Genomic DNA, 72,089 nt, shown 5'->3' with positions numbered 1-72,089 from the left:
TATATATATATATATATATATATATATATATATATATAATATATCAAGTTGATCTCCTGCCCCCCCCTAACGCGATGGCTGGAGAAACCGTTTCAAGGAAGCCAGCTCGAGAGAGCAACGCACAGCCTGAGGAGTGAGGAGAGGTTGGCGCTGAAGCTCTGCTGTAAGTCTGGCAAAAATGGGAAAGCGCAACGGGAGAGAGTGAAGCTTAACATGCCCACGTAGGATTAACGGGAGCACACAAGCAGTTGCGGTGAGAGAGGGAAGCCCTGAGATTACAGTTGAAAGCAAACAGAATATCTGATACCATGTCAGCCACGGAGAAGAAAGAACGCGAAGAAGCACCTTCTCAGATTTTTGATGATGCGTGCACAGGCATAAGCGGAGTAGAGGGGTCAAGTTTCAAGGGTAAAGAAACAAATATTTAAATGCAAAATTGGGGCATGTAGAAAAGCTGCAACTGGCAGAACTCTCGAAGTGGTGGGAGTCAAAATCCTTACAAAGCTATTTAGAAGCACAGCGCGTACCAAGAGGCCTTCATATAATGGTCACCCCAACTTATGAGGAACCCAATCCCAAGATGTTGCCGGAGTGGCTGGCTAATAACAATGATTCATCAAGGAGAATGCTGGCCATATAAATAAAATATGCAGATATAGACAGAAGAAGAATACCATCTGAAATTGAAGCCCTGGTGGAAGAATTGGGCAAGGAAGGAGACCAAGAGTGGGTGCAAGAATTCCAGGTGGCAATGAAAGAAAGAATGAAGAAGTTTGAAGCCACTATAAAAGAACGGAATGCTCAAAAATGTATCACAGACAAATAGGACTACAAAAGAGGCCAAATGTATACCTTTGCGAAAAAAATTGAATGAATAAGTCGCAACAAACAGGCGCACAAGGCAAGTCCGCCCAACCATCATATTCTGAGCAGAGCAGCATACACAGCTCGGAGGTAGATACAGATCTTGATGAAGAAACAACAATGCAAGGAGCAATACCATCTGTAATTGAGGAGTTAGATTTTTTATGCAAAGAACGCAGATTCAATCTGCGTCCAAGGCCACCAGCACAGATGCAAAAACCACCAAGAGGAAGAGGCAGAGGAGCAAGAGGAGGAAGGGGGCAGCCTGTAGGAGGTGGACAGCATGTGCAGAAGAAAAAGAACAACTAGGAGACATGCCACCAGATGAAAACACCATAATAAACTTGACAAAAGTAATTCGAACAGAAAAAGAAGCTGAGATTCCAAAGTTGGGCTTATCATTCTGCCCTGAAACAAATATGAACTATGTTCAAATAAGGATTGACCTCTTCAAATTCATAAGAGTACTGAAACTAAAAAAACATTTTCTTGTAAATCCATCACAGAGAGTGAATCAAGATCATGAAACTAGACTGGGGGAGGAAGTAGGATTGCAAGTGGAAGATTTTGACCTAATGATGGAACTTAGGACGATGGATGGGAATGAAACATCGGACAGCAGCACAATGCTAGCAGAAAATATGGCTTCTGAGGAAGATGTGAATATCGCATAAGGAGTAAGAACTACTTTCAGACCAGCTTCGCGTTTTATCCCTATGGGGGCGAAAGAAGTGATTGATGTATTCAGCAAACTGGTTACTAAGGAACTGAAAAAACTGCATGGTCAATCCAATGGAAAAAAACTGAAAAGAAAAGATGGCATACAGAAAAAAGAGTATCAGGCTCTGATTAAGAAACTAACAGAGAATGAAAATTGCATAGTATGAAATGCGGACAAAGATGGAAATATTGTACTTTGGGACAAACCGAAGTACCTGACTGAAGCATATAAACAGTTAAACAACAAAAAATGCTTTGCAAGAATAGATGACAATGTGATGCTTTCTAGTAATGAGGAATATAACATTCAGTTAACCAGATGGTGTGAGCAAGGATTGTTGTCTCATGATGAATTAAGATTCTTAAAAATTGATCAGCCAATACCAGCGGTATTCTACCTTATACCCAAGGTGCATAAACACCTTATTGACCCCCCTGGGCGTCCAATTATATCTGCTAAGGATAGTGCGTTAGAGAACATGTCCAAATTTGTAGATTCATTCATCAATCCACTTGTACAAACCTTACCTTCATATGTGCGTGATACAGGTGATTTCCTTAAGGGTATATACGATCTACCATGGGAAGATGACTACCTTTTAATAACCATCGACATGTCCACATTATACACGAGCATACGCCACAAGGATGGTTTAAGGGCAGTGAGATACTTTCTGGGCACTAGACCAGTTTCACTCTGGTCCCATAATCAAATGTCATTGATGATGATCGAGAAATGCTTAACTAGCAATTACTTTTTGTTCAATGATGAATTTTTCATCAAGTCTGTGGAACTGCGATGGGCACCTGCTTCGCCCCCAGTTATGCTAATTTGCATGTGGACTGGTGGGAGGAGCAGGTGGTCTGATCGCAACATCATCATCAGTGGGAAAATCATGTCCTACAATGGAGTCAATACATTGATGATTTTTTTGGGTGTGGAAAGGCACCGAAGAACAGGCAAAACCTTTCATCAATGAATTGCAACATAATGATCTGAATTTAAAATTCACCAGTGAAGTGAGTAGAACAAGTGTCAATTTTCTAGACCTAACTAACTACATTTATAATGGTAAGGTAGAAACCAAACTATTTAGGAAATCCACCTCTACTAATACTCTGTTGCATGCCAGAAGCTTTCACCCAGTGAATCTAAAGAGGAGTATTCCCTATGGTGAATGTTTACGAACCAAACATAACTGCAATAATGAGGTAGAGTTAAAAAAACAAATGAAGGTATTAAAGCAAAGGTTTAAGACAAGAAAATATCCAGATGAATGCATTGACCAAGTAATCCTTAAAGCACATGAATAGAAATGAGAGGAAATCTTGCTTTACAAAAAGAAAACCAAGAAAGAAGATTCAACCCAACAAGCTAGATTTGTGACTCCATATAGCGCCCAGCATGAGAAGTTGAGGGGTATTTTGAATAAATACTGGCATGTGATTAAGAATGACCCCATTCTAGGAAAATCAGTTCCCAGGAGACCGCAGATCACATTAGGAAGGTGAAATCTGTCAAGCAAGCGCTAGTCAAAAACACATTAAAGAAACCTCTACCAAAAACTACCTGGTTAACCAAACGTCAAGGTTTTGTAAAGTGTGTCAAGTGTAAAGCTTGTAAACATGGCACAAATACTGAAACTTATAAGATAGGTTTGAGTAAACATCCAAAAAAGATTAGAGGCAAATACAATTGCAAGACAGATTTTGCTGTCTACGTGCTTCAGCGCCTGAGGTACGTAGGCAGCACAATCATGGAGGTACATAAAATAATCCTCCAACACTTGAGAGCTGTAAAAAATGGAGATAGATCATATCCTGTTGCCAGCAATTTAGAAAAATGTCATAACAAAAATGTACCAGGGTTAAAGTAAGTGATCGATGCAGTAGAAAAGAATCCCAGGGGTGGAAATCGAGAAAAGAAGTTGAGGAGTCTTGAATCACGTTCTATGGTAGAATTGAATTCCAGACAGCCAGGAGGTTTGAACATGGAAGAATACCTGTACACTCATTTATAGAGTAGAAATAGGTTCTTGTTGGTAAAACGGTAGGATATCTAGAGTAACGAGCAATGAAAATATTTTTAATTCACATAGTATGACTTTGCTGGTTTGTAGCTTTTCTCATTGTACGAAAATAGGTTAGCATAAGCCCACTGGGGCTCAATTTGATGCATTATTTTCAAAACGAAATGTGTAAATGTTGCGCATAGCGTGAGTATTTGTTTTCACATTTAGAATTTATTAAGAGTCATGTGAGATCGAATTAATGGGTTGCATGAGGCAAAGAAGTTTACAATGTTTACCTTAAGACATGAACAAATATTACGAACTACGAGTCTTTTCACTAATGCACCAATTCTGTGGTTCTTTTTAAATAAATCACTTGTGAATTGTATTGAAACGGCCGCGAATTTCAAAATCTCCTTGTCCGTGAACAAGAGTGTAACGCACTTGAAAAGCGTTTGACGAGTGGCTGAGGAATACATTTTCTCAAAAAAAACACACACAGGTTTGTTTTCCTTCTATGAATTTGAACAGAAGGTTTGGAGTATGTATGATTTAAGGCGACCCGCTTACTTGGGGTTGAAATTGATGAAGCAACTCTCGCTTTGGTGGTGGTAAAGAATGCACGGAAGGCTCTGAAAAATAATATATATATATATATATATTAACTCAAACTCCTTTTACAGAGAGCCAGCCGCACTCCACAATGAAGATTGCATCCATTTTATTTCTAATGCAGTCGACATTCCTGACATGTTTCCTTCGCCTTAAACTTTCTCAAAGGTGCGCCGCTGACATCGTTTTGAGGACAATGAAACCAACAAGTTTATCCACTCTTTTAAAGTCTTCGACCCCTGGCGGATGCTCGTAGTGTGTACAGTGCATTGTGGTCCTTGCAATTTCAAAGTTCCCATAATTTGTACCCTCCAGTGGGTGATGTAAGTAATTGATTCATTTTGCTGCATTTTAGAATTCATTGCATCTCAGGAACAGCCCATTTTCAAGGCTTCCGTGATCCATGCCATAGTTTGCCTTTGGCTGCACCTGTTTGCCTTTGTCGCCTTCACATTCCCCAAAGACGGTTCTCTTTTGGGCAAACTGTGGCGCTCTTGATGGTGGTGCATTGCTGCGGCAGAACCAAGCCATAAAATATTAATTCAACCTCCTTTTACAGAGAACCAGCCGCACTCCACAATGAAGATTGCATCCATTTTATTTCTAATGCAGTCGGCATTCCTGACATGTTTCGTTCACCTTGAACTTTCTTAAAGTGCGCCGCTGACATCATTTTGAGGACAATGAAACCAACAAGTTTATCCACTCTTTTAAAGTCTTCGCCCTCTGGTGGACGCTCGTAGTGAGTACAGTGCATTGTTGTCCTTGCAGTTTCAAAGTTCCCATAATTTGTACCCTCCAGTGGGTGATGTCAGTAATTATTTCATTTTGCTGCATATATATATATATATATATATATATATATATATTCACTGAATAAACCATAGGTTTGACACCAGTTATAGTTAGCTGGAAATTTTACTGACATAAAACCATTGAAATTCCCACGTCATAGTTAGTTGGACTCACTATAACTTGCGCGCCTGCAATGCACTGCTGATGATGTCACATATTACATCACTCATGACATGGTCAGTGACATCACTCATGACATCACTGATGACACCATCCTTGTGACAAAGTGACAGACCTCCTTTCAGTGTAATGTAACCCTTGAAACACATATTCAAAAATAGAAACTAACATTTTCAAAAAAATAGAGATACCCATACCAGTTACAACAACCAATTCAGTAATACCACCATCTATATACACATCCACTCATTCACCAACAGTTCTTTATAGTCACTCATTCATATATTCACTCATCATATGTAGTGAAACACCTATACATCTTGTTACACACCGACAGTCATCCAAAAGTTACTCACACACATAATCACACATACAAATAAACTATTGAACATCCATTTATTTGCATATACAGCTATACACACACTACCACCTTACTTCTAAGGAAACTTACACATACTTACTCTCTTAAACAATCACTTATAGAAACACATACTTATTTAAACAAGAACTCTTTCAATCTCTCACTCTCACATATACTCACTTATATACATCGATACTCACATATACTAGATTAAAACATATGTAGTTACTGATAAAGACACTAGTGAGACAGTCATTCACTCACTAACACACACATATACACACTCATCCACCCATACAGTCCTGCACATATGCTGTCTTCAAAACACATACAAACAGTGAGTCAGTCATTGATGCATCTATGTGCTAAGTAACACCCCCACCAAACCATACAGACACTCATACTGATACTAAAAAAACATCTAATAACCCATATACACACACATGTAGCTACTCACCAACCCATGCAGCCACTTATACACAAAGTGAAACACTGATACAAACATTTAAATATTTAAACAATACTCGCTAATATATGTATTCTCTAAGATACACTTAATAAGCCAGTTAACCAATCAATTTTTTTTTTTAAAAACATCCATTAAGACACTTATTTAAACATTTATTCTTCCATCGACCTTTACATATACATATATAAAACATATTTATTTTTCAGAAAGACACACATTCACTGGATGGTGTCATCAGTGATGTCATGAGTGATGTCACTGACCATGTCATGAGTGATGTAATATGTGACGTCATCAGCAGTGCATTGCAGGCGCGCAAGTTATAGTGAGTCCAACTAACGATAACGTGGGAATTTCAATGGTTTTATGTCAGTAAAATTTCCATCTAACTATAACTGGTGTCAAACCTATGGATTTTTCAGTGAATGAAATAGGTTTTTTAAATGCTAATTCCTAACTATAACTGGTGTGAAACCTATGGTTTTTTCAGTGAATTTCATAGGTTTTTTTAAATGCTAATTCCTAACTATATAAGGCCTGAAACCTATGTTTTTTTTCAGTGAATTTCAAAGTTTTTTTAATGCTAATTCCTAACTATATAAGACCTGAAAGCCCACCAGGAATCTCCAGTATGCGCCAGGGGACAGCATTGCAAAGAGGTGTAATGAAGCCACGCCCCTTTTTACACCTCTCTGCAACGCAGCCCTGTGCATGTTTGAAGAGGGGGAACTAATTCCCCTTGCATACTGGGGGCCCCTGGGGGCCAACTAGCCCACCTTGAACCTCCAGTATGCGCCAGGGGGCTGCATTGCAGAGGTGTAATGAGGCTATGCCCCTTGTTACACCTCTCTGCAACGCAGCCTCCTGCCGCGTTTGCAGAGGTGGAACTAATTCCCCTTGCATACTGGGGGTCCCTGGGGGCCAATTAGCCCACCAGGAGCCTCCAGTATGCGCCAGGGGGCTGCATTGCAGAGAGGTGTAATGAGGCCACACCCTTTTTTACACCTCTCTGCAACGCAGCCCCCGTGCATGTTTGAAGAGGGGGAACTAATTCCCCTTGCATACTAGGGGTCCCTGGGGGCCAACTAGCCCACCTGGAACCTCCAGTATGCGCCAGGGGGCTGCATTGCACAGAGGTGTAATGACCCTATGCCCCTATGTACACATCTCTGCAACGCAGGCCACTGGCGCTTTTGCAGAGGGGGGACTAATTCCCCTTGCATACTGGGGGTCCCTGGGTCATATCTGCCCAAACACCGATATTCCGAACGATTGAAAATGACTTTTCTTGAGAAACATTTGGATTTGGATTATCATGTCCTATACTTTGGAATTTTTGAAAGACTGATTTTGAGGATGCTATAAATTACTCAAGTCTGCCCGAATTGTGTGGGTAAAATTGATACCTAGTCACTTTGAATAAGAATGTACTTACGTCTCGTCTAACATTTGGAAGAAATATCTAGTTATATGACAAAAGGATACCGACATAACTTGAAGGAAATAAGAACGCCCTGAAGAAGTTCTGTTGTACAGAACGAAACGTTTCGGCTGGCTGTGGTACATAAACTTAAGGAAAATAAAAGCATTTGAATATACACCAAGATTCAGCGCTTCAATAAGGACTCTAAGTGATATGATTTGATTGGACTTATTGTGCAAGTGGTGCTGTGCCAAACTTTGGAATATTCTCCAATACTCTCTACTACTTACTCTCTCCTACTCCACTACTCTCAAATTCTCACTCTCTACTTCTCATTCTCTACTACTCTACTACTCTCTACTACTCTCTCTCTACTACTCACTCCCTACTACTCACTATCTAGTACTCTCTACTTCTCACTCTCTACTACTCTCTCTCTACTACTCACTCTTTACTACTCACTCTCTACTACTCTCTACTACTCACTCTCTACTTCTCACTCTCTACTACTCTCTACTACTCACTCTCTACTACTCTCTCTCTACTACTCACTCTACTACTCACTCTCTACTACTCTCTACTACTCTCTCTCTACTAGTCTCTACTACTCACTCTACTACTCACTCTCTATTACTCTCTACTATTCTCTATCTCACTCTCTACTACTCTCTACTACTCACTCTCTACTACTCACTCTCTACTACTCTCTACTACTCACTCTTTACTACTCTCTACTACTCACTCTCTACTGCTCTCTACTACTCACTCTACTACTTACTCTCTACTACTCTCTACTAATCACTCTCTACTACTCACTCTCTACTACTCTCTACTACTCACTCTACTATTCACTCTACTACTCTCTACTGCTCACTCTCTGCTACTCTCTCTACTGTTCTCTACTACTCCTCACTCTCTACTCTCTATTACTCACTCTCTACTCTCTACCTCTCTATCTCTCTCTACTTTTCTCTCTACTAGTCTCTACCTCTCTACCTCTACACCTCTACCTCTCTACCTCTCTCTACACGCACACATATATATATGCATATATATGCATATGCATATATATATATGTTGTATCTATGACTTTAAGTAAGCGCATTCTCAAGAGAGAATGCAGCCATGTCACTTTAGAATTTATGATAAGCAGTTGAGTTTTGCTGTTCTTAGATGTGGACGACTTGCCTCCCTGCTGGACTAATAAACCCGTTTCAAGCATCTACCTGTGTATTCATCTTTACAATACTGGCGACGACGAGGAGCCCAGCAGGTGTTAATGAACCCAGCGCCTTGAATATGAAGAATTCCTTTTAATTGGACTTCCGTTTTTTTTTTAGAAAAGAAAAAAACATCAATTCCATTCAACTATATACTCTTCGTGAGTTAACGAAGTGTACTTGACAGACAGCGCAAGGACCCAGTGGAAGGTACAATTTCGTAATTTTCATAGAAAGTGGATTATTTAACAAAGTATTCCCTACCTCCGTTGCTCGGCATCATTCAAATCCTGCTCGAGCTGTTGGAGCGTGCCTGCCTGGAACGCGACCATTACGAATTGTCCCATAGAGCGTGCCAGCCTTGAGCGCCATTGTCTCTGCGCGTCTTACGCGATCCTACTCAATCACGTCACACACAACGTGCTAGCGTTCTCCAGTCTTCACGCAATACGCTTCATGTTGCTAGGTGACAAACAACAAACGCGTCTCTAAATCCTTACGCGTAGCTCCACCATCCAGCAACTGCGCATTGTCAACACGACGAGTCACGACTGTTCCTCGGCAATTTAATTAAACGCGCTAAAGAAATTCCTCCTGACTGTTTTGATTGAGGCAAGTCAAGTAATTTTGTTTGATGCAATTTGTCTTGAACTGACTGTTTATAGTTGTACTTTCACATATCGGTCTGAAGCAATAGACCACCAGTGTCTATTTTTGAAGTTACCACAGTACACAGTGTACATGTGAACGAAGAAGTTGTCTCGTGAAGCAAGACAAGCATGACACAATAAGGAAGTTGTACCCTTTTATTATTTTAACTCCTTATTTTAAATTATTATTTTAGATTGTTGTGTTAGCTTATTTAGTTAACTTGTTATTTTAGTTTATTAAGTTACTTTCTTTCAGCATGTCGGCTTCTGCTAGTGGAATGAATCAACCTCCACAATTTTTAAGCGAACAGGGTGAACCCATTTTACCTTGGAAAAAATGGAAACCTATCTTTGATTCTTACCTACTTGCAATTGGCGGAGAAAAGTTTTCTGCTGTCAGGAAACAAGCTGTTTTACTTAACAACCTTGGAATTGAGGGAAGAAACATCTATGACAGTTTAGACCCAATACCCATTGGCAGAGGTGCAGGTGAACCTTCAGATGTTTTTGAAATGAGTGTTCTTCTCCTTAAAAATCATTTTGGTGCACGAATTAACGTTGTTATGGAGAGACACAAATTCTTCATGCGTGTCCAAGCTAAGAGTGAGAGAGTTGGAAACTATGTTGCAGCACTTAAATCCCTTGCGCAGACCTGCGAATATGAACTTTTAACGGATTCCCTCATTCGTGATCAACTTGTTCGTTGCACCAATGATACCAAAATTCAAGAGAAACTGTTGTCGAAAAATCCCAATTTAAAAGAGGCTATACTTATTGTTGAGAGTGTTGAACATACCTCTACTTGGGTCAAGGAGATCAGGAAAGGTCCCTCTCAGAATGATCCGGTTTCCAATGTTGGTCATGAGCACCGACAAAATTCCCAAGCTGAATGTAATATTACTACAGTTAACAAAATTTCTCCCAAACAAGAGAAAACCTTCGTTAAAGTTGAGAAACCTAAACAGAACTTTAACATAAATAATTTTAATAAAGATAAAAAATTTAAATGTCCCAGATGCGGTAGTGAGAAACATGGTCCGAATTATCCGAACTGTTTTGCTAAAAGTACTGTTTGTAGAAATTGTGGGAGGAAGGGTCATTACGCAAGGATGTGTAAAAGTAACAAAGTCAATTGTATTGATGAAGAAGAAACTTATTACCAAGATTCTATTCATTGCATTACAGATGATGTTATCAATGGTGTGAATGAAGTTGATGATGATATAGTAGTAATGCCCTCTTGTGACATCCAAATTGCCAACAAAGTGGTTCCCATGTTAGCCGATTCTGGCTCACTGTTCACCCTTATTAGTGATAAGTTTTGGTTTGCAAACTTTGATGTGGATAAAATTACACTTACAGCATCTGATATCAATCCCGTAGGATATGCTAAACAAAAAATTGAAATATTGGGATATTCCATCCAAACCATCACTTTCAAAGACAGGGAAACTGTTGGTAAAGTTTATATTGCTAAGAGAGGAGATAATCTCCTTGGTTGGCGTCATCAAAGAAATCTGGGTATCACTTTAAATCCCAATGCACCCGAACAAGTTATGTTAGTATCTGAAGGGGGTGATTTTTCAGATATTCTTGTGAAATTCCCTGAAGTTTTTACTGAAGACCTGGAGTTACTCAAAGGTTTCAAGCACAAGATAATTTTGAAAAGTAGTGCCAAGTCTGTAGTGCATAAAGTCAGGAAGGTGCCAAATCTTATGTTACAACCCTTACAAGTTGAGATTGACAGGTTGTTGAAGCTTGGTATAATTGAGGAGATAGAATCCTCGGAATGGCTTGCGCCGATTGTTTTGGCACCTAAGGACAAGGGTACCAAAATTAGGATGTGTGTGGACCTCAGGAGTTTAAACAGTTCCATCTGGGTAGACAGACAGCCTTTACCTAATATCAACGAGATATTGACCAAATTAGGTGGTGCCAAATTGTTCAGTGTTATGGATTTGTCGGCTGCCTACCACCAGGTTCTATTGCATGAAGAATCAAGACATCTCACTTCTTTTGTCACTCCCATCGGTGCATATAGATTCGTTAGGATGCCGTTTGGGTTAGCCAGCGCTGCTGCTTGCTTCCAGAGAATCATGAAAAATGTTCTTTCTGGTATTGATTGTGTCCTCTTTTTCCAAGATGACATTTTAGTGCATGGCGTAGATACAAACAGACATGATGTTACCCTTTTTGCTGTCTTGTCCAGACTCAAAAATGCCGGTCTGACTCTTAAACAAGAGAAATGCAAATTCAGGGTTAGATCTGTATCTTATTTGGGACATAACATATCAGGAGAAGGCATCAGCCCTAAAATTGATCTGGCTGAAGCCATTCTCAAAGCTCAACCTCCTTCTAATAAGGATCAAGTCAAGTCTTTTAATGGATTGTCAGAGTATTACTCCAAATTTATCCCCAACTTTGCCAGCGTTATGCAGCCCATTAGACTTCTCCTTAAGAAAGGAACTGTTTTTGATTGGAACCAAGATTGTTCAATTGCTTTTGACACAGTTAAGTCAGTGATTGCCAAGATGCCTACCTTGGGGCATTTTGATGTACGCAAGAAGACCATTCTATCCACCGATGCCAGCTTACGTGGTTTAGGAGCCGTTTTGGCTCAACTCGTAGATGGTTCAGAGAAAGTTATCGGTTTCGCGTCACGTTCCTTGAAGGGTGCAGAGGAACGATATTCTGTCATTGAGCGCGAAGCTTTAGCTTGCTTTTGGGCCATCAAACACTTCAGGTTCTATCTGTGGGGCCTGCCCTTCGTAGTGAGATCTGATCACAAACCCCTAGTACAGTTATTCTCATGTAGAAATGTTGAATGTACCACCCCCAGAATTAAGAGATGGGTTGAAGGTCTCATGGATTACAATTTTTGTGTTGAATATTTACCTGGTCCCAAGAATGTTCCCGCAGATTTTCTTTCTAGATTGCCTCTCGATAAATTGGTCACGTATGACCGTGATGTTTCCATTATTTCATGGGTCAGAGAGTCTGCATTAAATGAAATAGAATGGAAAGAATGCTTTTCCGATGATCCTGCCAGAGATTTTATCTTGGAATCTACAGTAAATGGTTGGCCTGTTTTAAGAGAAGTTCCTGATTCTGCCAAAGGTTATTGGAACATTAGAGACGAATTAAACATTGTACAGGGTGAATTATTTAGAGGTAACAGACTTATCCCTCCTTCTGGCATGAGAGAAAAGATAATCAACCTAGCCCATGAAGGACATTTAGGTCGCAGTCTCACCAAAGCAAGGGTGAGAGAATCCTACTGGTGGCCTGAATTGGACCGTGAGGTCGAAGCTGTCGTCAAAGACTGCCACATTTGTGCCAGTAACGATAAATCAAAGAAAGTGTACACCGTTCCACTTTCTCCCATTGCCATTCCTGAACGACCTTGGTCCAAGGTTGCCATTGATATAGTTGGACCTTTCGTGAATCTAGGACTCGCTGAAAGATTTGTTGTTGTCCTTGTAGATTACACTTCCAAGTGCTTATCTGCTGCCTGTATGGGAACTGTTTTGAGTAGGAATATCATTGAATTTCTTAAGGATGCCTTTACTTGTGAAGGAATTCCGGAAACTTTAGTCTCCGATAATGGTGTCCAATTCACCTCACAAGAAATGTCTATATTCCTTAAAGATCTCTCCATATCCCATCATAAGACTGCCCTCTATGCTCCACAGGCGAATGGTTTAGTGGAAAGTATGAACAGACTGATTAGAGCGTGTGCTCAGACTGCTTTAGAGAGAGGACTTCCCCTAAAACCAATTCTTAGAGAAAAACTGTGGGCACACAGGAACACCCCTAACAGCGTAACAGGTATTTCACCTTTTGAGAAACTTAGAGGACGAGTAGCTGGTTCTAAGCTCAATCCCTTATGGCTGTCTATTAAAGATAGAGGTGTAGTACTCAACAATCCTAGATTAAATGATTATCAAGATGGTTACAAGCGAAGATATGATACTTTGAAGGGTGTGAAAAATCCTTTTTGGAAAGTGGGCGATTTAGTTTTTATCAAGAAAGGCCTTTGGTCCCCTAAAGGTGAGTCCAAGTTCTTTGGACCAAGACGCATTACAAAAGTCATGAAGAATGTAGTCATGCTTGAAGGGGGTGATGTGTGGAGCATGTCACATTTATCGAAGTGTATGGAAAGGGATAATGCTGTTTGGGAACCTTCCACTCCTCGTGATAGTGTTACTTGTCCTTCATCTTGCCCATCAACATCTCAAGATGAATGTATTTCTTCTCGTGGGATGAACCCTAGAAACAGGAGACCACCATTATATCTCCAAGATTACTGTACTGTTTAAATTTCTAATTATTCAAGTTCCACCATTATATCTCCAAGATTAATGTACTGTTTAAATTTCTAATTATTCAAGTTCCTCTAACCCTATGATCTTTTCCTTTTTATTGTCTTTGTTTTGTTTCCTTATTATTATAAGGGAGATGTGTTGTATCTATGACTTTAAGTAAGCGCATTCTCAAGAGAGAATGCAGCCATGTCACTTTAGAATTTATGATATACATACATATATAAACATATATAATCTGTATATCTATATAAATACAAATATAAATGCATGCATACATATACATATATGCATACAGAGGCATGTTATTTACATGAAAGTTTAAAAAACACTAATAAAAGCAAAGCTAAAAAGCCACCTCATTACAAACAGAATGGCTTTAACTTAAACGAGGGTGAGATCTATTGCATTTTCAATGCTTGTTTACTTTGGTTCCATCAAGAAGGCATTCAGATGTGTCACACATTTGCCATGAATTCTGAATGTTAGCGCTCTAGTTGCTCATTAGATCACTGTAGTAAAGCTACTGCTCACCAGGGAAGTCTGCTGCTGGTATTTAAAGTGCATATTTCAGTCTGCATGTCAGAATTTCTTTAATGAAATTGAAGAGGATTTGAGAAGTCACTCAAAATGTGCCCTAATTTTTCTTTCTGCAGCACTAATCATACTTTCTATGGCAAAATATACCCCCTCATTTTGTTCCTTTTTAAATTAAATGTTTTAAGAGTTACCACTTTATTCCAATCAAGATGGCTTCAGGTGTGCCATACCTTTGTAATAAGTAGGACTGTTAGCGCTCTAGTTGTTCTTTAGAACACTCTGGGACATTCTGTCATTGGGCTATACTTGGGCTACATCTGGGTGATATTTGGTCTACATTTGGGCTCTTTTGTCTCTGGTGGCCATCTTGGGAGACTGCATGTCAGAATTTTTTAATGAAATAGAAGAGGATTTGAGAAGTCACTCAAAATGTGCCCTATTTTTTCTTTTTGCAGCACTAATAATACTTTCTATGGCATAATATACCCCCTCATTTTGTTCCTTTTTAAATTAAATGTTTTAAGAGTTACCACTTTATTTCCATCACGATGGCTTCAGGTGTGCTATACCTTTGTAATAAGTAGGACTGTTAGCGCTCTAGTTGTTCTTTAGAACACTCTAGGAGGCTGCAGTAGAACACAAAGGAATCAACTAACAGTCTCTGTCCTTGTTGGATGTACATGTTCTACTGAGAATGTCAGACTTCATTCTCACATGACTGAGAAAGATAATGTGAATTTACAGAAAATATGCTTTCAGTTTAGCTTATAGATCCCATTCCAAACCACTGTGGGAAAATCATGAGATATTAGTTTTCTTTCAAACATGATTCATGATATCACAGCAGAAGGCTTTTTCACATGGTAAAATCACCTTAGAACACACCACAATTCCTAAAATGAGTATGGTACCATCAACAAATTATTTATAATGTAACTAAAGTCCTAAAACCCTCTATTAACTACAATGCTTTTTAATGAGGTGCTATCATGTATATTGGTCCCAAGATGGCTGCCAACACTTCTTGGATGAAGTGCTGACAGCCAATCAGATCTGATGTGTGGTTAGGCTCTGCCCAGATATATATATTTTTTTGAACCTAAATTACTCAAAATCCCCTGGAGCAAATATCTTGAGACATAGCAAAGGCACATCGGGCTACCAGTCCCTACAATTTTGCCAAGTTTTGTGGAAATCCATTCAGCCGTTCGGGCTAAAAATGAGTCCAACCGCCCTATGGAAATTAACATGGGGAAAACACGTTTTGGGACCCCCCTTTTATCTCGGCCCCTGCTTGACGAATCCCCCCCAAACTTTTAGGGAAGGAGCAGAGCGGAGCGGGCCATCTTCTTTAAAAAATTTGCGAAGATTCGTCCACCGGCACCAAAGTTATTTCCAATAGAATGTGGCGGATTTCCTATGGCAATCAATCCTAACTATAACTACCTACTGGCGACCGCCAGTAGGTAATATATATATATATATATATATATATATATATATATGTATATATATATATATATATATATATATATATATTCACTGAAAAAACCATAGGTTAGAGACCATATATAGTTAGCTGGACATTTTATTGACATAAAACCAATGAAATTCCATATATAGTTAGTTGCACTAACTATATATCGCGCACCCGCAATCCACTGCTGATGATGTCACATATTACATCATTCATGACATGGTCAGTGACATCACTGATGACATCACTGATGACATCTCAAATGACATCACTGATGACATCACAAATGACATCACTGATGACATCATTTAGTGTCTGTGTGTTTTTGTAAAGTTTAAATATGTTTTACATATTGAAGAATGAGTGGATGTATGGAAGACTGAGTGTGTGTGTGGCTGGCTGGGAGGTGTGTGACTCTGTGCATATCAATGTGTACTTGTATCAGTGATTGTATAAGAGAGTAAGTATGTGTTAGTATATGTGTGAAAAGTATGGTGTTCTGTGTTTAACTGTATAGATGAGGAAATCGAAGTGTGATTGATTCTTCACAGGACTGACTAGGTGTATGAGTGCATATGATAGTGTTGTAATAATGAGTGACTGTATGTATGAGTGATTGTATGGGTGAATGAGTGAATGTGTGTGTAGACGTAGGAATCAGTGAGTGCGTATGTAGTAACTGGTATTGGTGTGTCATGATGTCATCAGTGATGTCATTTGAGATGTCATCAGTGATGTCATTTGAGATGTCATCAGTGATGTCATCAGTGATGTCACTGAAGTATGGTGTTCTGTGTTTAACTGTATAGATGAGGAAATGGAAGTGTGATTGATTCTTTACAGGACTGACTAGGTGTGTGAGTAACTCCATGGATGAGTGGCAGTGTGTGAGTGTCTGCATAGGTGTATGAGTGCATATGATAGTGTTGTAATAATGAGTGACTGTATGTATGAGTGATTGTATGGGTGAATGAGTGAATGTGTGTGTAGACGTAGGAATCAGTGAGTGCGTATGTAGTAACTGGTATTGGTGTGTCATGATGTCATCAGTGATGTCATTTGAGATGTCATTTGAGATGTCATCAGTGATGTCATCAGTGATGTCACTGACCATGTCATGAATGATGTAATATGTGACATCATCAGCAGTGGATTGCGGGTGCGCGATATATAGTTAGTGCAACTAACTATATATGGAATTTCATTGGTTTTATGTCAATAAAATGTCCAGCTAACTATATATGGTCTCTAACCTATGGTTTTTTCAGTGAATTTTCAAGGTTTTGTAAATGCAAATTCCTAACTATATATGGTCTATAACTTATGGTTTTTTCAGTGAATTTCATTGGTTTTTTAAAAGCTAATATCTATAGCTGTAAAATATATTCTTTATTACGTGACGTATCACGTAGCCACGTGAGACGCCTCATGACGCGTCGCATAACCGTGACGTATCGGCTCTGCAGCGCAAACAAAACCCGTAACGTAAGCGTGCCGGAGCACGCTTACAGATATATATATATTTTTTAACCTTATTTAGACAAAATCCACACATGCACATATCTTGAGGCCTTGCAAAGGCACATCAAACAAACAGTCCCTACAATTTTGCCAAGTTTGCTGGAAATCTATTCCCTTAATTTTTTTTTTACTGTGTCTCTTGGTTTTCCCCTTGTTACGCTTACCGGGACGCTACCCGGTACGCGAACCGGACGCTCCAAAAACACAAGATGGCGGACTCCCGCTACGCTGCCGGTTAGCTGCCCGGTTCGCGTACCGGGAAGCGCCTCTACCGCGAAAAATCACGGGGGACTTTAATATCCCCCTCATCAATCCTAGGGGGTCAGGAGGGGTTTACCTTGCCCCCTTTCCTTCATTTCCCCCTTCTTTTTTCACCACATCTTGTCTCAGGAACCTACCGAGAGACAAGATGGCGGCCGCTTCGGACTGTTTACAATGTTGACAGCTACGCTGCCGGTTAGCTGCCCGGTTAGCTGCCCGGTGAGCTGCCCGGTGAGCTGCCCGGTGAGCTGCCCGGTGAGCTGCCCGGTTCGCGTACCGGGACGCGCCTCTACGGCGTAAGATCGCAAAAAAAAATTTTTCATTATTTTTTGCCCCGCGGGGCACTTTAATATCCCCCTCATCAATCCTAGGGGGTCAGGAGTGGTCTACCTTGCCCCCTTTCCTTCATTTCCCCCTTCGTTTTTCACCACATCTTGTCTCTCGATCGTACCGAGAGACAAGATGGCGGCCGCTCCGGACTGTTTACAATGTTGACAGACACCGGAGAGCCAATCAGCTTCGCTTCGCGAAGTTCCGTTACGCGTCAGGTACGCGAACCGGGGCGCTAACCAGAGCGCTGTCACAGATATATATATTTTTTTAAACGTTAATTTCTCAAAATCCACTGGAGCACATATATTGAGACATAGCAAAGGCACGTCGGGCAAACCATATCTACAATTTTGCCAAGTTTCATGTAAATCTATTCAGCCGTTCAAGCTAAAAGTGAGTCCAACCGCCCTATGGAAAAATGAATGGGAAAAACGCGTTTTGGGACCCCCCTTTTTTCTCGGCCCCCCCTCGACGAAACCCCCCCAAATTTTCAGGGGCTGCTCAGAAACAAAATGTGCCATTTTCCTGAAAATTTCAGCCAATTCCGTCCACAAACGCCAAAGTTATTAGACATAGAATTTTCAGAAATCCCATAGAGAAAAAATCCTAACTATATATACCCACTGGCTATCGCCAATAGGTAATATACATATATAAACATATATAATCTGCATATCTATATAAATATAAATGCATGCATACATATACATATATGCATACATATGCATGTTATTTACATGAAAGTTTTAAAAACACTAATAAAAGCAAAGCTAAAAAGCCACCTCATTACAAACAGAATGGCTTTAACTCAAACGAGGGCGAGATCTATTGCATTTTCAATGCTTGTTTACTTTGGTTCTATCAAGAAGGCATTCAGATGTGTCACACATTTGCCATAAATTCTAAATGTTAGCACTCTAGTTGCTCATTAGATCACTGTAGTAAAGCTAGTGCTCACCAGGGAAGTCTGCTGCTAATCATGGTTTGCAGCCATTTTCCCGCATTTTTTATCCCGCAGACTTTCAGTCCGCATACCATTATCCCGCAAGGTCATTGACCTCGCATACCATTATCCCGCATTTTTTCAAAACGCATGTGCATTTATCGCGCATGCCTTTACAAAGAATTACGTTTTAAAGGCATGTATGGTAAATGCATTTGCGTTGTGAAAACCACGATGACGAGAGAGGTAAGTGGGTTTGTGTTAATTTTTTCGTGGGTTAGTGATTGTGTAGTGTAGTGTAGTGTTGTGTAGTGTAGTGTTGTGTTAGTGTAGTGTAGAGTTGTGGTGGTTGTTTAGTGTAGGGTCATGCTGGCGGTAGTGTTTTAGGGTTTAGGGTTGTGTTGTAGTGTTTGCGTAGTGTAGGGTCATGCTGGGGGTAGTGTTTTAGGGTTTAGGGTAGTGTTGTAGTGTTTGCGTAGTGTAGGGTCATGCTGGGGGTAGTGTTTTAGGGTTTAGGGTTGTGTTGTAGTGTTTGCGTAGTGTAGGGTCATGCTGGGGCTAGTGTTTTAGGGTTTAGGGTAGTGTTGTAGTTTTTGCGTAGTGTAGGGTCATGCTGGGCGTAGTGTTTTAGGGTTTAGGATAGTGTTGTAGTGTTTGTGTAGTGTAGGGTCATGCTGGGGGTAGTGTTTTAGGGTTTTGGGTAGTGTTGTAGTGTTTGCGTAGTGTAGGGTCAGGCTGGGGTGTAGTATTTTAGGGTTTAGGGTAGTGTTGTAGTGTTTGCGTATTGTAGGGTCATGCTGGGGGTAGTGTTTTAGGGTTTTGGGTAGTGTTGTAGTGTTTGCGTAGTGTAGGGTCATGCTGGGGGTAGTGTTTTAGGGTTTTGGGTAGTGTTGTAGTGTTTGCGTAGTGTAGGGTCATGCTGGGGTGTAGTGTTTTAGGGTTTTGGGTAGTGTTGTAGTGTTTGCGTAGTGTAGGGTCATGCTGGGGTGTAGTGTTTTAGGGTTTTGGGTAGTGTTGTAGTGTTTGCGTAGTGTAGGGTCATGCTGGGGGTAGTGTTTTAGGGTTTTGGGTAGTGTTGTAGTGTTTGCGTAGTGTAGGGTCATGCCGGGGGTAGTGTTTTAGGGTTTTGGGTAGTGTTGTAGTGTTTGCGTAGTGTAGGGTCATGCGGGGGGTAGTGTTTTAGGGTTTTGGGTAGTGTCGTAGTGTTTGCGTAGTGTAGGGTCATGCTGGGGGTAGTGTTTTAGGGTTTTGGGTAGTGTTGTAGTGTTTGCGTAGTGTAGGGTCATGCTGGGGGTAGTGTTTTAGGGGTTAGGGTAGTGCTGTAGTGTTTGCGTAGTGTAGGGTCATGCTGGGGGTAGTGTTTTAGGGTTTAGGGTAGTGTTGTAGTGTTTGCGTAGTGTAGGGTCATGCTGGGGGTAGTGTTTTAGGGTTTAGGGTAGTGTTGTAGTGTTTGCGTAGTGTAGGGTCATGCTGGGGGTAGTGTTTTAGGGTTTAGGGTAGTGTTGTAGTGTTTGCGTAGTGTAGGGTCATGCTGGGGGTAGTGTTTTAGGGGTTAGGGTAGTGTTGTAGTGTTTGCGTAGTGTAGGGTCATGCTGGGGTGTAGTGTTTTAGGGTTTTGGGTAGTGTTGTAGTGTTTGGGTAGTGTAGGGTCATGCTGGGGATAGTGTTTTAGGGTTTAGGGTAGTGTTGTAGTGTTTGTGTAGTGTAGGGTCATGCTGGGGTGTAGTGTTTTAGGGTTTTGGGTAGTGTTGTAGTGTTTGCGTAGTGTAGGGTCATGCTGGGGGTAGTGTTTTAGGGTTTAGGGTAGTGTTGTAGTGTTTGCGTAGTGTAGGGTCATGCTGGGGGTAGTGTTTTAGGGTTTAGGGTTGTGTTGTAGTGTTTGCGTAGTGTAGGGTCATGCTGGGGGTAGTGTTTTAGGGTTTAGGGTTGTGTTGTAGTGTTTGCGTAGTGTAGGGTCATGCTGGGAGTAGTGTTTTAGGGTTTAGGGTAGTGTTGTAGTGTTTGCGTAGTGTATGGTCATGCTGGGGTGTAGTGTTTTAGGGTTTTGGGTAGTGTTGTAGTGTTTGCGTAGTGTAGGGTCATGCTGGGGGTAGTGTTTTAGGGTTTAGGGTAGTGTTGTAGTGTTTGTGTAGTGTAGGGTCATGCTGGGGGTAGTGTTTTAGGGTTTAGGGTAGTGTTGTACTGTTTGTGTAGTGTAGGGTCATGCTGGGGGTAGTGTTTTAGGGTTTAGGGTAGTTTAGTTGTTTAGTGTATGCTAAAGGCATATTCGTTCTAAAAGTTTTCGTTATTTTAATTTGCGGCCTAATAGTACATGCAGGATTTTTTTTGCGGACTGATGGTATGCGGGATTTCGTCATATATTCGCTAATCATACTTTCTATGGCAAAATGAACCCCCTCATTTTGTTCCTTTTTAAATTAAATGTTTTAAGAGTTACCACTTTATTCCAATCAAGATGGCTTCAGGTGTGCCATACCTTTGTAATAAGTAGGACTGTTAGCACTCTAGTTGTTCTTTAGAACACTCTGGGACATTCTGTCATTGGGCTATAGTTGGGCTACATCTTGCTGATATTTGGGCTACATTTGTTTTTTTTGTCTCTGGTGGCCATCTTTGGGCTACATTGGGCTACATTGGGCTACATTGGGCTACATTTGGGCTCCAACATATATATAGCCCAATGTAGCCCAATATATATTTTTCAAAGTTAATTTTCGTAAAAACTACTGGAGCCTATATCTTGAGACATAGCAAAGGCACATCGGGCTACCAGTCCCTACAATTTTGCCAAGTTTGGTGTAAATCCATTCAGCCGTTCAGGCTAAAAGTGAGGCCAACCGCCCTATGGAAAATTGCATGGGAAAAACACGTTTTGGGACCCCCCTTTTTTCTCGGCCCCCCCTTGACGAAACCCCCCCAAATTTTCAGGGGCTGCTCAGAAACGAAATGTTCCATTTTCCTGCAAATTCCAGCCAATTCTGTCCTCAAACGCCAAAGTTATTCGACAAAGAATTTTCAAAAATCCCATAGGAAAAAAATCCTAACTATATATACCTACTGGCTATCGCCAGTAGGTAATATATATATATATATATATATATATATATATATATATATATATATATATATATATATATATATATATTACCTACTGGTGGTCACCAGTATGCCAGTAGGTAGTTATAGTTAGAACATATTTTCCATTGGACAAGCATTTTTTAATTTGCGAATAACTTTGACGTCGTTTGACGAATCTTCACAAAATGCTCTAGCAAAAAGGTCTATCCAGGTCGTCTCCTATCCTGAAAGTTTGGGGGTGATTCGTCAAGCAGGGGTTAAGAAAAAAATAGGGTCCCAAAAAGTTTTTTCTCCATGTTAGTTTCCGTAGGAAATTTTATTACAGGCTGTAGCCCGAACTGCTGAATATAATTACACCAAATTTGGCAAAAAGGTAGAGCTTGGTTCAAAAAGCGACCGTTTTTTTTAAATGGTGTAAATCCGTTCAGTAGTTGTTGAGAAATTACAAAAATAATAGTCAAAAAATCAATTTCCCATAGGAAAGTTTTGCCAAGGCTACGGCCCGTACTGCTGAATGGAATTACACCAAATTTGGAGAAAAGGTAGTGCTTGATTCAGAAAGCAACTTTGTTTTTAAATGGTATAAATTCGTTCAGTTGTTGCTGAGTGTAGGAAGGTGGATATCTGACTATGGATACCCCCAAACTTTTTCCCTAGTGTTTAGCTGTTTTTTGACTTAGTTGGCCTGGGATCCTGCTATTCAGGGCCACAGGCTAATTACTCTCTCCTTAAAATGGACTCCATGTACCTTAGGTACATACACAATTGGAATTGATTCACCTTATAAGCCCCTGTAACAGTGTACCCTAGGTACCCAGGGCATAGGTGTAACCAGGGCCTACCAGGGGCTGCAGCATGTATTATGGCACCCCTGGCCTGGCCTCCATATTTGACACAACTGGCTGATCAATCAGCTGGGGTAAGTTGGTGTAATCACCTCTTACTTAGATATAGTATATCTATGTCTAACATATATGGACACATGGTAACCTATAAGTCACTCCTATGACAGACCTTAACAATCCTGGAGGCAGAGTGCTTGGTTTCATGTGAGATGGTGCTCTGGCATGAGCTGAGCCTGTCTGCAGCTTTCGCAACAACGTCCTTTAGCTGTTTCATGATATTGCCATACCATATACTCTAAGTGCATTATGAACCTCGCGGTTAAATGCTATCTTTGGTTTGGCTTTATCAAAACATGTCGAGTAAGGTGTCATACGAATTGGAATACTACCCCCTCGCCAATTCTGGCGACGGGGGTAGCATTCCACCCTTCTAGAGGGACACGGCATGTACCTAACCTGAAACCCAGGTAAAGTTAAACACGAGCCTCAGCATCACAAAATGGATGCTACCACCACAGACACAAGTCAGACCTCCTGCTGCTGGTAGTCCTTCCAGCTTGGGAGGCTTGGACAAAGGGTTTCCTGTCAGTGGAGGTGCTTGGACCACCCCAGACAGGATTTTGTGTAGTGGGATAGGGAGGGCTGAAAAGAATGAGACATGCCTGGGGCACACAAGGTGTCACTGTGCATATGCCAGTTCAAACCGGTCCTGGGGCTCTCCAGCCCCAGTCCTGGCGCGAAACTGGACAAAGGAAAGGGGGTGTAACCATCCCCCTTCCTGGTCCCACCCAGAGAAGGGACCTAGCAGGTAATCCGGCCCCTAGAATTGGTTTAAGAGTAGGAGCTGTGTCCTAAGACTACAGATCATCCTGAACTCGACTTGCAACTAAGAAGAAAACTGGACTTCGACATTCTGCTGCACAGAAGACTGAAGAGCATTTTCCTTGTGGCCAAGGAGTGACCACCCTGTGAATACAGGCACCATCCAGCAACTCGATGTCTGCTTTGCCGCCGCCTACTGCCGGAGCCCGAGCTCAGAGCCCAACAAGACCTAGATTCCCAGACATCTCCAAGCCCGATCCACAGTCCCTGAAAAGAAGAGACCCGTGGAGGCATCGAGAGACGTGGGACCGGCCATCTTGAAAGACCCCCGAGAAGCTGACTGTGCAGCACCCGAGGCATCCTCAATGCTGTGCTTTGGGGTTTGAGAAGCCCACCACTGAGCGGCACCTGCACCAAAGATCAACCCCCCAGCATCTCCACGATTTGCGTGGAGCCCTTTTGCATTTTGCCACTCGACGCGTCATCCCGGTTACTGGCCCGTTGTCTAGTGGCCATCTTGGTGATGAAATCTACAATCAACACTGCTGATCTGGTTGCTCCAGACTGGCCCTCGCTCCTGTAAAAAGGAGCAGCCCCTCTGACCTTGCTGGTCAGAGTAATAAGCTTTCTTCACTTCCTGCGTGGCTTGCTTTTGCCAAGGCATGTTTGCTTCAATCAAGTTGCCGACACCGCCATCAGCGAGAGCCTGCATAGGACAGCTCGTGACCGACTCCTGGACGTCGCTGACATCTTCGTGTCTACGTGGCTGCAGAGACAAGCTTCCCTTCTTCACCTGTTGGCACCCGACATTGCCTGGTTCCCTCCTGGTTCCACGGTAGTCACTGGCTAGTGACTTTGAACTTTGTCCCCTCTGCTTTCAGGTCTTCACATCTTCAGATCCACCCTTGGATCCACTGGAACTCTTCTCGACTGGCCGCCTGCATAATCTTCATCTTCAGGCTCCATTGAACCACACGACGAAACCCGACGCACTTTGAACCCTATGCACCTGCTTCCTGTGGGTGAGGTAACGCTGGCACTCCGGTGCTCCTGTTGAGAGAAACATCTCTAGCATCTAGGTTTTAAGTTGTGAGGTTCTGGTCCATCCGGAGGGTTCTCTTTGCAGTAACTTTGTACTTTTTACGCACCCATTGAAAGTCTATGGGCGCCCGCGTGTAACTTCAAGCACTGCACACGCATCCCGTGGTCCTCCTGGTCACTAACTATTGTTAGCTCCTCGAAGTCCCAGCGATTCCCAAGGCCCTAAGCCTTCTTCCTTTTAGATACGTGGTTCTTATACCACTATTTTAGTATATGGTTTTAGGGGCCACCAGGGCCTATCCATATTGTGCAACTTTTGTGTATTTAAACCCTGTTTTGTTTTAACTCATTTGCTTCTGTGCTCATAAAGAGTATAGGGGGTACTTGTAGTAAATACATTTATATATATATTTCAATATATATCTGTGTGGTGTCCTTTCATTTGGTATTCAAGGAGAGTGTATATGGTAAAACAGCTTGCTTCACATGCCTTTACAGAGTTTAGCCTAAGACTGCTTTGTCCATGCTACCACTAGGATAGCTGGTCTATGAGGTTGACTTACAACCAATCATCATAAGGGTTGCTTGGCATGGTACAAGGTGATCACTAGAACTAGTGAGCATCATATACCAGGCCAACTTCTCACACTGAGAAATTAAAAAAAAAAAAGTTTCCATATCTGGGGCAGCGGTGGGTTCGCGCACCATCCAGACCTTGTGCTTCACTGTGATTGGCCACCACGACCATGAGCTTGACTGTGATTGGATGCCAACACTCCAAACCAGGAAGTGTTGCAGCCATCTTGTGACTCAGTAGAACCGAGTCAGGCGAAAACAGTCAAAAAAAGATTAAAAAAGAAAAAAAGGGGGCAGGGTAGAAACACACAGACTCCTTAGCCCTGCTCAAGGGGTCCCACAAGGCCCCCCGGGCCCAACACTTTGTTTTTTTTAAACATCCAAATACACACTGGGTGCGCAAATCCGGACAAAACAAAATAAAAAATGAAGCGGGGGCTCCCCCACTTCATTGAAATGAGCCCCCGGGTGAGCCAGGTTCTGAGGGCAATCAGATAATTATATTGCGGGGGCCTGCGGAGCCTCTGCAGCCCCGGTGACTGCCTCCTCCCTGGGGCTATGTAAATTAGGTGCAGGAGGGCACGCTGCCCTCCCACAGTCCTGGGGACCACCACCTTCCCGGGAATTTGAAAATAGAAGGAGAGGGTGCTGCGCAGCCCCCCTCCTGTAGCCCTTGATATGCCTGGGGACCGTCACCCCCCAGGTGCTGCTCATGCAATGCCCCGGGCTACCCACCCCCAGGACATTGTTGTTTGCTATGGCAGGCCTGTCATAGAAAACCCTGCTTTGCTTCAATGAAGCGAGAGCAGGAAAACCTGTTCTCGCTTCAATGAAGCAAAGCACAATTGCTTTTGGGCAAGGGGAGCTGCATGTTAGCAGCTCCCCTTGCCCAAAAGCAATGCTGATTCCTGCAGGAGACAGAAGCCGGCGGGACCGTGGGGGCATTGGGGTTCCCCCCATGGTTCTCAATGAAGAGGCAAGGCCCTGGGGATGGGTTCCCCAGGCAAGAAGTGGACAAGGGAAGGGGGACCTTGCGGCCCCCCTTCCTAATGATTAATAAAAACATTCAAGTATTGGGCATGCCCCGGTGGATGGTGTCCTTGCGGTGAATATAAGTTAATGGAAGTGGACCGTTTTGTTTAGAAAAGTTTGGAGTGGCAATCCTAACTTGGTGCTCAGCTCGGCCCCCTAGGGTGAACGTGCTGGGTGCGCGGCTCTCACTGCGACTCCCTATTATGAACTCTCTGGGTGCACCGCTTTCAGTGCGGCCCCCTAATGTGAACGTGCTGGGTGCGCGGCTCTCAGCGCAGCACCCGAGTATTTCACAGGTTTTTAAAGACCATTTACCTGTTAATGAGGCTTTGATGTGTTTTCACCCCCTCTTAGAGCCCCTTCATCTCCACTCCGCTTATGACTGGAAGAATTAGTCCCCCCCCCGAATTTTTTATAAGCCTCCCCCGTAATTTTGCTCTAGTTGCGCCCCTGACTGGCTTACACCGGCTCTGTCCACTCTGCTTATGCTTACAGGATTCGGTAGATTCTATCTGACGTATGTCAATGATCCAGCTGTGGGGCTGAGAATATCTTGCAGAGAGGATTCTGGACCTTTTATTACCAGTGCTCCATGAACACAGCAGCTCACTTTAGGGGATCCAGTGGAAGGGACTCGGGGGATCCAACAGTCAGAGTTCCTTGATCCATAGATCAACGGCCTGGGAGGGTATCCACTAAAGGAGAATGCATTACACCACAATGAGAATTCAAAGCTCCTGGACTTGGTTTTCCAGGCAGCCATGCAGTATTCCTGCTAGCCAGTGACCCAGATTTTAGTGGGCAGGAACCCAGGGTACTAGAGCAGAAGCTGTGGGGATCCCATAGCAAAGAAGGCAGGTGGCTCAGGAACCGGCGCAGTGCCTACTCTCGCTCCGTGCATAGGCTTGGTTTGCAATCCTAACGCTCTGCCGGGGTTGCCACTGGTTGGCAGCCAATTAGAGTCACGCTGGTGCTCGGGGTTAGGCTCCGCCCACATATGTACTTATCCAATCACTCCGCCAATCTCCAAGTACTTATAAAATCACCATACACTCACCTTGCAGTACTCTAATCACCCAGTCTCTACCCATGTACTCATTGATTGACCCAGATATAGTTACATAACCGAGGTCTACCCCACTGCCAGAGGTAACATGGTTGCATGTGCAGGCAACAGCACTATGTAATGTGGTAGGGCCCAGGGCCATCATGCATACATAATGAACACACAGACAGAATTAGATCGTGGAACTGGCTATGGGCACGTGCGCCCAGCCCCTTTTTATTACCAGGGTCAAATGTCCAGTGACGCTTGTGCTGGATGCGTGTGGGGTCAGTGTAAGCCAGCCCTCAGGGAATGGTTGATGCTGGCAACAACTACAACAGTGATCATTGGATCACACATAGAGATTCAATCATAAAGGGTCTATGACTTGTGGTGCACTAAGGTAGGGGCACCAGATCTTAAATCACACACAAAAGATTGTATCGTAAAGGGTCCATGACTTGTGGTGCACTGAGGTAGGGGCACCAGAGATGAGTTTGCTCATGTGAAGAAACTGTTAATGTCCCTTTGGGATATTCCTGCTGCCTGAGGTGAGATTGTTGCATCTGGTGTCTACAGCTCAAAGTCAATCATAAAGGGTCCATGAGTTGTGATGCACAGGTTAGCGGCACCTGAAGAGCTCAGCGTGTGCGCAGACAGCGATGATGGCATGTCCTTGCAGGTCAGGATTGGATTGGATATGTGTTGAGACCTGCTGACCACAGGTTAGCCCGGGGCAATGGTCAGCAAGGACCCACAACGATGTGGTGTTGACTTGAGGTGCACTGAGTTAGTGGCAAAAGTGGCGCTCAGCGTGTGTGCAGCCAGCGATGATACATGGTTTGGACTGGCCGCACTTGAATCAATGTCTTTTGCCTAATGAATTTAGCCTCAATAAGGCCATGTGGCAATACATTGTGATGCTCTGAGTTAGTGGCATCAGAAGCAATCAGCGTGTGCGCAGCCAGCGATGATGTTTTTTGTGGGCGGATCACACTGGCAGCAATGTCTGTTGCCTACTGGACTGTGTCATTTGCAATCACGACTCGCTCTCAATCGTGAGCCCTGCTGTCCGCAGTGTAGACGGAAGGCAATAGTCAGCACGTACATCAAGGAATGCTTTTTGTCACTTTATCTTGAGGAAATCCAAGGAAATAGAGTACAATTCACTCTGCAATTAATAAATCAAGACTGAATTTGAATTGTGAGCCCCGCTGACCACAGTGTAGGTGTATGGAACAAAAGATGGGATATGTAGAGAATATATTGTCGAAATATGTAGGTTTCATGGAAGTTATAGTTAGTTGCCTACGGGACTCTGAAATTAAAGAATCAAGACTGAATTTGAATTGTGAGCCCTGCTGACCGCAGTGTAGGCCGGAGGCAGCAGTCAGAAAGGGCCCACAAGCACGTGGCATTGAGTTAAGCTACACAGTTAGTGGCACCTGAAGCACTCAGCGTTTGCGCAGTCAGCGATGATGTGTCGTCCGGTCGGCCACACTGGATGCAATGTCTGTTGCCTACTGGACTATGCAATTAATTAATCAAGAATGAATTTGAATTGTGAGCCCAGCTGACTACAGTGTAGGCTGGAAGCAGCGGTCAGAAAGGGCCCTCAGCGACATGGAGTTTACTTGAGCTGCACAGATCGGGAGCATTTGCTCTTCTTAATTGAATATAGTCTCTTAGACAATTTGCATCTGTACTAATCTTGAAGTTTGAGCCCTGCTGACTGCAGTGTAGGCCTGAGGCAGCGGTCAGCAAGGCCTCACAGCCACCTGGCTATTGATTTGAGCTGCACAGAGTTAGTGGTACCTGAAGCACTCATCATGTGCGCAGCCAGCGATGATGCGTGGTCCGGGTGGGCTGCAATTGTACCAATGTGTGTTGCTTACTGGACTGCGTCATCTGCAATCACAACTCTATCTGAATTGTCAGCCCTGCTGATGGCAGTGTAAGCCGAAGTCAGTGGTGAGCAAGGGCCAACAGTAATGTGGCGATGACTTGTGGTGCACTGAGTTAGTGGCACCTGAAGCCCTCAGCGTGTGCACAGCCAGCGATGATGCGTGGTCCAGGCAGGCCACACTGGGAGCAATGGCTTTTACCTAATGAATTCTGCCTCAATAAGGCTACGTGGCAGTGACTTGTGGTGCACTGAGTTAGTGGCACCTGAAGCACTCAGTGTGTGCACAGCCAGCAATAATGCGTGGTCTGAGAGGGCCGCACTGGTAGCAATGTTTGTTGCCAACTGGACTGCGTCATCTGCAATCGCAACTCGATCTGAATTGTGAGTCCTGATAAACATAGTGGAGGCCAGTGGCAGCAGTCAGCAAGGGCCCACAGCCATGTGGTGTTGAGTTGAGCTGCACAGAATTAGTGGCACCAGAAGCATTCAACGTTCAGCGTGTGCGCAGCCTGCGATGATGCGTGGTCCGGGTGGGCCGCTGTGGTAGCAATGTCTGTTGCCTACTGGACTGTGTCATCTGCAATCACCACTCGATCTGAATTTTGAGCCCTGATGCCCGCAGTGCAGTCCGTAGGCAGCGGTCAGCAAGGGCCCACAGCCACGTGGCATTGCGTTGAGCTGCACAGTTTGTGGCACAAGAAGCATTCACCATGTGCGCAGCCTGTGATGATGTATGGTCCGGGCGGGCCGCACTGTTAGCAATGTCTTTTGTCTAATGAATTCTGCCTTAATAAGGCTATGTGTCATGACTTGTGGTGCTCTGAGTTAGTGGCACCTGAAGCACTCAGAGTGTGCGCAGCCTGCAATGATGCGTGCTCAGGGCGGGCTGCAATGGTAGCAATATCTGTTGCCTACTGGACTGCGTCATCTGGAATCGGGACTCGATCTGAATTGTGAGCCCTGCTGTCTGCAGTGTACATCGAAGGCAGTATTCTGTACAGACATAACTCTGGGGTGCTGTACTGCTGGGTTTGCAGGGGGTCTGTGTCTAGAAGGCCAGCGGTCATGGCGGTGACCTCGTGGCAGGGTAAGGATCGCCACTCTAGCAGATGCATTGGCCTTCCCAGAAGTGAACCACACCCAGAACCCCAGTGAACCACACCCAGAACCCCAGACTATTTATTCACACTCCTACACTGGAGTGGCGTACATTGGACCAGCCCACTCTGCTTCCACTTCCGGGGGGGATGAAACAGCTACATGACCGAGATCTTTCCAGCGGCCTGAGGTAACATGGTTGTGCCCACTGTCCACAACACTACACGCACCAGCAGTATAAGTACACATGGAGAGGTCTGTGCCCTGCATAGTGAGGTTTGTCCAGCACATCGCCGCCACACTTGGCATTGTGGGCATTGTTATTGATGGGTGACTTGCCTCCTTGTCCAAGTCGTGGAGTGTGGAAACCGCACTCAGTTTAGTTAGGTGAACTGTTGGTGAATAAGTAGGTGGTGCACTGAAGTAAAACCCCCTGTGCTAGGGGTTGGCAAATGCGAAAATTAGCACTGTTTCCCGTAGGAGCAGAGTCCCTTCAGTGTACTCGGGGAGAACAAAGTTCTTTATCAAATGTAATCACAATTCCTTTAATGTGCTTTGTCAAAGTTCCTTTTTATTCTTTTTCAAGTATATAAATTCCACATTATTCATTCATAATGATGAATTACTTTTTTTCCTTTTTTGCCCAATGCATTTTGGGCATTAGCCCTTCATCATGGGACTTTAAGTCTGAAAACAACCAGAGTCAGCATATAATTAATCATTACATTCAATTAGTTGAACTTCATGTCAAGTAATACATTAAAACTCTACAAATGACGAATGTCGAGCTGACATCAAGAGGTTCCTGCGAGTGCAAGTGGTGTGTTAGGCAAGGTGAAAAGGTGAAAAAGTCAATGAATTATCGTACTCGTGAGTGGGCCTTACATGTCCGTGGTTACATGCAGACGGTGGCTTGGTGTGCATGCTAGTGAAAAGAAATTCAGCCCGGTGAATTGATAACTATCATGAGCGAAATGTGCCTGCATTCAGTCTAGACTTTCACATCTGCGTTAAACGCTTGTTGTGCATGCTGGTAAAACGAAATTTGGCCCGGTGAATTAGTGGCTGTTACAAGCAAACTGCCTGCATGCGGTGTAAACTCTAACCTGTACGTAAACACGAACTTCTTTCCGTGTTCTGCGCGTGTCAATCAAGTGCCGCCTGTGGAAATATATAATTCTAGTAAGACTAATGTGACAACGGGATATATACGTCCCGTGTAAACAAGAGTCTATGTGCTGGTTTTGCTTACCGCGGATTTTCAGTCGATTTGGCGCATTCGAATCCTCGTGTGTTTGTGAGATGAACGAGTGTCGGGGAAAGCGTACCAGCAATGTGTTATATGCCGGCTTTGTCTCGTGATCCCTGATAGGGTCACGTAGTAATCATGTGACTGCGCGTCGGGTTCGATGTTCACCGATAGGTGATACTAAGTCATGTGACGTGATGGTAAATACGATAGTTTTTGTGAAAAATAAACTTTACGAAACAAATGAAAGCATTATTAAGAGAACAACTGTACAAATAGTAAGGATGAAAAGAATGGATGGTGCGATCCTGAAGTGCACTTCATATTATAATAAGTTGCATGTTAAAAAACCAAACAATAGTAATATTGTCAACACATTACAAAAAATTCAAAAAAGTTCAAGGTGGAGCATGATTGGGTGTATTCGTTTCAAGATTTCAGCCTCGTTAAATTATAAATAATAACTGTATTCTAAACGTTCATTTAGTCCTCTCGGTTGTGTCGAAGATAACCGGTGCATCCAAACAATTTCTCTTCTGAGCAAGTATTGAGTGTTGTCTCTTCCGGGTAATATGGGTACCATTTCTAGGATACAAAATCTCAGTTGGCTGGGATTGTGATTCTGTTCATTGAAGTGAATGGCCACTGTGGATTTCATTGATTTTAACCGAATATTGCTTTTGTATTCCACAAGTCTTGTTTTTATTTTTCTGGCTGTTTTTCCCACGTATACGAGGCCACATGGGCATTTTAAAATGTATATCAGATTCATGCTGTCACATGTTCCATTGATGTTGAGCTTTATTTTTGTTCCATGTAGTGGGTGGGTAATTTCATTCCCTTTAATGATGGTGTTGCAATTCCTGCAATTGTGACATGGTGGTGTTCCTTTGTACATTTTTGTAGTAGTTTCACTTTTGTGATTCAGTAGTTCCTTGATGTTTTTGGTTCTTTTATAGGCGAATCGTGGGTTGCTGGTGAATAAGCCTTTGAAGTCTTCTTCCAATGCTAATAAAGGCCAGTGTTTCAAGATTACTTTTTTGATGTGTTGACTTCTTGTGGAAAATTTTGATACAAAAACAGCTCTTTGTTCGTCTTTTGTATGAGATTGTTTTAGCAGTTGATCTCTGTTTAGTTTCTGTGCTCTATCAATGGCTTCAACCAGTGTGGTCTCTGGAATATTTTCGATCATGGAATTTGTTTATAGTAATGTTCTTGTGTTGTTCATATGCTTCTTGTGTGAAGGCGATTCTTTTGACACGGAGCAGCTGAGAATATGGTAAATGTTTTTTGAGTGATGGAGGATGAAAACTGTGGAAATGGAGTAAATTGTTCCTGTCTGTTGATTTTTGGTACATGCTGGTTTCTAATGAGTTCTGGTTTTTGGTAACCAGAACATCCAGGAAAGATAGTTGTGTGTCACTTATGTTGAAAGTAAACTGGATACGTTCGTTCACGTTGTTCAAATTTTGAATTGCTGTTTGTAGTTCAGAGTGTGATCCTTTCCATAAGACAAAGATATCATCAATATATCTTTTGTATACAATGAGATTTTCTTGCCATTCCTTGTTGGTTAATATGTGTTCTGTTTCAAATTGGTGCATGAAAAGGTTTGCGTACGATGGTGCCGCACAATTACCCATTGATGTACCTGAACACTGAGCATAAAACGGATTTTTCCATTGAAAGTAGCTGTGAAACAGCGTGAAATGCGTTAACTCCATTAGTAATAATTTCACGTTTTCTTCTTTATCACTGTTGAGCAATGCATTTTCAATGGCAGATAGGCCAAGATTGTGAGGGATGGAGGTGTATAGTGCCTTAACATCAATGGTACTGAGGATCATGTCTGTGGTGAACTTTGATTTGTACTCTTCCAGGATGTTCAAAAAATGCGTTGTGTCTTTGATGTATGTAGGGATTTTTTGTACGAGCAGTTGCAGATGTTTGTCAATGAACTGGCCCACTGGTTCGTGGATGGAGTTGATGGTGGATACGATGGGACGAAATGGCGGGATGGTCGGGTGCTTGTGAATTTTTGGGATCATGTAGATGTAAGGGATGGATGGGTTGTTTTTCACCAGAAATTCCTTGTCTTTGTGAGTAATGGTTCCCATGTCAATGGCACTGTCGATGATGGTGACTAAAATTTTTGTGTAATCCTTGGTTCGATCGCTCTCCAATCGCATGTATGTGTCTTTGTCATTGATGTGTTCAGTGACGTTTTTCTCATAAAATTCGGTGTCCATGATAATTAGGGCGCCGCCCTTGTCCGCCTTCATACATACTTGGTTCCCACCTCTCCCAACATTCAGCTATTGTGTGGGTGAGGGGCCATGCCATTTTGGGAAGGTCCGCTGTCCTGTTCTGTGCTGCCTCTGTGGTAGTAGGGGGGTGGTACGGTGGGGAGGTCCTGGGGTGGTGGCAGTGGGTGTTGTGGCCTTCTTGGGTGTCCGAGCTGCATGATCAGTAGCTCTTTGACATGTGTTGGTCTTCAGATATGGCTGTGGGCTGGGCTCCCTTTCATACTGTAGGTAGTCATCCTGCTTTACCCCAGTAAAAGGTAGATGTTAAATTCTTACTACTAACATGGCTTAGCGCCTGTTTTTGGATCGAATTGCAGATTTGGCTGGTCGTTGAAAATATTGGGAAGCGATGTTTTTGGTTTTTTCCATTAGCGCACTGCTTCCCTTCTTCGACATCTCTATGACGTTTGCCCTCCTGCTATTGGCTCATGAATAGTGGTCATTGGAACGCAACGCTCCACGTAGCGTTGCATTCTAATGACCACTATTCATGAGCCAATAGCAGGAGGGCAAACATCATAGAGATGTCGAAGAAGGGAAGCAGTGTGCGAGGAACCGGAGAAGCAGTGCGCGAGGAACCAGAGCGTGGCACTAACCAACAGACAAGCGGAGCACGAGCTTAAAAACAAAACGTGAGTAAAAGGTGAACTCACAGAAATGTTAATTTAAATAACAAAGTACTTGCTGTGAGTATCTGTGTTGAGGTCTAATCTTCTTTTGTTTCAGAAACTCTCCTTCTTGATGTGTTATCGCAGAGTATAAAATTGTCGTGAAGCTGAAACGTGAGTTGTTCCAAGTCGCCAGTGTAATAACTAAGTAGAAGGCGATGATACAGAAACAAGAGGAGTTTATTTAAGTTTCCAAATAAGATGACCTCATCCACAGGAGCACCCCACAGAGCAGCCACCAAGATCGCGGTCTTCAGTCAGTCTGTCTCAACCGCCACAATCTCCTAGGTTACAGAACCACCCGAAGAGCTGGTTCTATAACCTAGGATACCACACGTTAGTTGTCACTCTCCTTCGTGGCGATGTTTTTTGCAAAAGCTATTGATGGAAAACTGGCGCTATCAGCAGTTTTCATCAGGTTGAGAATAGAATGATAATTCTTTCCCCACTTTTGCTGCGCTAAAGTGCCAATAACCTAGTGATAAGTCCTTGAGAATACGCCCCATCGTTTTTTTTCTTTTTTTTGTGTCCAGATTCGTGCACTTAGCTGCTTTTGAAAAACAAATCACAATAATTTGTTGGCCCTGGTGCTTTTTGTGGGATCCCCTGAGCAGGTCTAGGGGGTCAGGGTGTTTGTACCCTGTCCACTTTTCTTGTTTTTTCATCTTTTTTCTTGTGATTCACATGTAGCTACAACAAAGTCTGAATAAACAGAAGGGCTCATTTTAGAGTCACCCTATAACTCAACAATGAACATCTGAAGATGGCGTTGATTACCATGTGCAGTGTTCCCATAAGGAAGAGTTACACAACCTCTTGTTTTGGAGAAAACCTTTTGGAAAAAAAACAACGTGTAATCCTCCGAGCCCAACACTAGATGGCGGACTTATGCAAAGAATGTGAATCTACAGCACTACATGCCGACAACAGATGCTTACAGGGTAAGTAAAATAATCCTTACTTTTAAAAAAAAAACTGAGAAATAAAGTTACCAGATTCTATTAAATCTTTTGACTATTTAAGAACATTAACTAGAGGATTGTGCTATCAAACCATTTTAGAACAAATATTCGAGCAAGCAACATTATGTTGCCATAAAACAGCTATATGAACAATATTTACATTGGTGCATTTCCAATGGAAAATATACACTTGAATAAATTAATACATGTAATGCAAAAGGAGAGTCCTAAATGGGAAATATATTCTAAGATTATATCATAGGCACTAAGATATCCCATTCATACCTTCCAGGGTTGATGAGCCCCTGGGGGGAGTGTGAAAAGCAGTGCTTAATTTCAGCCAGTGGGTTGCACCGGCACTTATTTTTCCTGTATCAGGTATTTACAAAGTACAAGAGAAGGGACAATAGACAGATCAAAAAGACGGAAGGCAAAAAAGACGGTAAAACTGTATAAACAGAAAGAAGGAACTAGCAAGTGCGAGAATAAGGGGTAGGGAGTGTTTGGTAGTGGATTAAAGACTACAAGGCTTGGTATTATTCTGTATGCTGATGTTTAATTGCACTGGCCTCCAGCTTCTGAACAGAGCTTCGGCCACCGGCACTCTTTCTTTCACAAATTAAACACTGGTGGGAAGTATGACATCATCTCCCTGCTTCTCTTCCTCTGCAGAGGATGGCATATGTGGGGATGTTTTTAAGAACCTTGGGCCAGTCCGGGTATTACTGGGCCTAGATCCTGAGATTCCGTGTCCTTAGCACTGGTGTCCTGGAGCCTAACCATACTTTTGGACCCAAACTTGGAGTGTGGGTGTGAAGGCCAAAGGTTACTCAGGAAGGTGGTGTGGGTTTAGAGACTCAGAACTCAACAAACAGCCAATATAAATAAATACATTGTTGTCCAGGCAGTAGTTTGGTTTATCAAAACAAAGTATTTTATTGCACTATCCTGCCCACTTTTCTTGTTTTTTCACCTTTTTTCTTGTGTCTCGCATGTAGCTACAACAAAGTCTGAATAAACAGAAGGGCTCATTTTAGAGTCACCCTATCAATCAATCAATCAATCAAGCCATTTGTATAGCGCACTACTCACCCGGGAGGGTCTCAAGGCGCTTGGGGGGAGGGGGTATGCTACTGCTCGAACAGCCAGGTCTTGAGTTGTTTCCTGAAGGCGAGATGGTCCTGGGTCAGCCGAAGGTGGATGGGGAGAGAGTTCCAAGTCTTGGCAGCCAGGTAAGAGAAGGATCTTCCTTCGGCGGTGGCTCTTCGGATGCGTGGTACGGCTGCGAGGGCGAGGCTGGTGGACCGTAGCTGGCGGGTGGGCGTGTAGAAGGTCAGGCGGTCGTTGAGGTATTTGGGGCCCAGGTCGTGGAGAGACTTGTGTGCGTGGGTGAGGAGCCGGAACATGATCCTCTTGTCGACGGGGAGCCAGTGCAGGTTCCTCAGGTGGCTGGAGATGTGGCTGCGTCGGGGGACATCCAGGATGAGTCGGGCGGAGGCGTTCTGGATACGCTGGAGTCTTTTCTGCAGCTTGGCTGTGGTTCCGGCGTAGAGGGCGTTTCCGTAGTCCAGTCGGCTGGTGACGAGTGCCTGGGTGACAGTCTTTCTGGTCTCGGTCGGAATCCAGCGGAAGATCTTGCGAAGCATGCGCAGGGTGTTGAAGCACGATGAGGAGATGGCGTTGACTTGTCTGGTCATCGAGAGGGAGGAGTCCAGGATGAAGCCCAGGTTGCGTGCGTGGTCGGTTGGCTTGGGTGCGGTGCCCAGGGCTGGGGGCCACCAGGAGTCGTCCCAGGCGGAGGGCGAAGATCCCAGGATGAGGACTTCCGTCTTGTCCGAGTTCAGTTTCAGGCGGCTGTCCTTCATCCACTCAGTGACGTCTTTCATCCCTTCGTGTAGGCAGGCTCTGGCGGTGTCGGGGTCTCTGGTGAGAGAGAGGATCAGCTGGGTGTCGTCGACGTAAGAGATGATGTTGAGGTTGTGCTGGCGTGCGATGGCTGCGAGAGGTTTCATGTAGACGTTGAAGAGGGTGGGGCTGAGTGAAGATCCTTGCGGGACTCCGCAGATGACTTCGGTGGCCTCGGAGCAAAATGGGGGGAGGCGTACTCTTTGTGTTCTTCCGGCGAGGAACGAGATGATCCACTCCAGTGCCTTCTCTTGGATACCAATGTTGCTGAGGCGCTGGACTAGGTGCGGTGGCAGACCGTGTCGAACGCAGCGGAGAGGTCCAGGAGGATGAGGGCCACTGTTTTCCCCTTGTCGAGCAGGGTCCGGATGTCGTCGGTGGCTGCGATGAGGGCGGTCTCGATGCTGTGGTTGGCACTGAAGCCGGACTGTGATGGGTCGAGGGATCCGTTTGTCTCGAGGAAGGCGGTCAGCTGTCTGTTGACGATCTTCTCGATGACTTTGGCAGGAAAAAGGAGGAGCGAGATGGGGCGGAAGTTTTTGAGGTTGGTGGGGTCCGCTGTGGGTTTCTTCAGGAGGGCGCTGAGCTCGGCATGCTTCCAGCTCTCCGGGAAGGTGGCGGTGTTGAAGGAGGCGTTGATGATGTTCCGGAGATGTGGTGCGATGGTGGAGTCTGCCTTGTTGAAGACGTGGTGTGGGCAGGGGTCGGTCGGTGATCCGGAGTGGATGGGGTTCATCGTGCGGGCTGTGTCTTCGGTGGTCACCATGGTCCAGGTGCGAAGGGTGGCGGTGGGGGGCGTTGGTTCGACGGTTGGGTGCGTGGGCGGTGCGCCGAAGCTGTTGTGGATGTCGGCAATCTTGCGGTGGGAGAACGAGGCGAGGAAGTCGCAGAGGTCTTGTGACGGCTTGATGTCGTTGGTGCCGGTGCTGGGGTTCGAGAACTCCTTGACGATGGTGAAGAGCTCTTTGCTGTCGTGGGTGTTGTTGTCCAGTCGTTCCTTCAGGGATTTCTTCTTGGTGGTGCGGATGAGCTGGTGGTGCTTGCGGGTAGCGTGTTTGAGGGCGGTCATGTTGTCGGTGGTCCGGTCGAGGAGCCAGGCTTTCTCGAGGGTGCGGCAGGTCTTCTTGGAGTCCTTGAGGTCGTCGGTGAACCAGGATGCCTTCTTGCTTCTGGGTCTGCTGGGAGGGTTCTTTAGTGGCGCGAGGTCGTCGGCGCAGGCGGTCAGCCACTGTGTGAAGTTGCGGGCTGCTTCGTTGGGGTCCGTAGTGTTTGCGGGTGGGCTCTGGCTGAGGGAGGTGGTGAGTTGGTCCGTGGTGATCTTGCTCCAATTCCTGTGAGGTACCTGTTGCGGGTGGTGGTGGGTCGTGGATCTTTTGAAGCTGAAGTGGATGCAGCTGTGGTCGGTCCAGTGGAGTCCGGTGGCGTGGCTAAAGGTGATGTACTTGCTGGAGGAGAAGACGGGATCAAGCGTGTGTCCGGCGTAGTGGGTGGGGGTGTTGACCAGTTGCTTGAGTCCGAGGTTGGCGAGGTTTTCTAGCAGGGCGGTGGTGTTGCGGTCCTTGTTGTTCTCCAGGTGGAAGTTGAGGTCCCCGAGGAGGATGTAGTCAGCGGAGGGGAGGGCGTGTGGACTGATGAAGTCTGTGATGTCTTCGCTGAATTGTGTGCGTGGTCCCGGGGGTCTGTAGATGAGGGTGCCTCTGAGGGTTGTCTTAGCGTCGGTGTGAATCTGGAAGTGGAGATGTTCGGCTGCGGCGAAGGAGTCGTTGGTGTCGGTCGTGATGCGGATGGTGTTCCTGTGGACGATGGCGATGCCACCTCCGGTCTGGTTGATGCGGTCCCTCCTGATGATCTTGTACCCGTCCGGGATGGCGATGGCGATGTCGGGTGCAGAGGAGGCATTCATCCAGGTTTCCGTGAGGAAGGCGACGTCCGGTGATGTAGCGTCGAGGAGGTTCCAGAGTTCCACGGCGTGTCTGTGGACGGAGCGGGTGTTGATCAGGATGCACTTGAGGTGGTTGCTGCTGGTGTTCATCTTGGCGGGTGCGGGGCAGGTTCGGAGGCAGGTGAACTTGCAGGTGCGGCAGTTGAAGGGTCCGTGGGTGCGTCTCGGGGTGGTTCGGCAGCAGGCGTGGGTCCGGCCGGCATTGAGTGCGTTGAGAGTTGCGGCATCGTAGGTCAGTCGGGTCATCTTGCCTCGGCGGGGAGGGCCAGGGGTCCTGGCGCTGGGCGCGGTCCAGGCACGGACGGGCGCAGACGGGCATACCTTTGGCGCTCAATCGGTGCTCCCGCTGCGCGCGTACGCTGTGCGGTTGCTCGGGGGGCGTCATAAGTAAGGAGCCGGGAGGGGGAGCAGCTGGGTGGCGGGAGCGGGGCGGCCAATGGGATCACGGGGGGGCGGGGCCGCAGGGAGGCAGCGGCGGGAAATCCAGGCGGCGATTAGCGAGTTCGGCGGGAAGGTCAGGAGGCGGCAGGCAGGCAGGAGCGGCAGCAGAGTGTGAAGCGACCAAGCCCTGTGGAGGGCTGAGCGGTCACACTCTGCGGTCGCCTACAGACCCCTTAAGTAAGGAGCCGGGAGGGGGAGCAGTTGGGTGGTGGGAGCTGCGCGGCCAATGGGATCACGGGGGCGGGGCCGCAGGGAGGCAGCGGCGGGAAATCCAGGCGGCGATTAGCGGGTTCGGCTGGAAGGTCAGGAGGCGGCAGGCAGGCAGGAGCGGCAGCAGAGTGTGGAGCGACCAAGCCCTGTGGAGGGCTGAGCGGTCACACTCTGCGGTCGCCTACAGACCCCTTAAGTAAGGAGCCGGGAGGGGGAGCAGCTGGGTGGCGGGAGTGGGGCAGCCAATGGGATCACGGGGGGGCAGGGCCGCAGGGAGGCAGCGGTGGGAAATCCAGGCGGCGATTAGCGGGTTCGGCTGGAAGGTCAGGAGGCGGCAGGCAGGCAGGAGCGGCAGCAGAGTGTGGAGCGACCAAGCCCTGTGAAGGGCTGAGCGGTCACACTCTGCGGCCGCCTACAGACCCCTTAAGTAAGGAGCCGGGAGGGGGAGCAGCTGGGTGGCGGGAGCGGGGTGGCCAATGGGATCACGGGGGGGCAGGGCCGCAGGGAGGCAGCGGCGGGAAATCCAGGCGGCGATTAGCGGGTTCGGCGGGAAGGTCAGGAGGCGGCAGGCAGGAGCAGCAGCAGAGTGTGGAGCGACCAAGCCCTGTGGAGGGCTGAGCGGTCACAGGGCTATAACCCAACAGTGGGGAGTTATCGCCAACTTATCGCCACTTTAGCGCATCAAAAGTGTAGAAAAGATTAACGCCCCATTCTCAAGTTGGTGCATACTGCCACATTGCCCACAGGCTGATGGTACCAATTCAGCGGACAATCAACTTCCTTCCGCCGACAAAGCTGCTGGCTGTGCTGCACCTGTTGGCCTCTGGTACATTCCAACTAACAACTGCCAGAGTCAGAGGAGTCTCATATCCAGCTCTATTAAACTTCCTCACACATCTTGGATGCATGTCTGCAAAAGCAACGTAGTGCCCCTGTATCTGCACCACCCGCTCGTCCCAATTGGTAGTATTCCTGCACAACCAACCCCAACCCAAGCCGTTGCTTGACGCCTCTGTGCACCAGATCCAAGATTGTAGTAACTGAAATGGGGTGCACCAGGTCATGAAGTCTAATAGTTAACAGTATTGGAAAAACAGCACTTTATTAGAAAAACTTAAATTAACAACACAAAAACATCAAACAAGGAGTGCAATTGCCAACGGGGAACGTCAACTTGTGGATCAAAATAACTGTAGATCGTCCTTAAAATCCGAAAACTCTGTATTCAGAAACCTATTGGATAAATGAAGACAATGGTCAAGCGTTAGTATGGTCACAAACGTAATACGGTACAATGTATTGCACTTGGACAAACCAGAATGCTTACAGGTATGATCAATCCTGCACAAAAGGACCGTAACAGAAGTTTGTGTGGTCGTAACCTTCATAGGAAACAAAAGGAAAGTTACAACCACACAAACTTCTGTTACAGTCTCATTATGCAGGATTTATCACATCTGTAAGCATCACAGTTCGTTTCAGCTTGATACACCTGCATGTTCACTTCACCAACACTGTGTAGGAACAGCTGGAGACCAAGTAAGGGAATTACGCCATAGCAGGCTTCCTGCACGTGTTGGGGGCAATTGACTGCACACATATACTACTTGAACCCCTGCCAACACTGCACACAATCACTGCAACAGAAACCACACGCATTCCAACAATGTGCAGGCAAAACTGAACCACTGGGGCCTGCACAATAATGTTGTCGGAAACGTCTCAGGCAGTTTGCATGATTCCTACATCTTTCACAAACATCCCAGCCCTGGTCCCTAGACCAGTCCTCCGCCCAGCAATGACTGCCCGACACTGCGCACCCAGACTTCAATGCTCACCTGCCACCACCGGCGTGTCTTCAAGAGGGCCCACCATGTGCCGGAGCAACCTCCTCATCTGTCGCTGGGTTCTGTGGCACAGGACCCCAGCACATCCTGCTGCACCGCGCTGAGAAGTCATGTCTGTACAGCCAGTTACCTTTGGTGTACATGCGGACCAGCAGAGCTCCCAATTCAAATTGGGCCTTGATTGACAGGATGATGTAACAAAACAGTACAATAGTAGGAAAATAGAGTTTAGTATGCCTGAACTCAGAATGTTAAAGTGCATCTTCTAGTGAGGTTGATTTTTACCTTCTGTGGTTGAAAATACCACTTTTAGAAAGTAGGTATTTTCTTGCCTAACCATCCAGTGTGCCTCTGCTAGGTTTGTGTATTGCATGTCTTGCTTTTGGGTGACAGGGGCTGGAGAGGGGCAGTGACTCCAGAGATCCTGATTAGTCAGGGCTGGGCTGAATAGACCTGGGCTGCATTTAGAGTAGGGGGAGGAGATTTCCTTTCACCTGAATCGGCCTGTTCTGCCTACAACAATGCTGTCTCGACCTCCTGCCCGGAAGCTGCACCAGTGAGAACAGAACTGGTTTTGGCTGGGTACAGATATTCTCTGCCTTCTGATGTGTATGAAAAGAAGGGCCCATTCCCCAGACATTTAGATCAATTCTTGGGAATTAAGAGGAACCTTTTCCAAGGAGATGAGCCGGAGATGCTGAGGAGGAATACTGCCCCTGTGCTGTTTGCTGTCTGAGGTTGGCCTGCAGTGGATATTTGCTGCCAAGCAATGGAGAAAAGGACTTTGCTGTTTGCTTTGTCACCTCCTTGAGGAAAAAACTTCAAAGGGCTTGAAACTGAGCTTGCCTCCTGTTCTGAAGTCTCAGGGATACAAAGACTTCACCACCAGCTCCACCGAACTTCCTTGCTGGGAGTTCTGAGCAATAAGAGGTGCCTGCTGGTGTTTTTGACCTCTAGAGAACTGTTTTCCACTGGGAGCTGGAAATCAACGCAACATTGAAGAAGAGTGACCCATCCCTACCCGCGGCTTGAGAAATCGCTGCACACCCCATCGAGTGCAACGGTCTCCGAAGTCCGAGGTCACTGCACCGATTCCAACGCAAGACCTGCTGTGCTGATGCAAGAATCCACACATCTTCCAGGATTGTTGCATCATGGTGCCAAGTCTGTCGCCACGTTGGGGTAAGCAGTAAGAAATAGATGCATCAACTCCCCAATCAGTAAGAAATCGATGCATCAACTCCTCTCCGGAAAGGCACAAATGCTTTACACACTGCCTCTGAGATAAGCCTGTCTGCTCGTGCTAAGCTAGCAAGAGGGTGAGCAGGGGTTATTTTAGAAGTGTATCCCCCTTACCCTGACTAGAGCAAGGAACCCTATTTGGACAAAGGTACCTACCTCTGCCAACTAGAGAGCCCCCCTTCCTAACAGCAATGGGTTGCACTTTTGTCCAAGTAGGGACCCTTGCTTCTAGTCAGGTTAAGGAAGTTACACCCTTAGACAACCCCCCGGTGGGCCACGGGGATACACTTCTAAAATAACCCCTGCTCACCGTCTTGGTAGCTTGGCACGAGCAGACAGGCTTGTCTCCGAGGCAGTGTGTAAAGCATGTGTGCACACATACAGTAATATAGTGAAAACAATACAAATGGACACCACACCAGTTCAGAAAAATAAGTAAACTTTATCTAAACCAAAATTAGCAAAAAGAAAAAATTCCAACATACAGTTATCGAGTTATGACTTTTAAAACTAAAAACAATTCTGTCCATAGCAAATTATAGATGACATAATTTCTTCACAAACTACCTTGAATGCGTCAAAATCATAAGCAGAAATAGCTGCAGGGAAGGTGATGCATTGGTTCCTTATGTGCGGGGAAGGTGATGCGTCGATTCCTTGCTCCAGGGAGGTGATGTGTAGGTTCCTTACTGCCACACTGTGGAGGTGATGTGTCGGTTTCTTACTGAAGAGGAGGTGATGCGTCAGTTTCTTACTGTGTGGGGAGGTGATGCATCGGTTTCTTGCTGCGGCCCCGGCGTTTCTGTAGAATTGGTGCCTAGGTGTGATACGTGGGAATTTGCAAGGCATCTACTTTCGATCCAGCTTCGGTTCCCCCGATGGGTCACACAACAGGGCCAGCGTTGGAGTCAGTGCAGTGATCTCAGACTTCATGAATCCGTGTACGAAACTTTGGTGTGCAGCGATTTCTCCAGCTGCGGGCAGGCACAGCCTATGTTTCTTCAGCGGCATGGCAGCGATGCATGGAAATTCTTCCTGCATGGCGGTGTTGCGGCCAAAATGAATGCAGATGCATCATGCTTCTTTAGTTGCTTCTATATTCTCAGCTCCCAGCAACAGGGACAACCTCCATAGGCCCAACACAGGAACAGGCACATCTTGGCAGGTCAGAATTCCCAGCAAGAGAGTTCAGGGGAGCTGGTGGTAAAGACTTTGTGTCCCTGAGACTTTAGAACATGAGGCCAGCTCTAATTCAAGCCCTTGGACATCTTCTTCAAGCAGGATACGCAGCACACAAGAAAGTTTTTGTCCTCTCCTTGGCAGAAACACACAGCAAAGGGGCAGTACTTTGCTTTCAGCTTTCCCAGCTGTTCTCCTTGGCAGAGGTTTGTCTCATGTTCAGAAGTATTCTAAAGTTCTAAACACCAAAAACAAATAAATAAAATTTACCCATAATGTCAGCAACAGTCAACTACCACTTTTAGATGTACTGATATAGAAAAATGAAGGAGGGATCCACACTAGTGTATTCATAAAACCTACAGACCGCAACAACACTATGCTGCTTTGCAGTTTTCATTCACCTAAGTAGATACAGAACGTACCTTATTCTCAAATGTTGCGCATAAAAAGCATCTCTTCCACACAAGAGAAATGTGACCATGATATCATTTGCATCAAAAATCTATTATTGCAAAGTGGTTATCCGAATGAGACAATTGACAATGCCGAAGAACGCATGGAAAACATCACTCAAAGCAAATTATTAACTATCAAACAGAAACCGACAACCAAACATATGGTCTTCACGTCAAAATTCTCTCCGAGATCCAGAAGTATCAAAAAAGTGGTCACCAAGCGGTGGGAATTGCTATAACTCGAAACTGATTTTGGCAATTCATTTAAAGAGTGCCCATTATTCGCTTTTACTGGAAGTCAAAATCTCATAGAATTACTTGCAGTCAAAAAAACATAAGCATGAGAAACCATACAGATATAAAAAATTTGCAGTAATTGTACCCACTGTAACAATGTAATGAAACAGAATTTCATCACACATCCCAGGACTGGAGAGAAAATAACCTTGAAACATGCATCTGATTGCAACACTGTTAATGTGAGCTATTGTAATACATTTCCCTGTGGACGTTTATACATTAGGAAAACTGAAAGAAAAAGAAAAATCTGAATTGGAGAACATAAAAACATGATTCAAACTAAGAATACCAACTCCAACCTGGTGGTACACTGGCTTGAACAAAGTCATAACATAACCCAACTGCGTTTTCTGGTTTTGGAAAAAGTACACCCTAGAGAGGGTTCTGATCCCAGTTAAATCAGAAAGAAGTGTGTTGAATTAAAAAATGTAACACCACATTGTGCCATTTAGCTTAAATGATAGATTAGATGTAAGCTGTTTTCTGTAGACAGTCACACATCCCACCTAGTACACCCTAGAGAGGGTTCTGATCCCAGTTAAATCAGAAAGAAGTGTGTTAAATTAAAAAATGTAACACCATGGTGCCATTTGGCTTAAATGATAAATTAGATGTAAGCTGTTTTCTGTAGACAGTCACACATCCCACCTAGGACAGGCTAATGTCATAGTTGAGCCACGTCTGGGCACATTCTTTTGTTTTTGCATTTCACACTCTCACTATCATGTACTACACATGCATTTTTTCATATTTTCTTCACATTCAATTGGATTATGTGTCATTATTTATGTAACACTATGTGTGCAACTACATCCCATTTGATAACTCGTCTCTATTCTTGCTACCATCTATCTTAATGTACTTAACTTCTTGCAAAAGGTTTTTATGAAATGCACCGCTGTCATTATGTGTACTGTGTCACATTCCAACATCGAATTTGTTGTATTGCATATTAACGCATTTAGGGTCAGATGTAGGTAGCCAAATACCGGTCGGTAACGGCCGAATTCGGCCGTTACCGACCGGTATTTGGCTTTTGAGATGTAGGTGGTTCAGAATTTACAGAATCAGTATATTTACCGATTCAGTAAATTTACCACTTCGGTATTTTACCGAATCGGTAAATATACCGATTCTGTAAATCCATATGTAGGTGGGACTCTTCAGAGTCCCAAAGGCCCTACAAATTCGGTATTTTAACACCCAATCCAATTGGGTGTTAAAATACCGAATTCAGGTGTGCATGCACATGTGTGCATGCACACCTAGCCATGTGACAGACAGACATGCCCTTAGGGCATGTCTGTGTGCCACATGGCGCACATGCCTATTTTTGGGGTGACAGAGGGTGTCAAAGTGACACCCCCTGCACCCTTGCTAAAATCGGTATTTACCGATTCTGTAATTACAGAATCGGTATTGCCCATTGATTCCTATGGGCTTCAGAGCCCATAGGAATCAATAGGAAATACCGATTCGGTATTTCCAGATTCGGTATTTCCACATCTGGAAATACCTACATCTCCCCCTTCATATTTACCACTTCTTAAATACCGAATCGGTAAAATTCGGTATTTAAGAAGTGGTAAATCAATCCTACCTACATCTGGCCCAATATCACTATTCATGTTATTCATCCACAGCTTTGTACATCTTATGTTGGTTGTACACCGGATGCAATTCGTGCATTACTGTCATTATGGACAATAAGTCACATTTAATTTCTTAACTGTTGTGGTTGCTGCCGTTTGGGACTTTTAGTAGGGTAGCTGTGTGCATTGTAGTCGGAAGGCTAAGTTAACTTTGGCTGCAGTATTTGCTCTACTAGTGAGTGTTCAATTGACTGTTGGTTGGTACACACACTGATGTTTTATTGTTTTATATATTTTTGGCTACCCACTTTCATTTATTCTTTCATTTATTATCGCAAACTGTTGTGCCAGTTTATCACCATTATTCGCTCCGTAGTTGCTATCAGTTACACATCCTTTCACTTTGTGGTAGCCTATGACTCCACTTCAAGATGGCGGTGCCAGGATTTAGAATCTGTGGCATTCATATATTTTGGTCGTCTTTGACCCAAGTGACCGGCCGCTGTTTCGGCGCAATCACAGTCATTTCACGCAGCCTATCACCCGCGAACCCCAGAGGTTGGCAGTTCTGCATGATTCACATGCACATGGTTTTCTAAGTTTATGTCGTACTTGCATATGTAACAGCAAGGGGGGTGCTGATCTGTAATGTGTCGGACTTGATGGTAGCTTATAAGCCTGATTTCTAAAATGCAGCAGCAATCACATGCTATTTTTGTTTGTGTTGCAGTGGCCCCTGAAGAAGGGACGTTGGGGTCCCGAAATGCATAGGGCATTGTGTCTCCAAGTGGAATTGCCATGAAGATTGTCCTATTTTTCATTATATACGTAGTATATGTGTGATTATGTACATACGATGTTTGAAGTTCTTATATAATGGATTGTAACCATCCAATTCGTTAATATGAGTTTGTTTTGTAAATCAATGAATATTTGTTGTGGACATATTGGGTCCGATGTAGGTCGGTCGGTAACGGCCGAAAATCGGTATTTTCGGCCGTTACCGACCGGTATTACAGAAATGGGATGTAGGGGCATGTGTAACTGATTCGGTAAAATTACCGATCGGTAAATTTACCGATCGGTATTTCTACCGAATCGGTAATTATGAGATGTAGGTGGGACTCTTCTGAGTCCCACAAGCCTTACAGAATCGGTATTTTAACATCAAATTCAATTTGATGTTAAAATACCGATTCCGGTGTGCATGCACATGTGTGCATGCACACCTATGCCATATGACAGGCAGACCTGCCCTTAGGGCAGGTATGCCTGCCACATGGCACCGAGCCTCTTTTGGGGGTGCCAGAGGGTGTCAAAGTGACACCCCCTGCACCCTTGTGTGATTCGGTATTTACCGATTCGGTAAATACCAAATCGGTAATGCCCATTCATTCCTATGGGCTTCAAAGCCCATAGGAATGAATGGGCATTACCGGTCGGTATTTACCGAATCGGTAAATACAGATTTTTACCGATTCGGTAAAAGAAACATCTGGATGCTCCTACATGTCCCCCCTTCCTATTTACCGATTCTTAATTACCGAATCAGTAAAATTCGGTAATTAAGAATCGGTAAATAAGTCCTACCTACATCGGGCTCAAAGTTTCTGAATAGTTTTTATTGTATTCAAATTGTGTCACACTTTGTCAGTCTCCAGTTCAAAATTGGATAAGGATTGAATAACGTTTTATGTCAGTAGTGCACACGGTCTTTGCAAGCCCATCAGCTTGTTTTTTCGCATACCATAGCAGCATATGGGACAGGCAGCCCCTAGATACCATGTAGCACACATTGAGCAGTTTAATTTGAGAACGTAGTTGTACATTTAGTTTTATTGTTGTTTCCTTAACTCTGGTGTGCAGTACTTACTCTTTTCAACTTAAGTGGGTTCACTTGCCAGGTCAACATGGAAGAAAAAAATGTGTGCAGACACTGCAGTGGCAGGTCTGAGAACATTTTGAAAGGCTGATTGTGTGTGTGGCACAATCAGTGCTTCAGGTCCACTAGCTGCATTTTACTTACAGGCCATGGGCACACACAGTGCACGGTACTAGGCACTTAGTTGTAAGTCAAACAAGCCAATCATGGAAACACCAATCCAAATGCACAATTTACATGGGGAGATCATGCACTTTGTCACTTATTAGCAGTGGCAAAGTGCCAGAAGCATCTAGACCAGTAAAAACGATATTCACATAGCTAAAATACAGGAGGCAGAGGCAAAAAGACATTGGAAAGTCACACCAAGGTTGCCACGTCTAACATATATATTCTCTGAAAGAAACAAATGATAATGTAAAGTTATATTTAGGGGAAATGTTCAGTAACAATGTAATGTTTAAACTCAAAATATCACTGAAATTCACCAGTTATAGTTTCCACCCCACCATGCAAAGGTTTCTCATCAATAATTTCACTGCAAATGTTTCTGCGATATTATCAATGGTGTGATAAAAGATGTCATAGGTGATTTAATATGTGGGGTAATTAGCAGTGTATGGTGAAGGCGTGAGATATAGTATCTTAGAGCAGGAGTTGTAGTTACTTTAGATAACTATAATGATAACTAGTAAATTTCCTGGTTTTCAAATGTAAAACGTTTTGTTGTTTCTGAATGTTACACCTAACTAAAATTTTTCTTTAAACTTTTGTTTCTTTCAGTGAATTCCTAGTTTTTTTAACATAAAGTAATGTACAATTACCATATGTAAATCCAACCACCCCCACCAAACATGTCCTTGCCAGTCAGGGGGTTGGCCGCAGGGCCTGGGCCAGGCCCTTCAGCCAACACCCTCTATGCAGCAAATCCCATGCTATGCACAGCCTTCGGCAGCCATGCTAAGTGGAAGGCTGCCTGCAAGGTCAGGCCATTCGAGATGTGGGGTTGGCCACAAGGCCTGGTGTGCAGTAAAGGCCCTTTTACCAACCCCTCCAAATGCATCCAACCCCACTTTGCGCACATCTTTGGCCCTGCGTGGCAGGGCGGTTGGCTACAGGACCTGGCCCTGGGGAACGTATCCCCTCGGGCCTTTTTTTGAAGGTGCTAGGGATGACATTGCTCCCCTCCCTGAGCCTATTAAGACCCTGCAGATCTCATCTACCAGGGCCATATATATTTTAAAGGGTAGGGTACCCCTCCCCAGCAATAAATAGTACTGCTCTCACTAGGCCCTGGCCATCTGGGGGGAGGGGTTTACAAAAGGAGTGTGGATCCTCCAGAAAAATTTAACAAAAAAAGTTTTTGCCCAGGCTGAGTACCTATGGGATCCTACCACCAGGCCTAGTGGGTCAAGTATTGGTACCTTTCACCCTTTTGTCTTTATCTATTTTTTCTTAGGACTCAGGTCAGAGTTCTGAGTACTAAGATGGCTGTCACCACTTCCTGGTTGATGTGGTGGCAGCCAGTCTGTTCTCACTTTGAGATCCGTCGGCTCCACGGATTCTCTGTGGCATGAAATATACTTTTTTTTAACCTTAATATTTGTAGTTGTATCTAAGGTTCCTATGGAAAATGAATGGGGTTAACATGTTTTGGGACCTCCTCTTTTTCTTGGCCTCCACTTGATGGATCACCCCAAAACTTTGCATGCACAAACTAGTAAAAAAGTAGCACTTTTTGGAAAGTTTTGTGGAGAATCGTTAAGCATGGCCTATGTGTCCTCAGAGATCCGAAGAATACTAAGTAGGTGCTGACGCAGGGAGAAGCTTCACCCAAAAGGTGTTTCTAAGCTGACCCCAATGCCAGATACTCATGAAGCTTTGCTCTGATAATCTCAAGAGTACAAAGCACAGAGGGAAGCACCCTCCTACCCATATTGCACCTTAGCAAGTGCAATACATAGCGGGTCACTTACACTCAATTCCTGACCCTGCCTTTTTTTAAATCACTTCACGAGAACTTCACACATTCATAGGTCCTGAAAAAAGCCAGCTCATTACCAAGGCCTGACTGAAACATGTTGACCACACAGGATGTGGGAGACCATAGATCACTCCACAACACATCAATTGCCTTGTTTTTAACACTGCCAAGGGCCCGCTAATACAATTATCTATATAGGAATTGGGTCCCGAGGACAGTTTTAAATGCACACTCAAACACTATCACTACACACTCATTCACCACAAAACCAGCTTTGCTGTAAACAGGTGTTGAAGCACACCCTGGACACATTCGGTGCCACCGGGTGGAGCCTGATGATGAAGCATGCCACCAACTAAGTTGATGGGTGAGGGCTTTTAAAATAAATATTATTTTTCTTCTGTACAAACACACCAACCCTATGCCCTTTGAGGCTAGTTCCCATTGATAGTACCTATGTTATTAGCAACACAAAAAATGCTAAAGACATTTTTACAACTTAGGGCACAATGTATTTGTTGGCTGTGAAATCACCCTCCGCCAGTGCAAAAGTATAATTTACTCCATTGCCCTGGCAGTGGTCCCAACTTCCAAATGTATAAATGTCAGTTGGGCTGGTGGACATTTAATGCATTGACAGAAACTGCCATGAAACATGATGGAGCAGTTCGGTAAAGTAATTTTCTTCGTTATTTTCAAAAACAAACCCCAAAGTTTGCTTTAAAAAAAAAAGAAAATACAATGATACTCCACACCATGGGCGGGGGCATTGTGCAGTTTGTACTGCCCCTTACTGCTGGGATTTTTCTGGCAGTGATGGGCAGTGAAAATGGACCATATGTCTGCCCATCTAAATTAGGTGGGCATACATAAAGATCAACCTCTGATGGCATTTACACAGTCAGGCCTGCAGAGGGTTCTGATCATGACAGTAACAGAGTGGTCTCTGCTGTTGTTATACTAAAGTTCGCCCAATTTTAACTCAGGTGGACGGCCCATTATGTTGGCAGGGAGGGTACTCCATTGTCATTGCAACGAAGTACCCTTTCTGTCAACATATAAACTGGTTCCTTAATCTTTAATATTGTCCAAGTGGTGATTCTCTCTTAGTACTCTTGAGTGAAAACTATCAATGATAAACAAACTGCTTTTGTGAGATGATTTTGTGGAAGATGTTGGTATTGAAGAAACCATTTTTGGTAATCTTATGTTTAAGAAAAGCTAGTTCAACATCACTCATGGTGTATAAGAACCTCAGATATCTGGTTTGGGTACTGATTAATTCGCCAAATTCCATGGCCTGAGTCCAGTTGCCTTTCCAGTTTAATAAAAAACAAGCTCAACAAATCACCCATGGAGATTACATTATTTATCAATGGGTTAAGTAATCATATTTCACTTACAAAAGGAAACAATCAGAAGGGTACAAAAATCAAAATACAGATAGAGAACAATCTATATATTCCAAATTACTTTTATTTTATATGATCCATTGCCAGTTAACTTCCTCAATACAATAATACTATCTGCACCATAAATAAATCAACTTAACCTCACTATAATCTCCCTCCTTAAAAACATGAATCCGCAACAATATATTTCACAATTTTAGAAAAGGACAGCAAACTCTAAAGCAGCCCAAAAATAACAATGCAAAGCAAGATGGATTCATAAAACATAATGTTCACAAATGGCAAATATTTAGGAAGCTGTAAAGACACTGTATAGTGAACCGAGATTCACAATCTTCCCACTAAAACAGGACATATGTTTTCTTTGACATCAGTTGAAGATTGTGACCCTAAAAGTTAGAAAACATCTATAAACAAAAAAACATTTAAACCACAATACCCTTTGTAATGTCTCGGGTAACAGCAAGGTAAGTGGAAAGTGTCAGGCCTTTTATGAGTCAAATGTGCAGACACGGGGCATTTATGTTCCCCTAGGGGCGTTGTATGACAGAAAGAGCAACCGAATGGGAGTCAAAACTGACCAAAACATTTGCAGGATCATGGGTTGGTCATGCAAAGTCATGTGCACAACAAACCAAATTGTTAAAAATAAGAAACACAGGTGCAAATATATGTTTCGTCAACAGTTAGAGTCACCACAATCTAATCTGAATGACACAGCTTTTTTTGTGGATTAGTTGCAGGGTGGAGCGATAGAGGCTCAGTGGAAGTTCACAACAACAGCAGAGTGGGAAAGAAAACGTGTCAGCAGTGTCAATGGCCCAGTCCTAGCCCTGAAGCTGTGGACAGAATACCAAATCCTCATACTGAGTTCATTAGTACTTTCTCCAGCACCTACTATGCTTCTAGAGACATCCTTATGCCATCTGTCTGTGTTATGAACTCTCTTGCTGGATTAATAAAAATTGTAAATTTAGGGAAGCCAGTAATAGTTCAAGGGTAATAAATATTCCATGCTAAATAAAAATATGTCCTCTTAGGATGCTCAGTACATACTGACTTTTTCAAGTCTTCAGTTGTCATTTAGTACAATCTTAGCTCGTGATGTCGATCAGTGGCCTCAGGAGCTGTTTCCAAGGATGGGCAGGCGGTTGCCCCGACAAAATAAGAAACACCCACAAAGTCATAGCTTTGTGTTTTTATCGGTATTATTAAACCTTCTCACTGCCAAAGTATTCACCTAACCCAGTGCCAGAAAAAGGAATCTCAAGCATGTAGATTACATAAAAAATACACCTCTAACCCACATATATGGGGGCTTACAGGTGACGTGGCCTCTCAGCAAGAAGACTATTTTCCTGTAAATCCATCAGGGCGCCTGTAAAACAGTGCCTTTTACAAAGACAAACAAATATGGTTAGGTAAGGCATGCAAGCATGCAATTAGCATAGTTATTCAAAAACAAGATATGGGGTTTTTGTTACTCACTTGACATATGGAAATCTATCCAAACTGTAAGAGGAAATCTACAATTCATAAATGTTGTCATGCTTGCCTGATTCCTGCTGAATCATGCTCAAAGTCTCTGTTTCTGAAAATCTACACATCATGTGTGTACATCAATTGACCTTCAAGACCTGATTTCACAGTGAAATGCTCTGTCTCTGGTGATCACCTCCCCTCTTGCTCTCTTATCCATATTTACTCAGCCAAGTTTTATTCCTAGTAAAGACTGTGTCATCTTCTGGCAGCCTATTCTTCCTGTATTTCATGTCTGATATAGTTTGACCTGTTTTAATCTTTGAAGGCACCCAGGCTGTTAAAATGATGTCTGGTCATTTAGGATAATTAGAATCTAAATATTCAATTTGGCACCTGTCATCTAGAAACTATAAATCATTTTGGGCTCAGTGAATATGCTGTTAATCTGTATGGTGATCGTCTGTTTTCCTCTATCTATAAAGGTATCTCCTTAGCCCAGTGCACTGTGCTCCTTGCAGTTGAATGTCATCATTTTTTCCAATCAGTATCACTGAATGCATAGTCACCTCCTAGCTCGAGGCATTCCTAGAGGCAACATCTATTTCAGATGGTACTTATTCTGCCTTAGGAATGGAAGAGGGACGAATGCAGCACTCAGCCATCTCTGATGATATTTAATGGCTGTTACTTCGAGTCCATAATACATCATTCTTGCTAAACGCTTGGGTGCTTATTTACAAGCCAAGTGGGCTTCTGTAACGTCATTTTTTGTGATGTTTCGGTGGCGCACAAAGGTTAGCCATATCTACAAGTTCACGTAAAGCCACCCTGCATGGCTTTTCATGGCCTTGTAGATATGGAGTAGGGCAAAGAAACGCAAGTTGCTGCCTTGCCTTACTCTGCGTCATAAAAGCGTTCCATGGGTGTTGCTGTGGGTTGTTCCCATGCAACACTCATGGACTTTGACGGGGTCTCAGATTTGCAATATGTCGTAAACCTTGGGCAGCACCAAAAACTTGCTCCTCTCTAGAGCAGGCGTAACGAGGAGAAATGTTTACATTTCTCCTTGTTTTTTCCTCTTACCATAATGTGCTGCATTCTGCAGCACACATCGAATGAGAAAAAAGCCTTCAATGATTGTTTTTGTGAAGGAAGGTGTTCCTTCCTGCACAAAAATATTCATGCCAATAACACAGAAACCCTTGCACCATGTTGCAAGGGTTCCTCTGTTAGCGCCCGGCCGCTAATAGTGCATCTGCACAGGTTGAAAGGACACGAATCCAAAGTATATTGTAAATACGGTGAATATCTGCCCTTTCGCATGGGCACAGGGCAGCATAGCTAAATGAATTGTGGTGCTGTTCTACGCCAATCCTTTGTACATGGGCCCCAAAATCTGCAAACTTCCTCTGCAATTAACACTCTTTGATGTTTGAGATGTTTGCGAATCTATCAAATATGTCCATGGCATTGACCCGGAGCCACTCTGGCTCACTCAAAAAACGTATCTCAATTGATTTTCTCTCACAAAAAAAAAAAAATAATAACTGACGTGGCTTAGCTATGTTTAAAAATGTGGTTCTATTTCTGTGCTGCCCAATTAAAGGTGTAAAAGAAACAAAAGGGTTCAGCTTGTTTTAATTTTAAGAAACAGATAATGGTTTAAAATGACGACCAAAGTTATTGTCTGAAAAACGACATTTAAGTGACTTTGTAATGCAGCAGTTAAATAAGTTAAAACTTACAAAGTGGCAGTCCTGTTTGTTACAAACACAAAAAACACAGTAATGTTGCTATCCGTAACACTTTAGAATATGAGTCAGCATTGCCTTTAATTGGCTCATGCTTTAAAATATATATACATTTTCGTTGGGCCCAGATCTGAAGCACATTTCTCTGACGCCAATAGATTTTCCAGATTTTGACACCCTGTAAAAGAAAATAGAGCAGAGATGCTTTGGAATCAAATGCCATCTCTGCATCTGAATGCTGTTAAGCGGCTCCCTTGGCATTTCTCTCAGACTTTCAATGTGTGTCTGTCACTAAGCTCACTCAGAAAGATAAAACAGCAAATGCGAACTCCTATGGGAAGGAAAGTTGAATAAAAACCTTTCTAGAAGCCCTCAGAATGCCGCAGCTCAGTCAATAATCTGGCATTCAGTCACAAAGCTCACTGTAACCTCATGAACAGAATACCTTGTCAAAGTGGCACAGTAGGTATGAGCAGTAAGAGGTAAGTATATACTAGAAATACATGTTTGTAGTGTTATTATTATGGATGATATACAGATCCCTTATTTGTGGACAAATGTTATCTTTGTGCACAATAACACACAATGACCAATATGAGTAATTTATTCTGCATATATAATATAGGGGACGGCTAAATTGGTTGTAACTCACTGTAACTCACTGTAACAAAACATGCCTGCAGCGGGAGGGGAACATAGTGGGAAGTGGGCACTGTTGCAAAGAGATAACATTGCTGAAGGAAAAAGAGGTTTGCAGGACAATTGGCATCATTCATATATATATATAGACATATATACATATGTATTGGCAGTAGGTAGTTATAGTTAGGACCTAGTTTCAATAGGAAAAGCGTTTATTGTTTCCCAATAACTTTAGCGCCTGTTGACAAATTTTCGTGAAATTTTTAAAACTTGTGGGGCGCTCTGGTCAGCTCCTGTCTTGAAAGTTTCAGGGTAATTTGCCAAGCGGGGGCAGAGAAAAAATTGGGGTCCCAAAACATGTTTTCCCTTTTGCTATTTTCCATAGGAAGCTTTAGACATGGCTACAGCCCGAACTAATGAACGGAATTACACCATATTTGGAAAAACGGTAGCCCTTGTTTCAGAAAGAGACCTTTTTGTTAAAAGGTTTAAATCCATTCAGTAGTTCCTGAGATATTAAAAAAATAAAAGTTCCAATATCTGGGTGGAGCCTAACCCTCCGAGCACAAGCTTGGCTCTAATTGGGTGCCAACACTTCAAACCAGGAAGTGTTGGCAGCCATCTTGTGCCTCACATTGAGCAAAAATCTTCTCATGGATATCTTGGGGGCTGAATAGCTTGTTATATTGAAACCACAGCTTTATTAAGGCTGAGCTCTTGAGCCCTGCGCTGCTGCTAACAATGCTGTTTCGTTTCAGGTAGCAGCACAGTGTGCATAGTAATTTTGGACTGCGCACGCCATTGGTTACACACCGCGAACTTGGCGGTGCCTGCAAACGGGTGCCATTTAGTTGAGATGGATACCGTAATATTTATGACTGGCATTATGTGCCTGGAGCAGTTTTGCCCACCATATGCGCTACATTTGAATGTGTGGAGCTGGTAACGGGATTCTCGGTACTGAAACCCTGCCTCATACGCAGCAGCACTGAGGTTGCGGCCAGGAGCCCTATGTGCCCTATGTGGCTGCCAGTGCGCAGTGGTTTCGATTCAGTGGATGAAATAATTGGGATGGAACGCGTTGCGCAGGGGATGCCTCAGTCCTCCATTGTGTGTGTGAGACAACGTTTCTGATGACACTCTGTTCGCGTCCCTCTTCCCCAGCCACCAGCCCTCTCCACCTCCTCACTGGCTTGGTGAGCAGAGAGCCGCAGATGCTGGTATTGGCGGGCAGGGCACAAGTGCAGAGCTCCCAGGTCCAACTTTCTTTGGTAAAAGATAGGTGTTGAGCTCTCTTTTTTCCATTTTAAGCCGTTTTGTTTCCACACCCCGGATTAGGTACTTTTGCTGTTGCCAGAGCAGGTCCTCACCAGACTTCTGTACTCTGGCAGTGGCGGAGGTGCTGCGGGCACCGAGGCAGCTGCTCAGCGCCTCGCGGTCTGCCATCACTGCATTGTGACGCTGAGCCGTGAGAGCAGTTTGTAAGCAAATGGAGGTGGGGAGAAAACGTGCTTCAGAAGCTAGATTGTGAACATACATTTGGGCAAATCCTGGCGTCTCCACTACACAATAAGGTGTGACTGTGGGCAAACAACATAATCTTCCTATGGCACATTTTCCTTTTTCCATGGGCTCAGAGACAGGTTGTCCAGCATTAAGTATTGTGGAAAAAAACACATATTGACATTGTCTTTAACTTATTTATTTTAAAGGCATGTTGTTTTAAACTATAAGTGAAGGAACGCATTTCGCTAGGGCATTGCAAGCTTGTTGCTTTACACATGCACTCACTTTAACAGCAGGTTGCAGGAGAGGACTCACAACTAAAATGCATTTATTTTCATGTGTGGGCAATCAGTTTGATCGGCCATTTCAGGTGCAAGCAGTACATCAACGGGCAGTGCACATGCATGCGAGTGCTCTCGCGGCTCCCAGGTACTACAGCATGCCGAGCCAGGGGGCTTCTAAGCACCCAGAGTTAACACTGGCTCGGAACGTGCTTGACCCCTTGGGCGGTTCCCTGGTTGTTTTATTTTTTATTTTTAACTAAACACCTGCCAATACTGTTATTCAATTCACATCCTAATTTATACAGCCATAATGAAAGACCAAACAACACGTGCTATGGACTTTTAATTCTGTCTTGAATAAATCTTTTCTTTTTAAATATTTTAGAATAATTTTTTAAATTTACAAAACCTTTACATTTTTAACATCATGACTGCAACATAATTATCACATACAAAAACTTTTTATATTTATTTCTAATACCCCCATTCAATCTTGCACTCAACCTTTTCAGACATTCAATCTTTCGCTCAACCTTTTCAAACACTCAAACAAACATCCACTACATTCACAGCTATCACCTTCTATTTACAATTCAATTTTGTTCAATCTTTTTCTTGATTTAAAACAATGTCATAGTGAACAATATCATCATTTTGTAAAAAAATGTTGTATGTGATAACAGTATTAGCAGTTGTTCAGTTACATATAGGTCAGTGGCTTGGCCTTACTGTTCTGAGCCCAAACCCAGTAGTGGTAATAACTGGTTGTTTTATTTGGCATGGGGAGTGTCTCAAAGGAGCAGGTTTGCTGCTTCTGCCCTAATATACGCTGCCATAATAAAATAAGCACGTTGTGTGGGAATGCTGACCGTCAGTGTGAAAGGCTAAAGCGTGCCCAGCGGGGTGCTGTCACCCCCCCCGCACCGGAGGGGTGCAAACGTGAAAGTCATGCACTTCCCAAGATCTGAGGAAAAAAGCCAACTATGATCATTTTGAAGCTGAGTGAAGGGTGTGCAGAGAGACAGTGAACTAGATGTTCTGAAAAAGGGACTATCATTTGTACCGACTGTGCGGCCCAACTTCATGGAATTGTAGAAAGAACTGCTAAGGTTTTTCAGATTGGTCCGCTTGAAAGCCTTCTTTCAACTACATCCTTCTCCCACCATCACTTCAAATACACCTTTTCGCCCACCAACCACATTCCTGCCCGCAGCGAGCATGATCCCATCGGAAATTATAACTTTTGAGAAACTGGTTCAAAAAGATCTTGTCGACTTAGAAAAGAAAAAGCTGTTTATCCCATACAACATCTCCCGAGAACAGAAGGAGGCCATAAGCACACTCAAGAGCAACACATCGCTCATAATAAAGAGTGCCGACAAGGGAGGCGGGATCGTACTCCAGGACATTGATTCATACAAAGGCGAAATTTTGCGCCAACTTGGTAACACAAATCATTACCAAAGACTACCAGGTAATCCAACCAAAGATATCCAGGAGATCATATTGAAACTCACAACGGATGCATGTGCCGAAGGATATTTGAGCAAAAAAGAGTACTTCTTCCTTAACGTAAAAAGCCCGCGCCTACCGGTGATATACACTCTCCCCAAGGTGCATAAAAATATTGACCAACCTCCAGGAAGACCAATTGTCTCAGCATGTGGTTCAATTTTGGAACCATTGGGAGCATATGTGGACTTCTTTATAAAAGAATTTGTGCCAACAACAGCCTGCTACGTAAGGGACAGTATGGCAATGATTAACTTGGTGGAACACTATCCCTTTGACCCAGTAGTACATACACTCTGTACTTTGGACGTAGAGTCGCTATATACAAATATTCCCCAAACGGCGGCCCTCCTTGTCATTCAAAAAATCCTTGACTCTCGCCCTCGCACACATAGGGTCCCCACCTTATTTATCCTCCAGCTACTAGAACTATGGCTCTCTCAAAACTTTTTTACCTTCGACAATGCTTTCTACCAGCAAATCAAGGTGACGTCCATGGGGGCTATTTTTGCTCCAAATCTGGCCATTCTGTTTATGGACGCCCTTGAAACCGGCTCAATCCTGACGATGGGTAACCCATTCCTATCTGGGGTAGTATTATGGCGTCGGTATATAGATGAAATTTTTTTGATCTGGAAACTTGACATTGCCACACTGAATTCGTTTCTCCACTTGCTAAACAATAACTGTGCAGACCTAACCTTCACCCTTACTCATGACAAAAACCAAATTGCATTCCTAGACATGACTATCTTTCATGCTGAAGGCGAACTTCTAACACGCCTCTACCGTAAGCCCACAGAGCGTAATACTCTCCTTAGCTACAGTAGTAACCACCCGAGGGCTTTGAAAGACTCATTGCCCTACTCCCAGTTCTTGAGGATAAGGCGCAATTGCTCTTCCAAAACAGATTATTTCAGAGAAGCAAACATCCTTGCAGACAAACTCAAAACCCGCGGCTACCCAAAACGACTGGTCAAAACTGCATCGAAAAGGGCTTGGTACTGTCCGCGTGAGGTTCTGCTGACACCAAAAAAACGTGACAAGACTCAGAGAATAGCCTGTGTAACCACATTCTCCCCGGTCTCAAACCAAATCAGAAAATCCATTCTGAAACATTGGCCCATTATTAATGTGGGGCCCATTAATCTAGAAAGATCTCTTTTTGCCTTCCGCAAGGACAAAAACCTAAGAGATCACTTGATCTGAGCAGCCTTACCAGCCCCCAAGAACAACCATTGAATCCAACTGGGGCTTACCACCAATGTAAGGCCATGTGAAATGTGGATGCTGCACTGTTTGTGAGTTTACGTTTGAGGCACAAAACTTTTGTCATAATGGCATAAATGTTGAAATGAAATCTTTCACGAACTGTAATACCTGTAATGTTATTTATGCGATACTCTGCCCCTGCCCGAAAATGTATGTGGGCCAAACTACACAAAAGGCAAAGACCCGCATCTGCCATCACCGGAGCCGCATTAGGTGTGGTACACCCAATGCCCCCTTGGTTGAGCACTTCTCAGAATTAAACCACACGGCAGATGACATCAAGTGGACTATCCTCAAAACCGTCAAGCTGCCACAAAGGGGCGGCAACTTGACCCAACTCCTGAATCGAGAAGAACTAAAGACTATAATCCAGTTCAACACCATCCAAACCGGATTAAATAGAAGCGAGGACTGGACAACCCTTCTATGCGAACATAAACTGTATGAACAATTTTTCAGCCTCAGACTATGGTCCAACGGGTTACCCTGACCAGGCACAATTAGCACTGGCCCTGACAAGAGATGTGCTTTTGCACTCCCAACCTCTTACTGTTAAATTTACATTATGTTGAAATGTACTTTACACCATGTCACTGCGCCGATTTTTAGAATTTACCAAACTGGTTTCCTTCTGTGGCCCTCCATTTTATACACAAGGAGTGAGCTCACCCCCGTGGTACACTCACTTGCGCCATTTTATTTATAATGCACTTGCATGCGAACAACATTATAGTATGATTGCATCGCCACTCAAAGATGGCCGCCACAGTGCTCCTGTGTTTCACTGCCCCCTCGCCTTGACACACGCCGATTTTTAAAATTCACCAAATTGGTTTCCTTCTGTGGGCCTCCATGTTATACATAAGGAGTGAGCTCACCCCCGTGATACACTCACTTGCACCATTCTAATTATAATGCACTTGCATGTGAACAATATTATAGTATGAATACATCGCCATTCAAAGATAGCTGCCGCAGCGCTCCTGTGCTACACTGCCCCCTCACCTTGACACGCGATCACCTGACAAGATCACATGACAATGTGATTGAAAACAAAGATGTCCCCTGCCCACCTCAGGCTCCCCATCCCGTGTGGAACCGACAGCCAGACCTGCTCGCATCGGGACCTTGCTCCCAACTCGTTGGCCCGCCGCCGCCACCCTTACAGTCCATATAATTAATCCAAATTGCCTTTCCCTACAGCGGATCGAATTAACGGTATCAACCGCCGATCCTTGAATCCCTATTATTTGAGGCGCATCGAGCGTGGCCCTCAGTTGGTTCCTCACCATCCGGTAAGTCTAAATCCCCCTTGGCCTGGCGGACTATGCCGCATCGAGCACCCCGCTAACCTGCTCTGCCCCTCTCTCTCCCCAGCGGATCGATTCATCCAATTTCGACCATCAGATAATTTCCAGTTCCCTTTCCGCTCATCAACCGGAGGAACAAGACAAACGGGCGCCCCACCGACCCGTACCTCCTCCCTGGTATGCAATTATTTACTCCTCCTCCATAAATGCCAATCAGGTCGGCACCCATCTAATAAACATCCAATTTCGCCCTACCTAGCGCCCCAAGCAGACTCCCACGTTCCATTCAAACCGGGAGCATCAGAAGAACACAACTTGTTCACGAGTGCCTAGAAGCCACCACGAGCCCTCATTGAGGTAAACAGACCATTGGCGCACGTTCTTTAGCCGCTCACATGCCACTGGCACACCGAATAATGCACCAATGGACACTGTCCCCCACCAGCCCCCTGTAAGTCGCCCTCCTGAGTCCTCACCCTCTGGCCTCAATCTCACTGTCACCTCGCAACCCTGTTATTAGCTATAGCACACAAACCAAGTCACCACTTACTCGCCCCTGTGCTAAAGACAACCACTGGCATGTAACAAGTCACAGCACGCCCAGATGGGCAAACCTTTCACCGCGAATCCGAATGGTTAAACGCCGCATTGCTTGCAATTTCATCACCTTGAATCTGGATGTTAGAATGTCTTTCTACACCGCGATTCCGAATGTTAAAACATGCTTCGCTCACTTCTCAGAATTTTAAACTGTCTATTCTTTGTTCTTATCCCTGTTTTTCCTCAACAGGCGCATTGTTTCACCAGGCAATTAATATGTTAAAGTCCTGATGATGATCCCCTTGTAATTAGAGCGCGGGATCGAAACGTCGACCTTTCTTAGAGACATACTGTGGACCATTGTGTATTACTGTTTGTATCTTCTGCTCTGGGAAACACTGATATATTTTGTGACCCTTACAGTGCCCAGGTTGCTCCCTTCTCTGTTGCCTGAAGTAACTTCTTTTCATTTTTTCCCTTTTTCTCTTTCTATTTCTCAACTTTTAAGTACGGCGCAGGACTGTGCCTCACAGCAAAAATTTTTGTTGTAAAAATGTATTTAAATGTATTTAAATCCTTAAAAACACTTGAATTAATTAACATTAAAATTCCTTCCCTGCTGGGCAAGGAAAACATATAGCAGCCTATTGTGGTCTATATAATATAATTACACTATTCTTCTAAGCTCTGGACCTTTGTTTTTCTTAATTAGAGACAGTGAGAGGCAGCAGAGATTGATACACGTTGGAATGCATTATGTCGTCTACTTAGATGAGGGAAAAAAAAATTCTGGTAAATGACCATCATCTAGTACACAATGTTAGTTTAGGTGAATATTGATACTGCTAACAACAGTCGATCACCCATCCCAAGAGTTTTTTCTTTGTATTCTGCTTTTTGTAGTACTGCTTTATTAAATTGCAATGATTTTAATTAATTTGCATGTAAATATTACATGTGTTTTTTACTATCTAACTCAGTGCCCAATGTAATTCCCCCCCCCTTAGGGATTGAGACGTAGGTCACAATAATAATGTACACTTTACGCAGTGGGAGCATAAGGAACAAAGCTGTCTTTCCAGGAAACGTATAACCTGCAGGTTACACCAGAATCTCTACAACAAGCACATGGACCTTCTGAGTGCTCCTATTAGTATTCAAAGCTGTGACTTGCAGATTACATATTGTTCCCTGGAGCTACATTAACACCTATTTACAGTTCTGTAAAACTGCTGCACTCTGGTAATCAGCGGTGTGTTAAGTACAAATGCTTGCAAGCCTATATCTGGTTTGTGCATAGGCATGGAAAAACAACTGACACTTTTGTGACTTTTTTTTTAATCATGAACAGGGCAGATGAAACTATCCAAGAAGACCATATCCCCTTCCAGGAGTCTAAACTTTCAACATATTAGCTAAGTCTCACTGTCTCTGTGGCCAGTAGTGTGGGATTCCTAAGTGATCTTAGTTACCCTTCAATAAAACCTCTGTAGGGTTTTTAAAAGGACCCTCACCCACAGATTGCCTGTGGCCTGTTTCATCATCAAGTCCCTCATCCAGAACAATGGTACAGCTGGGTGGGCTCCACCTTCTACAGTGAGCTCTTGAAAGGCCTTCTCGTCCCAATCATTGCAATATGAGACAATCCTATACCCAAGCAGGCCTATCTATACCTAGTTATGTTATGTTAAAGACATTTGTAACCAATACAGTAAATCGCAGTCTCTGACTCGAGGAGTACAGCATGGATCCCCCGGACAGTGCCTTGAATGCCAAATGAGATGCCATGGGTGGTATACTCCCTGGTGAGTGATTCTATCAACGCTGATTGATGCGGACCGCCGCCTGATGGGCTGTAATCCTGACTTTACCTCATCATAGGTTGTCTCCACCCTCCCCTGTCCTGAGTAAAACCCGCCTGCAGAGGATATAATGTACCCTAAATGCGCCACGGTCAAAACATCGACACTCTCCCCCCGTAGGCCTGTACCCCAGCCCTGCCTTTTTAGAGATGAATAAACTCGGTGCTTTATCAGGAAACAGTAAATACTTGTAAATCCATGAGGGACAGGCCCAATTGTAAAACTGGTGCTACTGTAAACTGAAACCAGTTTACTTAGGACATTACTATCTAAAATTGATTGTTTGGTTTATCCTTTGAATTACCTTCCTATACATCTGTTCTATTCCACAAGCACTCTTCTTCTTCACACTCCCTTTGGAGCAACCCTTTTTGTATTTTGAAGCATTGACTACCGTGATCTGTTATGAAAACTGTGGAATTGAACAGTCACTTTTGAAGTTATTTATGGTGCCTGTGTGTCATTTTGAGGATATATTTAATGGAATTAAGAAATAGTTTGGGTACATTTATGATACAATTTAATTTCTATGTGTACCATGTATGAATGCCTTTCAGAACTAAAAAGCAATCAGAAGTAGTATAGGACCATTGTTTTCTATACCAAAAGAAATTTGTAGGCCACTGCGTATACCGGGGGTTGTCTTGGCGCTAGTCAGAGTGCTCAACAGATGCAAAAGAAAAAGGCTACTGGTTAAAAAACCAGGTTTTTAGGGACTTTCTGAATTTTCGAAGGGAGATATCTGATCTTATTTGAAAAAGGAGGAGAGTCCACTGATTGGTTACTCCTAGCAGGAAACTGCTTCCTCACCATTTTGATTTTTTATACCCAAAGGTGTTTATTTTGAACTGGGGTGGCAAAGTGAGCTAAAGAATGATGATGGATTCAACCCAGATCTGTGACTAGGGATGAGTGTGTCAAAAGTTTCAGTGCTCCGTCCATCATCTCCTTGTGTTTGCTTTGTTCGTCCTAAGTTGGCAGGGTATACCCAGACGTGGGTCCCTTGCTCACTTTACCACTGGATTCAAGCTAGCCTGGCTGATGACAGCTGTTAGCCAGAAACCAGTCCCAGGATGCTTGTTTCTGGTCCAGGGAGGACCTGGCCTGGCAGTTTGGACTGGGCTGCTCCCGTGGGGTACAAGGTCAAGACTGATTTGTATATGGCTGTGTCTGAACTGGAGTGGCAAGCTGAGCTAAAGAACGATGATGGATTCAACCCAGATCTGTGACTTGGGGTGAGTGTCTAAAAAGTTTCAGTGCTCCGTCCATCATCTCTAGGTGTTTGCTTTGTTCGCCCAGAAGTGGGTCCCTTACTCACTTTGCCACTGGATTCAAACTAGCCTGGCTGATGACGGCTGTTAAGACATGGCTTAGCAGTTCCCATGAGGCACAGGGTCGAGACTGATTTGCATATAGCTGGGTCTGAACTATAGTGACAAAGTGAGCTTTATGTACCTCTTTAGACTATTGCTGCACTTTTCATGCCTTTTTCTGCACCACTCTCCCCTTTTTTTGCCCATCTGTTGTCTCTTTCTGCACCACTGTTGTCTCTTTATGCACTCGTCTTCCCTCTTTCTGTACCTTTCCTGCCTGTTCATGCATCTCCCTTGCCTCTTTCTGCAATTTTCTTTCTACGCCTCTTTTGCTTCTTTCAGCAATTCTCTTGCCTTTTTGTGCACTTCCCTTGCCTGCTTTTGCACTTCTCTTGCCTCTTTCTGCACCCCTGCTGCTTCATTCTGCACTTTCCAAGCTTAGTTCTGCACCTGTCTTGCTTCTTTCTGCAGCCCTGTTGTCTCTTTATGTATCACTTTTGCCTCATTGTGCAATTTTCTTGTCTTTTTCTGCACCTCTCTTTTCTGCTAGTCTGTTGCCTATTTCTGAACCTCATTTACTTCTTTCTGCACCCCTGTTGTCTCTCTATGCACTCATATTCCCTCTTTATGTACCTTTCCTGCCTGTTTTTGCATCTCACTTGCCTCTTTCTGCACTTTTTCTCTTCTTTCTAGACATCTGTTGCCTCTTTTAGCAATTCTCATTCCTCTTTGTACACTTCTCTTGCCTGTTTCTGCACTTCTCTTGCCTCTTTCTGCACCCCTGTTGCTTCATTCTGCACTTCGCATGGTTCTTTCTGCACCTGTCTTGCTTCTTTTCGCACACCTGTTGTCTCTTTATGTACCTGTGTTGCCTCTTTCTGGACATTGATTGCATTTTTCTGCACCTCTTTTCCCTTTTTCTGCACATCTGTTGCCTCTTTCTGCACCTCATTTGCTTCTTTCTGCACCCCTGTTGTCTCTTTCTGCACTTGTCTTCCCTATTTCTGTACCTTTCCTGGCTGTTTTTTAACCTCATTTGCCTTTTTTGCACTTCTCTTCACTCTTTCTGCACCTCACTTGCTCCTTTCTACACTTCTCTTGCCTCTTTCTGCACCCCTGTTGCTTCATTCTGCACTTTCTATGCTTCTTTCTGCACCGGTATTGCTTCTTTTTGCACCCCTGTCTTCTCTTTATGTATCTATTTTGCCTCTTTCTGTACCTTTCTTGCTTTTTCTACACCTCTCTTCCTTCTTTCTGCACATCTGTTTCCTCTTTCTGTACCTCATGTCCTTCTTTCTGCACCCCTGTTGTCTCTTTCCGCACTAGTCTTCCCTATTTCTGTACCTTTCCTGTCTGTTTTTGTATCTCACTTGGTTCTTTCTGCACGGCTCTTGCTTCTTTCTGCACCTCACTTGCCTCTTCCTGCACTTCACTTGCTATTTTCTCCACCTCTCTTGCCTCTTTCGGCATATGTGTTGCTTCTTTCTGCACTTCTCTTGCCTCCTTCTGCACCTCTTAGTTGGAGGTAGTTTTAATCCTGCTTCCCTATTATGTTTTAGGGCCATACAGGGGAGGTCATGTCAATCACAGGGGTATCTTAACCCATAGTGTACCCTAGTGAATGTTGGTGTTTTCACTGTATTCTAAGTGTCTTTCAGCATAGCACTGACTCCGGACCTGGTTATTCAGTCAGTTACCACTAGTACCCGTCAGCAAAAAGTTGGGGGCACAGCATGACTTTGCAACAAGGCCTCTTTCTGCTCCTCTGTTGGTTCTTTGTGCACATCCCTTGCTTCTTTCTGTACCTTTCCTCGTCTTTCTGAACTTCTGTTACCTTTTTCAGCTTTTCTATTGATTTTTTCTGTGCCTTTCTTCCTCTTTCTTCACATGTTCTACCTTTGTAGGCATAGTTAGAAATTAGCATTTAAAAAACCTTTGAAATTCACTGAAAAAACCATAGGTTTCAGGGATGTTATAGTTAGTTGGACATTTCACTCATACAATACCAGAGAAATTTGGCCGTTATAGTTAGTTCAGCTAACTATAACTCACGCCCCCGGAATGCACTGCTGATGACGTCACATATTACATCATTCATGACATGGTCAGTGACATCACTGATGGCATCACTGATGACATCTCAAATGACATCACTGATGACATCATCCACGTGATCATCTACTGCACCGCCTCATACCCTAATGTAACCTTTGATACACCCACTCTAAGACACAGACTACCATTTTTGAAACCATAGACACACCAATACCAATACAAAACTTCAAACGCTCTATTATCCCTAAGTCTATACACACATCCACTCATTCACCCTTACAGTCACTCACACATGCAGGCAACCATCAATACGGCATTAATATATGAACTCACATATCTACACAGACACTCACACATCACCACTCATCCATAGAGTTACTCTGTGGAAAAGTAAATTTTGCCATGTTCTGTGTCCCTACGCCTCATCCATCATATGTTATGTGTGCATGATCAATATGCATATGTTATTCCCCATTTCTGATTAAAGACGCAATTACAGTTGTGTCCACCTCTAGTATGCTAGTTTCCAGTCCTCGTGAATACTACGAATATCAGGCCTATGTAAGTAATGTTGCCACGTTTCTTAGTGTGCACGTTATTCCATTATAAAGTCCCCGTTTCTAGGCCTCAAAAGGGCCCGGACCACAGATTCAGCTCCTGTCTCCTGAAAGCCTCGCTGAGGAGCGATACAGCCCCCACCTGTATCCTCGACCCTTCACTTACTTCCTGCCTCGCAGTGCCCGGTGCACCCCGGCTCTGCCTCTGAGTCTGCCAAAAGTATGTTATAGTTCCTGCTATCAGTTCAGTCCTCCTCCTCTGCATTCCTAAGCTACTGAACTGCATCAATAGTTTCCGTCATTGTCTAGCCTACTCGGCTCCACGTTAGAGAAATACTGTATTTAATGGTCATTTAATATTCTTCACGCACTACATGTAGAATAATGCATGGTCCAGTCTTAGAATCAGGTTAGCCTGTCCCCTCATGACTTCTAGTTCATATCAACATGTTCCCTAAACATTAGATACCAGATAGGGTTTAGGTACATGTCGCTCCGACCCTCCAGACTCTAGTCTCTGCTCCTAGCACAGAGTTCGCAGCCCCCAGCTTCTCCTAGTAACACGTCATTGCCAGTTTTCGCGCACCATTAGGTTAGAGGTCCCGGCTCCTTAGGTAGCCCCCTCCTATGTTTCCGCCCATTCATGACATATTCTGTTACGTTCACATCACATGTCTATGTATACTCCCAGTTACACCTCTTTTTACTGTTATCTCTCGCGACTGTTACGCGTCACGCCTTCTGCTCCACCCACTGTTACGCCTACTGCAATGTAATGCTATGTGTTCGCGCTATGTATATATATCAATGTTATGTTATTAAATGTTAGCGCGCTCATCCCAGACCTAGCCCCAGCAGCTGCTGGGCCTCTTTTTCCCCTGCTGGGTCCCAGTTGTCCTGCTGGGCCCTGTCATTCTGTTCCTATGCAGGTTGTCCTGATCCTGTCCCTTATGCTGTAATAAACCTGCAGAAACTCCTACTACCTCGAATCTTGACTCTTATTTATTGAGCTATCTGTTATTCATTCATTCATCCAAAAATAGGGTATTATTTATTTATTTACCACATAATGGCGCCCGAACAGGGACTTGCCCTTTCCCCACGCGTCGGTGAAGCCACGCCGACCCCCTGACCCTCTGCAGTCGTGACGGAACTCTTCTGCGCAGTGGCAGATATTTCTGCTCAAGTATCCCTCAGGCCCACGGAGGAGACGGAGGAGGCGGTCCAGCATCCGAACGAGACGGTGGAGGAACGCGGCGAGTCCCGACCAGAGCCCAAGCCGAGAGTCCAAGGTCCGAGGTATCTGGAGGTCCACCCGTGATTGAAGTCCGAAGTCCGAAGTTCGTCGTCGTAGTCCAGTCCCGTCCGAGGCCTTCCGTTCCGTGCTGCCCGGTGAGTACCATTGCTGGGGTAGTGTCTAGACAGGGTCAGTCTAAATTGACTCCTGGTCCGTGGGTTGGTGGTACCCAAGCCCACAAACGAAGTGTTCACCTAGGTGGATACGGGTCTTGATGTGTTCCTTTATGGGGCCGGTATGTTCCGTACTGTTTTAGCAGTGCATCCAGTAACTCTAGTCTGTTCCGTTCTCGAGAAATTCTGTTCTGTTTCTGTTTTCAGTTTTTTCAGGTAGTATTCTGTTCGAACTGTTATTTATAATGTTGTTTAATGTATTTCCAATGTCGTGGTATGCCTGAATTGTTTTCCCAATTGTTATTGTTTTTCATGTATTGTATTGTCTTCCGATTCAAGTTTAGAATGCCGCTCTTTTCAAAGTTACGTCAGTTAAAAACTAGAAAGGGTCTGCTGGAAGCAGCAGTTCCTGTTCCGCCTAGGGACAGTCCAGGTCACTTTATGTATCAGAAACATGGCATAAGCGCCATATTGTATCTAGATTTATGGGTAGAGTATACCAAACAGTTAGAAGAAAAGTATAGATGGCCCGTATCGGGTACATGGGATGCCGAATGTATCATGCGAATAGAAGAAGCATTATGGAAAAAGAAAGCCAGACAGTCACAGAAAGATGCCATCGAGTTATGGCGTAAGGAAGCTCATAAAAGAACGGAAAAGGAAGTCAGAAAGTCAGAGTCAAGTAGAGAATCCCAAGAACGAGCCCAAGAAAGAGAATTGATCGAGATAGGTGAACAAGTCAAAACCGAACAGTCCGACAGACAGAGGCATGCCCTTATTAAGGGTATGTATCCTCTCCTTGCCGAGGGCTTGCCAAAGGCGACCCCAGAGGCATCCAGTAATTTCCCGCCACCATTAGTTCCGACCAAGCTACGCCACAAACCGACCGCAGCTGATATTTTTATTTCGTCCTATTTGGACGACACAGTCCCCGAATATGCAAATCCAGTTCGCGCTCCACCTGTCCCTGTAAATCAGGCACTTCCCGTTCCTCCAGACACCGGAGTACCTGTTACGGTACCCCCGGTCCAGCCTATAGTTCCACTTCCCACTCTGCCAGGACGTAGAGCCTCAGTCGACGATTCTAGTCTAGGGGCCGCAGGAGGAGGTCCTCCCCAAACCCCGCCGCCACACAAGCGTTTATCAGCACTCGAATTACATGCTCAAGCATCACAGCGTACTCCTAAAAGTAATAAGTCTGTTACAGAAATCAGGCAAGCCCTTAACGAATGTGTTTATGATCCAGTTCCAGGCGAATATACTATGGTTTTATATTCCTTACGTGTAAGGAGAGTGACCGAGTATCTAGTCACCTTGCCGAATATGAAAGAAGATCTAGACAGAATATATCGTTTCATCCGTACAGGGGATGATCCAGAAAGTATTGGCGAGATTATGTCTCAAAGGAAAGCCGAGATTCAGCTCATGATATTAAAGTTCCTGATCAATTGTCTAATAAGAGAACAAGATTACCCGTCTAAAGATCCCGCCGAAATGAGAATCCTGACAAGGTGGAGTGATAATATAGCCGAGGGTAAGCACAAGACCGTCAGTGCCATGGAGAGTATGTACAAGAAAATTCGTAAAGAAATAGTAAGGTTACACGAACAGCGTAAAGCAGCACAAGTAAGCGAGAAAGAAAGTATCTCTGATCCTGAAGAGGAAGAGAACGAGAATCCCGCCAGGATAGCGTATGTAGGAAAATCCAGATTTCCAGATCGCCATTTACGCCTAGAACCCAAGTCTGTTTTTCATCATCCAGCACCAGAACAAGGTTCTCTAGAACAAGTATTTCAAGCTACCGATCACATTCTGAAATCACGAGTCGGTTATAGTGAGTTAAGTACCATGCATGAACAAGAACTAGCCCGATCAGCAGTCCGATGGATTACTGATTCTACCACTTTTCCAGACGAAATAGTGGCACAAATGTTTCTGAAACTGCCCCCAGCCGAGCAACGACTGGTGGGTATGTATATGATCCAGCACCTCATTATTCTGTATGAGGGTCAACATTCTGATCCAGGCCCGTTACACGATATCCTGAACGAGTTACTCCAGTATAAATGGAGAGGTCTAGGTACGGACTTAATTATTGTCATTCTAGAACAGCGCCACAAATATAGAACGTTTTTGAACCCGCATTTTGTTCATGTCTCACCCCCAGAAAGTAAATCGTTTTTCATAGACAGACAGAATCCGTTACGAGAAGTCCACCCAGTCCAAGGGGCGGGTGGCGTAATGCAACGAGTGTTTGTATACACTCCGATTTCAAAGATGGAACTCTTAGAAATGAAAAAATTAATTCCCTGTCATGACAAAGATCCAGCAGGGTTCCATAGAGAATTAAAAGACATGCTCCGTATGGGAGAATACACTTACCCAGATATCATTAAAATGTTAAAGGTCCTGTTACCCGCAGGGGTGTACGAAAAGTTAAAGGAAAAAGAATGGGAGGTGGGAGAGAAAAAGATCGATTGGACAGCTCTAGAAGCTGAAGACAAGGCACGAGTACCAGGTACCGGTCTTGGAGATAAATGTAAAGAATTACCAGAATTATTGATTCAAGTTTTACCCAGATTATTGACAACTAGGAAAGAAGACTGGGATGCAATCTCAGCCTGTAAGCAGAAACAAGATGAAGACATTAGTGATTTTTATTCTAGATTCGAGAAATGTTTCAGTATTAACAGTGGTCTCAAGACAAGTAGTGAGTCATACCCTCATCTTTTCGTTACCAAATTAGTCGAGAATTCAAGTCCACAAATTAAAAACCGAGTTTTGAAAGTCGAAAGCACCTGGCAAGCAAATACTCCGTCCCAGATGCTCCAGATGCTCCAGTATCACCAGAATAGAATCAGAGAAGAG

Source organism: Lissotriton helveticus, chromosome 1_2 (assembly GCF_964261635.1).
Source record: "Lissotriton helveticus chromosome 1_2, aLisHel1.1, whole genome shotgun sequence".
Classification (NCBI taxonomy): domain Eukaryota; kingdom Metazoa; phylum Chordata; class Amphibia; order Caudata; family Salamandridae; genus Lissotriton; species Lissotriton helveticus.
Note: the sequence above shows the minus strand (reverse complement) of the source record.